This window comes from Ochlerotatus camptorhynchus, unplaced genomic scaffold (assembly GCF_037179485.1).
Source record: "Ochlerotatus camptorhynchus isolate MF236.1 unplaced genomic scaffold, CSIRO-AGI_Acam_v1.1 ptg000064l, whole genome shotgun sequence".
Classification (NCBI taxonomy): Eukaryota; Metazoa; Arthropoda; class Insecta; order Diptera; family Culicidae; genus Ochlerotatus; species Ochlerotatus camptorhynchus.
In genome coordinates, this window is record NW_027040554.1 from 1879865 (window position 1) to 1947095 (window position 67231).

Here is a 67231-nt window from a genome sequence, read left to right on the forward strand (position 1 = left end):
TGGATGATTTTATAAATTTCCGAAACGGTCTTCTTATGAATCGACCAACGGGAGAGGAGGGTGTGTGCGCAAGCGATGAACCTCCGCAGCAGATTTTGATGTCATCATTATGGCCTGATTCAAACTGCCTGCTTAGGCCTAACTGCTGCCGGGGGGAGCTTTTGGTGTGTACATATTTTTTATAGGTTTTACGCCGTATAACGACGATCTCTATGGAACGGGGACGGAGAACGACCACGAAAGTGGTCTAATGCCATCAGTTGTGTCCAACGTTGGTTGGACAAGAGATGCTTTGATCCGAACCGAAACCCGTGAATAACGTTACAGTTTTGTTATGAATGAATTTTTGTTGCCGATCAGTTCCAGGCCAAATATGATAAAAACATAAAAATGTAAGACTGGACCTTCTCCGATTAGCATGAAACTTTGCATAGTTATGTGTTATGGGCAATCATTCACATTTTTGCGAAAATTCGGCCAACTTGGATCTTGTTTTTTTTTTCAAAATGTCGTGTTTGAAATTTCCGGAGTGATTTGAGATTTGGGCGTAATTGCTTTTGTAAACAAAGACATCAATTGCCTATTTCTCTTGAAATAAAGCTCAATTTAATAAACAAACTATACCAAATGATAGAGGAATCATTCCTCTACCTCAAAGCGTTATTAGTTTTCGAGATTGAGCTTTTATTCGCGAGAAATCGGTGATTGGCGTGTTTGTTTACAAATGCAATTACGCCCAAATCTCCAATCCCTCCGGAATTTTTCATTAAATTGTAGCACAAAACGTCACTTCTGATCGAAACAACGTCTGAAAAAACTAATGTAATTCTGGGAAAAATATACTCTGCAATTTTTTTTAACTAATTTTGAGTAACTGAAATGTCTTAAAAAGTATATCCTCGATATTTATAATAAGTTTTTTAAATAAAGCTCATGGAACATGCAAACATCATCTTTTGATAATATGTTTAACTAGCTTCTTATGTAATTTTTGCACCGATAACGATTAAGAATGTTTAAAATATTTTCACCTGTGTGGATATTACATAAAAAACGTACTAGCAAAGAGTTCAAATATTTGACCAAAAGTTCATGTTCAACGATTTTTGTCAATTTTTAAGCGCTCATGGTTTCAAATATTTAAAAAAAATTAATGAGTTTTTTTAACTAAAAAAAATAAGATAGAAAAAATGGCTCTAATGTTGGCCTATGGATCTAATATTGGGCCCATTGCTAAAAATCTGCTACTTATCAATTTTATCTAGATGATCGCGTCATTGGGACCGTACTAATGGATATTTTTTGTCGCTATTGAGAATTTATTCGATTGCTGAATTTGTGTCTGGACCCAAATAAGGGGCATTTAGGCCGACATTACATCCATTTTCCGTATTAGTTTTAAAATATTCGAGATTTTAACACTTTTTTGGAAGTTTTAATAATAATTTATCAAAATTGCAATTTATCAAAATTACTATATAAAAATATCTTGTTTTTTTCCAGCAAAACCTTAATGTGTCTCTACCAGTGTTGGCAAAATCAGAAATCAATTGATATTTTCCGCTCTCATGGGCTCGCAATATCACGCGTGATATTGGAACAAAAAATCATGCTTGATATTGATTTTATAAGCTCCTTTGATATTGCGAGACTATTCACAACGTGCAAACATCAAGCTGAGAGTTGACTTGTGTGTGTGTGTGTGTGTGTGTGTGTGTGTGTGTGTGTGTGTGTGTGTGTGTGTGTGTGTGTGTGTGTGTGTGTGTATGTGTGTGTGTGTGTGTGTGTGTGTGTGTATGTGTGTGTGAGTGTGTGTGTGTGTGTGTGTGTGTGTGTGTGTGTGTGTGTGTGTGTGTGTGTGTGTGTGTGTGTGTGTGTGTGTGTGTGTGTGTGTGTGTGTGTGTGTGTGTGTGTGTGTGTGTGTGTGTGTGTGTGTGTGTGTGTATGTGTGTGTGTGTGTGTGCGTGTGTGCAATCTAACCCCCACTATCCGGCAGTGTTATTATGGAAGAAAACTGCTTTTTATTACCCTTAAATTAAAGCAGGTTTAGTCCGGGAGTTAGACGGTGTTAGCTCTATTGCAGCTCCAGTGACCCATTTCAGAATGCCTGGTAATTCACGACCACTCCGAGATCACTTTTACTTACAATAAGCCCCGCATGTTCACTCTACCTTTATCAAATGGATAATGGTATCATAAACACACTTCCAGATTCAAAAAATATTATTTCCAAATCTGGCACGTATATAGTTTTGAAATTTGTTCAACTGTATTAAATCGATTTGAATGCACATTTCTTACCTATTTTGTTTCGAATACCTCTTGATTCATCTGCTGGCAGCACTTACTGGCCCTTACCGGCGACCAACTCGCTTGATTCACTCCATCTTGATGACCTTCTGTTTGCCTATCAGCCTCTTCCAATTTTCGTCCTTCAGATACAAATCCGGAATAAGATCTTTTTTTTACACAATCAATTTTAGAGTTTTTTTTAATCGTTCAAGTTTAATAAAATCCATAAAAACACAGAGACTTTTTTTTAGCAAAATCAAAACACGTCATTTCAATCGCGCGGCCTACTTTTTTTTTTCTTCTTCTAACTGTCATCTGGCTCAGACCTATCGATCCATAAAGCCAAGTCTTGTGAATGAATAGTCTTGTGTTGCCAAAACCATCGATTGAAACGAACTCGAACTTTTGATGCCCCTTTAGTGTTTTTAGTGGTAAATACTCTTCGTTTATGTTAATATTCCATTAGATATATTTATATGTATTTTTTTTTATCAAAAATCGAAGTTAATCCTTAAGACTCAAACATTCTGTTTTATTGTTTTCAGGTATTCAACTATTGCCGTATATTCTGCTTCATTTTTTTGGCTAGAATTAATTGAATGGGAGTGTTGTTTAATAAAATTGGAAACCCAGTTCTAATCGAATAGTATTTTGGACAATCGTACAGTATGTGCCATAGGTTCTCTGTCACGTCACATTGGTCACAACGATCATTTGGAATCAGTTTCCATGTAGCTAGTCTGTCCTTTGTTGTCATGTGTCCCGACCTGATGCGTGATAACATGATGGTGTCTAAAGTTTCAAAGCTCATTTTTTTAAGCCAGGGTGACAAAGAAGTTTGTTTAGCATGTTCAAAGTGAAATTTGCCTTTTTCAGATGAAATTTGTGAGTATTGATCTTGCCAGATGCTTTCTGTTTCTTTCTTAAGAATATTAATCAAATCTTGTAAGGTAAAATTAAACTGTTCTATAGTGTTTCGAGTTGTTCCAAGCTTGGCCGCATGATCCGCTCTGTCATTACCGACTAAATCTATGTGGCCAGGAATCCACTGAATATAGACTGTTTCTATTGATGATTTCTCAACTATATTTATTAGCTGTTTGATCAAATAATTTTCGTTTTGATTGGGGTTGTTAATTAATGTGCAAGCACACTTCGAATCTGTGAAAATAGCTAATTTCTTTATATTTTTGGTTTCCGCGTATTCTATTGCTTTGATTATTGCTACTATTTCAGTATTCATAATTGTAAAACCTGTTTTTAATCTTTGGCTAAAGGATATTTTTTCTTGAGAATCATATAAACCAATACCTGGAATGGAATTTAATAATGAGCCATCTGTATACAGCTGATAAGTGTTTTTGTATTTTGTCTGGATTAGATCTGTAATTATTTGTCTTTGGGTTGATGTTGAAAAAAATGATTTTTTTAGGTTATCTATTGCATCATTAACCTTGAGTTTATTTCCTAATGTAAGTTCACTTATTATTTCTATATTGTCAGCTAGTTGATAGAAGTGGAAATTATTAATTGAAGCGATCTTTTCTATGAAAGATGTATGTCTAGGTAGATAGTTAAGTTGCATTAATTCTGAAAGATTTTTTACTATTGGACTATTTTTAAAGTATAATGTTTTCGTTAATTCTTTCAGAGCTAAGATTTCTGCTCTTAGCTTTAATGGTAGTTCACCTGATTCATATAAAACTACATGATTTGGAGTTGATTTTAATAGTCTCATGGAAGTCCTTAGTGCTAAGAGATAAACTGTTTCTAGCTTTGCAAAATTGGTTTTAGCAGCTGCGGCTACTAATGTAATTCCGTAATCTAAGTGTGGTCTAACTATTGCTTTAGTTATCCTTAACGCGCGGCCTACTTCCTTCTTCACATCAAGCTGAGAGTTGACTTGACACAAAAATGATTCCATTGCACATCGTTTTCTTAGAAAGAGAAAGCATAGTTAGCTATCTCTTTTTAATCTTAACCGATGGCAGACGCGAAGGGACTGCTGCAAGCCGTTAGGAAGTTTCGGTGGAGACGAGCCAGCCAACGGCTAAAAGTCTCCTTAATAAAGATATAAAAAAAAAAAGTTTCGGTTGCATTCGGGTGTAAAGCAAAAATCATTAAACTCAATCTCACCACAGTTTGGTGAGATTTGCATTTGGTGTGTTTTGTTAGCTTGATATTCCGAGCTGCGATATCACAGCTTGCTAAATCAACCGCAGTTGTTTACTCGTTGATTTTTGTCTACGAAAATCAAGCGGGATCTTGGGCGTTGATGAGATTTGATTTTTTGATATTTTCCCAACACTGGTCTCTACAACTTTGTCTCAGACGTCATTTCGATCAGAAGTGACATTTTCGTGCTACAATTTATTGAAAAAAATTGCAGAATTTTTGTAAAAATGTGAATGATTGCCCATAGCACACAATTATGAAAACCGGAGAAGGTCGAGTTTTCCCGATTCTTTATTTGGCGTGGAACAGCTCTGTCAACGTTTGATGTCCGTTCAAATGGTAGAATCCATGCAGTTAATTTCAAGAATCCTATAGCATCGTCGTAAAATTTCACCACCGATATAGAGGGAGATGCATGACGGCTGTGTATGACAATAGAGTAAAGCGCTACTTCATTACCGTTATATGTATTTCAAAATTTGGCCTTATGCAGCCTAGGGCATAGTTTCCCAAACTGTGGGTTGCGGGTCGACCTCCAGTGGGTCGCGAAGAAAACATCACATTCCGTATTTTTCGCCTCTATTTTTAGAATTGATTATCAAATTTGACAACCCTTCCGTGAATCTTTCTCTACCAAAGAAGAATTCATTTCATGAACGCATAAATGAAAACCTCTTTTAATTAACCTTCTACCTGAGTAGAGCAAACCTTCTATCTATCAAAGTGTGGACGAAACAGTGAATTTGTTACGAAAATTTTGAAACTACATCCAATCGCTTCTAAGACTCACTGCAGCCAGAGTTGCGAACAACCACGATCGTTAAACAGCTGATGGTAGTAACGAACAGTACATTCCTATCAATGTGCTTGTCGAAGCACTCTCCATTACCATCCATCAAGTTGACGAAAGAAGTAAAAAGCAACTGGTGAATGTCGTCTTCGATGGTGATCCTTCACCTATCTGGTCATTCCCGACAATCACGGCACTCATTTGTGCTCGTTTTGAAGCAGTTGCTGCTTTGCTTGCTTATGTGAGTGTGTTGATGAAAGAGCTCAACAGCTTCCGTTAAATTTTGCCAGCTTTGTTTGTAACTATCAGCGTGCCGAGACGAACTTGAAAGGCGTAGGCATTGTTTTTATTTTCTTCTGTCGTTTCCCCTTTTCTCAACATCGTACTGCAGAAGTCTGCACTGTTTTCGCTATGCTTTATATTATCAGCGGCAAGTGTTACATTTTGTCTGTGAGCAGCGACCATTACTGGTGATTGTTGTTTGCCATGGATCTCACTGCTTGACAAAACGTTCTGTCAGCGATAGTCAGTTGATGCGTTGACAAGTGTCGAGTGAGTGTCATGGTATTTTCCATCTCTGGCTGCAGCTTGCACCGGGAGGTATGGTGGCTAAAACTCGTTGCGATGATTTAAAAAAAAGGTGTTGACTACCAGGGTAAAAATTGTGATCTTTGTTAAAACCAAACCCCTCCAATCGCGCTTATTCGAGAAGCTCTGTGAAGACATGGATAGTAACTTCACTTCACTGCTGTTACACACGGAAGTTCGATGGTTGTCGAGAGATAAAGTTCTAACAGGAGTTGTTGAATTACGTGAAGAGTTTGTGACTTTTTTTTTTTTGAAAGGAAATCGAACTTTTCACTCCTTTTTTCTCTGAAGCTCGCATATCTCTCTGATATTTTTCTGAAAATTAAAACATCTCAATACCTTCGAGGATCAACGACGATGGATATAGTTAACGTTCATGACAAAATCAAAGGATTTGTGAGAAAGCTACTTCTACTTCAGCCTAATCCGGCCTATCGAGCACAATACATCACATATATCTATGTTTTCGGCGTGAAAGTGTCAAACAAACTGTTGGTACGATGCTTCTATTCAATAGCTGCAAGACGAAGTGTTGAAGAACGCAAAATAAGAACTCGAAACCAAAAGGCGCACGCGAATTCACTTTTCTTTCCGTTCAATAGACCAAAGAGAATCCCAATGGCTTTCCAATGGCTAATATGCCCAAGGAAACACGTAGGCTAAGTTGAGCCGCCAGAGGCAGTTTTGCATTTTCAACAATAAACGAATATTTCGAACTAACGGTACATATGGAAAGGTAAATAAATTTGGAAGCCATCTGTCATAATAACATTCCGTTTGGTGCTAAACTACGCTAGATTAAGAAAGACTAATTGCGGGTTGTCCTTAATAGGCCGGGAATGGGGTAGTTAACCCTATCGTAATTTGAAAAAAACGGAAATTAAGATTGTTTTGACTCGCTCGAAACTCTTAATGTTGAAAAGCATCTCAAACCATCATCAATGGAATTTTGAAACACCTGAAAAGCTTGAAGTTTTCGGCGAATATTTTGATGCGGAATTGAAAAAAAAAACGGAAAAGTACATCTGGATCGTTGACCCTTTCAACCAGAAGGAAGCAATCTCCCATATATCCACGATGACTAATGAAGAATTAATCGATTTATCAGGGGAAAGTATTCTGAAGCTGAATTTTGATCCAAGGAATGCGCTCATGTTTTGCATAAGCTTACCTATTTAAAAAACAGTAACATTTCTTCTGCCATTTACAACTTCGTACCTATGTGAGGCTAGGTTCTCCGAAATAATGGCCATTAAAACCAACTACAGAAATAAACTACGTTTGACTCCATCATTGCGTTAGAAATTCATTAAAATTAATATTGACGTACGCCAGGTCATCGAGAAAAATCGCAAACAAAGTCATCCATCTGCACAGCAAAGCATACTCTGAATAATGCAATACAAAATATTGTGTTGAAACCATAATTAATAATATGGCCTAGGGTGCTAAGACACGATATTATTAAGCCGAAGGCGACGGGTTCGATTTCCTGTCAGGTCTTGGAAATCATAATTTCTCGACTTCAGTATTATTATGGACGATGGTAGGACAGGAGCCGTCCAAGGTGATGCTCTTAGCAACATAAATCGTACTACGAGTCTGCATACCGTCGTCCGAGAATATCATCTCTCCGTGGGTGCCATTGCTGCTTCAACTCAACACTCTGCAAGTACTACTCAAACTACAGGACGCAACGAGGTTAGCTCTAAGGAAGCCCCTAATCCTTCCACCACAGTCGAGCACACTCCGTCATCGGCCAACAGTCGTCCTGGCCCTGTGTATGGTTATGGAGAAGGGGTCAAATATGTTCCGTTGAGATTTCGGACTAGCAGCGCATACGCGTGCCTTCAGTGTCTACAGTGTTAATGCCTGTGATTTATTGTATTCCTCTTACTTAAATACTACGTTTACATTTTACCTACTGACCCGAGTGGAGAAGGCGTAGAGAAGAAAGTCCAAACATAAACATGGGCGTGCGCTAAGGTGAATCATTGCGCCGCATTCTAACGAAGGACAGGGGTTGTTTACCTGACAATGCTAAATGCATTGTCAGGGTGATAATGGCCAATGATTGTTTACGGCTGGGCTTTCCAGATGTTTTGGAAAGTCTGCAAAACCCAACGGTTACAGTTTATGGCTTAACTGCTGATTGTAAAGGACAGCGTAAGACCTTCTAAAATATAGAGAATAGCTCGGATGCTACAGGGGTCTTCCAACCTGTCATTCAAGGCGAGTACGATGCAATTCTAAGCAGTATTTTGTCTGATCCACCCTCCGATTCCAGCGCGACGACTGGTCGTCATTCCAGTGGTGTTAACCAAACTTTGGAATGTACTGACATCCCTACATTGACCGAGCCGAACCCGCAGAGACGAACGCAGGACCGCTCCATGAATGCACCCGAGATTGCTTCGGTACGAGTTAATGATAGTGAAATGGAGAACCTCTCGGATTCAGTTTTCTCTATCTACTATCAAAATGTTAGGGGTTTACGTACGAAGATCCAAGAACTTCGTTTGAGACTGATGAGCAATGATTACGATGCAGTGGTCTTAACAGAAACCTGGCTTCGACCGGACATATCCGACTGTGAAATTTCGACGGACTATCAAATATTCCGCTGTGATCGCAATGAATCTTCCAGTAAATTATCCAGGGAAGGTGGTACACTCATAGCAGTCAAATCTGTGCACCCTTGCTCCTTGGTGTCGTTGGAAAACTGTGACCAGCTCGAGCAGGTCATTGTCCGGATTAGTTTGGAGAACCGCTCACTGTTCATCTCCGGAATCTACGTTCGCCCTTTGACAGGTCCTGAGCTCTACAAGTTACATGCCGTAGCTATACGGAATATTACAGAGACGTCCTTGAGCGATGATATCATCATCATGGTGCTGGGTGATTATAATCTCCCTCATTTACTCTGGAATTTCGACGAGGACATGAACGGGTATCTGCCTTCAAACTCATCGACGGAGCAGGAAGTGGCTCTTACCGAAGAAATGCTTGCTAATGGTCTAATTCAGGTTAACCCATTTGTAAACACAAATGGAAAGCTGCTTGATTTGGCATTTACTACCAAATCCAGACTTTTTTGATCTCCTTGAACCAGCGGTTCCACTGCTTAATGTTGACATTCATCACAGGCCATTCATTCTGAACCTCGATGTGCACTTCAATCTACCTGATCGTCATGATGCCCCAGTAGTATTTGATCTGAAAAAAACTGTGACCTAACCGCCCTAGATCACATACTTACAGCAGTTAATTGGTCCCTGGTTCTGAACGGTGATTCAGAGTTGACGTAATTACAAAGCACCTCTACGAAAAACTGCACGCAATTTTCCACGAGTGTGTTCCTCATCGTAGACCTTTCTCCGGCTACTCTGCGTGGAAACCCTGGTGGAATACAGAGCTGCGTAACCTCCGCAACAAACTCCGCAAGGCCCGCAAACGGTTTTTCATTTCTAAATCCGAGGACAACCGAAATACTTTTCGTTCAATTGAAACTCAATACAACGAACTACTCGCCGCTAGCTACGAAGAACATGTTCAACGAACACAGTCAATACGTGAAGTCGCAAAGGATGTGCAATCGCCTACCTAACACAGTTGTTCTAGACGGCGTAACCGCAACATCGCTGGAAGAGATCGCAAATTTGTTCGCTACGTTTTTTCAAGGTGTTTATGGTGCAAGGCAAGCTCGCCTCCCCGCTTACAGCGTCATGAATATGACTTAAATTTTCCCTTACTACGCTTCACGCCAGATGATGTCCATACAGTTTTGACCAATCTTAACGCATCAAAAAGCCCCGGATTTGACGGAGTTCCTCCGTATTTCCTGAAATACTGCGCTCACTCGCTGGCTTTACCGATTTACTGTATATTCAACCGTTCGCTGTCCGAGAGGACGTTCCCCAGCTTATGGAAAACTGCTGCTATCGTACCAATACACAAATCCGGTAGCCGTAACCACGTTGACAATTATCGTGGTATTTGCGCTTCTATGCTGCATTAGCAAGGCTTTCGAAACCCTAGTGCACGGATCACTTTACAGTGTTGTTCAGCCTTTAATATTGGAGTATCAACATGGGTTTGTTCAACATCGTTCTACATCCACGAATCTGATATGCTATACCAACACACTGTTCCGCGAGGTCGAACTTCGCAATCAGGTTGACTCGGTCTACATTGATTTTTCAAAAGCGTTTGACACGGTACCACACGCGCGTGCTTGTGACAAACTGAAAGCTATAGGACTCTCCGATTGGATGGTTGACTGGATTCGGTCTTACCTGACGAATCGTAATGCTTTCGTGTCGTTAAACTCTACTCGTTCGGAATCGTTTTCAATCACTTCCGGTGTACCACAGGGCAGTGTGCTGGGACCATTAATTTTCGTATTGTTTGTAAATGTTTTGTGTCCACGTATCTCATCATTCAAGCAGATGTTTGCCGATGACTTGAAAATCTACATAATCATCGTTTCCATCCTCGACTGTATTGTATTTCAGCGTGATATTGACAATTTATTGCTATGGTGCAGTGAAAACGGAATGAAAGTCAATATAAAAAAATGCAAAATAATTTCATTTTCTCGTCGCTGCGCCCCTATCACTCACCAGTACACGCTGGAATCTGTACCATTGGAACGAGTGTCATCAATCCTTGATCTAGGGGTTACGATTGCCTCAAAGTTGAGGTTTAACAATCACGTAGCGATGGTTACTTCGAAGGCATATGCTGTTCTCGGATTCATTCGGCGATACACTTGGCAGTTCATGGATATTTACGCCCAGAAGACGCTGTACTGTACTCTAGTAAGGAGCCTCCTAGAATATGCAGCTCCCATCTGGGCTCCGTTCCATACCTCACTCGTTTTAAAAGTTGAACGAATACAGAGACTGTTCATCAAATTCACACTACGAAATCTGCCATGGCGTGATCCCATGCACCTACCTGACTACACCGCTCGTTGTGCATTGATAAACTTAGAAACGTTAAATGAAAGGCGTAAAATCAGTCCGCATCGTGCTCTCTTGCCGTGCGGATCTATTTGCTTTTTGCTGAAGGAAGTGTTACTACTACCTAAAGCTACAACAAATTTAAACAGCACTTTTCAGTGCTCAACCTGTAAAAATTATTCTACCTTGTTCAACTCTTATTCCTCTTCGATCCTTGTTTGGACCCTACCCGAGGTAATCCTTCTTGGATATCGATTTGGAAAATTCCTCTTCGATCCTTCAGATTCTTATAGTAATCTGCTTGGAAGTCGATTTGGATAAAAATTTACTGCAGCCATGGCACCTAAACGCAAAAGAAAGGGGCAAACTCTTGACCCCCCTTCTGATGAAATTAATTTGAGTAATCAATTTGATTTGCTCACGGATGATGAGAATGATCCATCATCCAAGAAAAATTCTAGTAAACTTTCCCGGCTTAATGCCAAGAAGGAAAAGATTCCCCCTATTGTGATAACCACTTCCGATTTCCATGCTCTTCGCATGGAACTTTTGAATTTCGTGAAAGTTAAGTTTTCACTACAAATTGGACGTCGGGGTGAATGCCGTGTATTGGCTGAAACCTTGGACGGATTTAAATGTCTTCTCAAGTATCTTACTGAGAAGAAGCACAAATTTTTTACTTACGACACCAAAACTGAACGTGTGTTCAAGGTTGTCATGAAAGGACTGCCCAGTGGTGAATCCCTGGATCAGATCAAAGATGAACTGGCAAAATTACTTGGAGTTGTGCCACTCCAAGTAATCAAAATGAAAATGACATCCCGTCCTGGCGATTTGGGCAACGGGATTTCTAATGATTTTTATTTAGTTCACTTCAAGTCTAGTGAACTAAACAACCTTAAGGCCTTAGCGGCGCCGGTGGTGTAGTGGTAAGCGTGATTACCTCTCACCCCAGCAGGCCTGGGTTCAATCCCAGTCGGCGCCGCCGGGATGTTCTGAGGCATAACATCTCTGATCACGCCTTCCTTCGGAAGGGAAGTAAAGCCGTTGGTCCCCGGTTCATGAGTTGATGGGTCGATAGGTAGGGTCCAGGTGTGGGAGCTGCCTTCCTGGCGTCGGTAGCATTGGTGCTCAGCACGGAAAACAAGATCGACGGAAAACAAAACCAAGGAAAAAAAAAAACCTTAAGGCCTTAGAAAAAGCTAGCCTTATGCTCCATGTCCGAGTGAAGTGGGAACACTTCAGGAAGACTGGAAGAAATTTCCAAAACCTCACTCAGTGCCGTAAGTGCCAGGGTTGGGGCCACGGAACTAAAAATTACTACATGCCAGCTAAATGCATGAATTGTGGTGATTCCTCTCACGCAAAGGACGACTGTCCTGTGAAGGAAGATCCTAAGAAATTTAAATGTTCAAATTGTGGTGAAAACCACAAATCCAATTTTTGGGAATTAAGACTCGCAAAGCGATCCTACAATCTCGTTCTAAGCGACAGGTAGGAAACGCTCAACGTTTCCGAACAGGTACAAATTCCTCTGCTGTTAACAACGGTCAGCGAGGAACAAATTCTACATTCGTACCCGTAGGTACAAATATCAACCCGGCTTCAAATTTTTCATCTGTACCTACTCCCCTCGCTGCTAACAATGTTCAGCGAGTTAATGGAGCTACCTATGCTGCTATTGCAGCGGGTAGAAATCAAAATACTAACCAAAGTAATTCTAACGGAAATTTTGACAATTTTGACATAGGAAGCATTACTGCCCCTAAAATGGAATTTTTACAGAAATCATTAATTGACATGATTTCTGATATGCTTAAATCTAACTCCATGTTTGATGCTATTCAAACTGGAGTCAAATTTGCAAATAATATTGTCATGACTTTAAAATTCAGTAATGGATTTTAAAGCATTAAATATTGTAAATTGGAATGCTCGATCTCTTAAAGATAATGAAGACGAGCTATTTAACTTTTTGAGAGTTCATAACGTGGATATTGCCGTTATAACTGAAACGTTCCTTAAACCTGACCATAAGGTTAAGAAGGACGCAAATTACTTGATTTATAGAAATGATCGTCTTGATGGACCCTGTGGTGGCGTTGTCATCATTATTCATAGACGAATCAAACATAAAATTCTTTCTTCATTTGAAACCAAAGTTTTTGAAACTTTGGGAGTTTCTGTTGAAACAAAATTTGGACAACTTACGTTTATAGCTGCCTATTTGCCATTCCAATGCGTAGGCCAGCAAAAGAATTTTCTCAAGGGTGACCTCCAGAAACTTACCCGTCATATGTCTAAATTCTTCATTATTGGTGATTTTAATGCAAAACACCGCTCATGGAATAATGCTCAAAGCAATTCCAATGGTAATATTCTGTTTGATGATTGTTCTGCAGGTTATTACACTATTCAATATCCAAACAGCCCAACATGCTTTTCTTCTGCAAGAAATCCCTCCACTATTGATTTGGTCTTAACTGATTCATGTCAACTTTGTAGCCAATTGGTTACCCATGCTGACTTCGGTTCTGATCACCTTCCAGTAACTTTTGAAATATCCCAAGAAATAATTTGTAATCCCAACAGCTCTACTTTCAATTACCATAGAGCTGATTGGGAGCAGTATCGAACATTTATGGAATATAACTTCGATCCAAACATTCCTTTGCAAACCAAAGATGAAATTAATTATGCTCTTGAATCTCTGACTACTTCTATAGTTGCAGCAAGAGCTGCCTCAGTACCAAAATGCGAGGTTAAATTCGATTCAATTATAATAGACGACGATCTTCAGCTCTTGATCCGTCTTAAAAATGTCCGTAGGAGACAATATCAAAGAACACGCGATTCTGCCATGAAAGTAAACTGGCGGGATTTGCAAAAACAAATTAAAAAGCGATTCTCTGAGGAACAAAACTTTTGAAAATAATATTTCTAAATTAGACCCGAGTTCCAAACCCTTTTGGAAACTCACAAAAATTTTGAAAAAACCTCAAAAGCCTATTCCAGCGCTTAAAGAAGGTGGTAAAATTTTGATCACAAATTTGGAAAAAGCTCAGAAACTTGCTAAGCAATTCGAGAGTTCCCATAATTTCAGTTTGGGTCTTACTAGTCCTATTGAGAATCAGGTTGCTCGGGATTTTCTGAATATTTTCTCTCGGGAAAATATTTTTGATGATTCCTGGGGGACTGATTTGGACGAAGTAAGGTCTATAACTAAAAAGTTTCAAAATATGAAAGCTCCAGGTGATGATGGAATTTTCTATATCCTCATTAAAAAAACTCCCAGAGAGTACCTTGTCTTTCTTGGTAAAATTATTTAACAGATGTTTCCATTTGGCATACTTTCCTGATAAATGGAAAAATGCAAAAGTTGTTCCAATTTTGAAGCCGGATAAAAATCCAGCTGAAGCTGCTAGCTACCGCCCAATAAGTTTGCTTTCTTCAATAAGTAACTTTTTGAAAAGATAATTTTGAATAGAATGATGCTTCACATCAATACGAACTCAATTTTTGCAGATGAGCAGTTTGGATTTCGCCATGGGCATTCAACTACTCATCAACTCTTAAGAGTTACCAATTTAATTCGTTCAAACAAATCTGAAGGCCACTCAACTGGAGTTGCTCTTCTAGACATAGAAAAAGCATTCGACAGTGTTTGGCATGAAGGTTTGATTGCTAAATTGAAAAAGTTTAATTTTCCACTCTAAATTATGAAATTAGTTCAAAATTATTTAACTGACAGAACTTTGCAGGTAAATTATCAAAATTCCAAATCTAATCGACTACCTGTTATAGCAGGAGTTTCTCAGGGTAGCATTCTTGGGCCTATATTGTATAACATTTTCACTTCGGACCTCCCTGATTTGCCTCAGGGTTTCCACAAATCTTTGTTCGCTGATGACACAGGCATTTCCGCTAAAGGAAAAAGTCTTCGTGTTATTTGCAGCAGACTGCAGAAAAGTTTAGATATTTTCTCTTCTTATTTACAAAAATGGAAGATTTCTCCCAACGCTTCCAAAACTCAACTTATAATATTTCCACATAAGCCTAGAGCTTTGTCTTTGAAACCTAGTAGTAGTCACATAGTCACTATGAACGGAGTTCCAATTTCCTGGTCAAACCAAGTGAAATATCTTGGATTAATACTTGACCAAAAATTAACTTTTAAAGATCACATTGAGGGCATTCAAGCTAAATGTAACAAATATATTAAATGTTTGTATCCTCTTATAAACAGGAAATCCAAACTTTACCTGACGAATAAACTTCTAATATTTAAACAAGTTTTTAGACCGGCCATGCTTTACGCTGTGCCAATATGGTCTTGTTGTTGCACTACCAGGAAAAAAGCACTTCAAAGGATTCAGAACAAAGTTCTGAAAATGATTTTGAAGTTGCCTCCCTGGTACAGTACTTCCGAGGTACATAGAATTTCGAATGTTGAGACTTTAGAACAAATGTCCAACAAAATAATTAATAATTTCAGACAAAAATCGTTGCAATCCTCAATTGGAACGATTAATTGCCTTTATACTTAGATAAGATTTAGTTGTAGTTTTTAGTTTTAAGATATCAATTGTTATACTGACATGCAGGTTAAAAAACCTGTTTAAAATACTGAATTGCCAAGACATGAACAATGTAAAAACACTTAGATATATATCATAACAATTAAGGCTGGTACGTTACTGCAGTAACTGGAGCACCTAGGTTAAAATGAAATGTCATTTATTTTGAATTTGGAACAAATAAAGAGTTAAAAAATAAAAAATAAATAAAATAAAAAAAGGGCGTAAAATTATTCAGCAACAATTCATTTTCGACCTACTTGGCGGAAACATCGATTGTCCTCAATTGCTCCAGGAAATTCCTCTCTATGCACCACCGCGGCAACTAAGGAGATCTCCTCTCATTGCTGTACCGGCACATAGAACCGTCTATGGTCAGAACAATCCACAAAGCCGTCAACGACGTTGGTGTTAATTACGATTATACTGTTTCTAAGAATGTTTTTAAAAATAGAATTAAGAATATGTAGAGTAGTCTGTATGATTCAATCGAAGACGAAACAACAAGAAATAAATAAATTATTGGGCTTGCCCCACAACAATCCATTGGTTCAAAGAACTCTAAGTTAAGATCAGTCACAAACTCATTTCAGAGCGTCAAAGCCATGAAGCAGAAGAAGAAGACTACAGTAAAGTATCGATTTTATCACGGTCAAATAAAAAAAGGTAATGTGATTTATTTGAAACGTGATGTTGAAACCCATCAAATTTAACATTGAAATAATTGCCATTCTATACTGAGTGATTGCCAAACAAAAATTGGAAAGTCCCTTTCAGGCGGATACAAAATCCCATTTTTTCCCCATATAATTCTCATGACATTTACCACTGCTGTGATGTGCGGGACTCGGCCGCCTTTTTTGCTGACGAAGCAGAAAGACGTGAGATAGATACCAGACCCTATCAGGAGTTTTAGAGTCACATTGCTTGCTCATCGTGTGTTTTGCAAAACTTGTCGTCGTCGTCATCGGTGCCGGGTTTGAATGGTAACAACAACAACCCGATCATAAGGGGCGTGGTAGGATGAGGGGCTTGGTGGCCTTAGAGCAACCGTTTTTGCTTATCAAGCAGAACATCATGGGTTTAATCTCAAGCCCCTTAACATTCAAGATTCGTTAGTCGCTTTTTTTTTCTTAAGGTGAAAAAAACGAACACTGCTGAAAATCCAACTGTTCTATCCAAGATCCCAGTAATTTCTCGTGGCAGTGCAGAAGATTTCACGACTTCCATCAAAGCGACAGATTCATACCCATTCATAAATTGACCTGCATTCCGACGCGTCCGGCGCTGGTATTACATATTATAAAGTTTGAGATCACCAGTTGTTTGCACATTGAGGATGATAGCTAATGCCATGCATTATCTGTTCGTTTTCCGATTAATTTCAGATGATCTAGCAATAGCAGAGTAGCAACCGCCGGCGGTGAATCATGCTCATGATCGTGCTCATTCTCAGACGTTATAAGTATTATTTTCTGAATTCTAAAAGTAAGTACATACTAAGTACGAACGGCCAATGACTCCGAGAGAATCAACAACTGATCCTTCCCAATCTCCTTTTAAGTATTGATCAACGTAATTTTTCCCTAATATGGATTAAACCATTAACACGCCCGTTCACTGTACACAATTGGCAATCCTAGTGATCCAAAAAAAGCTTATTTCTGTATCAGTTTCGATTTATATCCTAAATATACACTTTATTCAGGTATAAGTACCCCAGAAAACCTCAATACAGCAGGCAACCTTTCGCACTACAAAGCCCGTCAGCATTTACTGCACAACACTTCGAGAGAAAAAAAAGAAAAAAGATGACGACTGATGATGCAAATCCTGCCTGCATGTCAAAAATCTTAATCCTTTTGAATGCGTTTTTTGTGCATTGGCCAAAAAAGAAATCGTTATCTCCTTTCAGTCAGCGAACCTTCAATTTCAATCTGGACCAATCTCCCATACCATCGCCCCCACTCCACTGACTGACTTGCGCGTTTTACGCAAAATAATATTCCCTCGCACGTTTTCGTTGTGGTGAGAATCAAAGACGACCAAGAACGAGAAAAAAAAGCTGAGACATCTCAAAGCGAAATGAAAAGGTTTTGACCATTGAAAATCCTACGCAAAGTCGAACCGCTCGCTGCTCAAAGCCATTGGCCGCGGGTCGCCCGGATATGTGAACGCATTTACTCCGGCATCATTTGTGTGTGCATTTTGGCTGATCAGCTTCCAAAGTCCTTCCACAATCCACAATGACGACAACGACGACGACGACGACGATGCATAAGCAGCTAAAGGTGTCTGCAGTCACATTTCCTCTCCGGTTAATATGTATATTTTAATAAAGATTATGTATCGTTTTTTAGTCGCTTCTATGGATGCCGCTTATTTTCTTACTGTTGTTGTTACTGCGACTATAAGCACTGCGATCGCATTTAGTGACGATCTTCCCTTGTTTCGTGCGTCGTCTCGAATCTTATGGATTGTGATTTGCATGGATCTCTCGATTGTGATAACTCTGCGCAGCGCCTGATTCCGCGCATTTCGCCAACATTTTGCAGTATATTACAATTTTAGGCTTTTCCCATACACAAGTGGTTAATACTTACCTTCATGTACAATTGGGTTGTTTAGGGGTATTGAGCGAGGTTGCTTCCACTCACTTGCTATAAAAAACTGTTTTCCGGAATTATGAATTCAGTAGATGTTATAATGATAATTAGTACTTGTAAGTTACAAGAAGAGGTTATGAAGTATGTGTTTGACACATAAAACCTGTCAATTTAGCTTTCAGAGTGTCAAAATAAACGATTTTACGATTCGTGAGCGCTCACTCTGAGTGAACGCTCACGAATCATAAAATCGCTTAGTGTGACGCTCTGAAAGTGAAATGGACAGGTTTTATGTGTCAAACACATACTTGACAACCTCTTCTTCTAATATACAAGTACTAATTATAAGTATAACGTCTAATGATTTCATAATTCCGAAAAATAATTTTTTATAGCAAGTGAGTGGAAGCAACCCTGGTATTGAGGTAAATACATATTCGTTATCTGCATTAAAAATGGAACCTTAATCCTAAATTTCATCAATGTTGGTACACTGGAACTATTTTAAATAAGTACGCTTACATTTGCAAAAATCACCATCTTAGCGCCCCTTGGTGGGACTTTGTATGGGAGCGAGCTGTCAACGAATAGATTTACTGTCAACGATCAAAAATTTAATGAATGTCTACAGGATGGATAAAAATATCGTTATGCTCAGAAAACGAAGTTCTATCAGATGATGTATAAAAATCGGTAATTTTTCGAAGTTAAAATACCCAATGCAATTAAAAATATATACAATTTAGAATTATTTTAGAAATTTTCAAAACTGCGCTGAATTAGGCCTTAGGTGCGCAGAATTATGGCACTTTACGGTAACTACATAGAAGTATAATACAGTTCCCCGATTTCGCGGGTGTCCTCCCTGTGTTGATTTTTTAGTATTAGTGATTAGTATCAAATCTCACATCTTACAAAACTACTGAGCTCTTCGAAGAATTCCTGTAGCTACAAACAGAGATCCTCTGATACCGAATTGGGCTTCATCGTTGCAAGATATACCGATATATTGGCAGTTATACCGATTTCCAAGCATAGCATGATTCTTGAGATTTTATAAAATTCATGTCGATAGAAGATTAAAACACATATTTTGCAATATATCGATTCAAATAAAGCCATGAAAATGTATTTCAAATTTGATTTAGGCCGTAGGGTACACTTGCCATATTCCGATTTACTAATTAAAAACTATTATTAAAAAATAACCCTACGTAAAACCAAGATAAGAGGTGTGTTCGAAGATTCAGCAAAATTTAGCAACTAGCTCTCCTTGAACGGTCACTTACTTTAAATGATGTTAATTTCATGTATTTGTGTGGTTAACATATTCGGATGCTCAACCCTCCCCATGGACATGGAGTTTGACGGTACTGAAGCAAAGGGTTATGTTTAATTTCTTTATATTTGCAACGATGATGATTTCCTATAGTAACACATATCACCTTCTTAATAAGTATGCCTCAAACGATTAATTCTTGGTTGTTAATAGAACTTCCTTGATGAAATCGGCTGCTTCATGCAGACTGAGCAATTCTGATTATAGTATCAGATTTGTTTTGTATACAGAGGAACTGGGAGGGCTTGTTAGCAACATCTCACCAATTGAATGGGCGAATGAGAACAACCCAAATTTGAGTTTAGTTCACTCAAAATCCCCAAAAGTGCAGGAACTCAGCGATGAGTAAATTTGCCTCATGTTTTCCCAGGATTTTCCAGGGAAATATTCCCGAATTTGAGAAAAGTAAAGATTGAATTCACTCAGTCTATTGGTACTACTCGAAGACTGAATAAAATTTTCCGGCAGACTTCTCATTTTCCGGCAGATTTTTTAGGTTTTCCATAGGAAACCATGAGACAAATTTTACTCATCGCTAAGTTCCTGCACTTTTGGCGATTATGAGTGAACTAAACTCAAATTTGTCGTTCTCATTCGCCGTGCGCCTGCTTTCGGATGCGTTTGAAGTCCTTGCGTCTGTCAGAATCCTGATGAGCACCACTACAGTTGGCGCATTGTGAAGTGGCTTGTTCCTGAGCGCAGTTGCTGCAGCATGGCTTGATGTTACAGTTGCGAGTACCGTGTCCAAAGTTGAGGCACCGCTGGCAATGTGTTACGTCACTATGGCCTACGTGGTATGGCTCCCACGTGGTATGGCTGAGTAAAATTTTCCTAGCTTTTCCAGGAATAACTTCTCGAATATGAGGACAATTTAGAGAGGTTTCACTCAGTATATTAGTGTACTCCTAGACTGAGCAAAATTTTCGTCGAAGTTCCTCCTGGTAAAGCTCGGAAAATTTTACTCATTCATGGCGGTAAGCTCCAACCGGTATTATCCTCGCATTAAATCTCGATCAAGAATGTCCGGCTGCTTTGATGTCGACATCAGATTTAATCACACACGACTCGAATCAAACACTTTTGCATATTATCCAAACAGGGCAGGGATTAAAATGTAATGTTAATCCGAGTTGGAGCTTACCATGGCTACACGGCCAATGAGATCAATCCAAATTTGGTTCAGTTTACTCATAATCGCAAAAAGTACAGGAACTCTGCGATGACTAAATTTGCCTCATGTTTTCCGGTGGAAAACCTCAAAAATCTGCTGGAAAATTAGTAAAATTGACGAAAATTTTACTCAGTCAACATGGCCAATGTTAGCGGCGCCGGTTGTGTAATGGTAAGCGTGATTACCTCTCACCCCAGCAGGCCTGGGTTCAATCCCTGTAGGGATTAGGAAGTAAAGCCGTTGGTCGACGGAAAACAAACCAAAAAAAACATGACCAATGAGAACAACACAAATTTGAGCTTTGACTATATGTTTTTAGTATTACTTCTACGTGAAGTCAACGATTTACATAGTTGAAGATGCTAATTTCAAATAACAGACTGTAGTGGTAATTTTTATACGATAGATGGAGTAGATGAAAGCATAGAGTTGATAGTTCCGTTAGAGTACGGCAGTGTGAAGATTGCATATAGATATTAGAATAGCGAGCTATGACAACTTTTAAGGTGCAAATCAGATTGGATTTGGCCTTTGTATGTATAAGTATGCATTAATGATTTGAACGTTTGTATTGGTTTTGGTACTGGAATACCAATACATATAGTATATTAGTGTTTATCTTTGTAAAGAGGGGAAGTATTGTAGTTTTGCAGTTTTTAGTTTAACTTAAGATTTTCTAAAAAATTCATGCAAGTGTAAAATTCAGATTCAAATAAATTCATACATGTAAGGGGTCATGTACTTATTACGTAAGGGTTTATCGGGGGAATTGAGTTCAGCATTTTCTTATTTTTTGAAATGGTGTTATTTACTTATTTTTTTCCGTCGATCTTGTTTTCCGTACTGAGTACCAATGCTACCAACCGCTTCCACAGCTGGACACTACCCATCAGCTCATGGCCCGGGAACCAACGGCTTTACTTTCCTTCCGGCTATAGAAGGCTGTGGGGGGTCTGGAAATCTAACCTATGACCATCCATTTGAGAAGAAAACGTGTAGCCAACTACGCCACGGGACCCTCCTCTGTGTACTTATATCTCGGATTTGTTAGAGAGTTTGCATTAATGCTAGTATAGACACACCGAACACCATAGCACAACTTCAAGTTTTCGGTTATGGTCTAATCTAGAATTTGTGGATCCGAAGTCCGAAAGAAGCTCCAATTTCAATAATGGTCCTTCGACGATATTGATATGTTTCATTAAAGAACAGAGAATAATGGCGTTTTTTTGTGTATAAGCTTGTTCAATATGTGATTTTCAGATAATATTTACTCTTTATTTCAAAATCACTGAGATTGCATCTTATCGGTACATAAAGTTTATTCGAAAGTTTTTTATCCTTCCTTGACATTTGCATCTTTAAACTTGAAAAAACACTCAAATTCACTGCCCTCACTATTGACCGAATATGCTGAATCTGATTCAGAAAGAAAGTTCAGGATTTCTTCAAACTCCTCATCACTTTCCGGTTCCGGTTCTGTATTATACATCGCCACGCTTTCACATACTGGATTCCTGGATTCCACGCTTTCACATACTGGATTCCTTCGCATTTTTATCTCTGATTAAAAAACTGCGCCCAGAACACGAAGAAGTTACGCACGAATTGAGCATAATTTTTACATACATTAGTCAGCTGGCAGTGCTGCCAAAAGCAAGTTTAGTATTGAGTCATAATTTCTGTTAGTACTCGACATTATCATTTACGAAGTAGAAATGCATTATTACGCGTAATAAGCTATCGCAATCAATATTTCTTTCAATTTTAACGCAATCCTCACGCAACATTCATTTGAGAATTGATGTTTTATTTTGGATTCGGTGAAATGATTCTAGCACCCTTGTTAATTAGCCCAACTGAAAATAAACACACACACCCTCTGAGACTGTGTCAACAAAACAGGACTGGTCATGTGTTTTTGTTTTGTCCCTTTCTCACTGTTGTTTGGCAATGATGATGACGTAAAACATTTTGCATTTTAAAAGTGCGAGAGTAAAAGAAACATTAAGCCTGACTGCCAGACCAATGCGTAGAGAATTAAACAACAGGAAAGTGCTAGTACGGCGCCGGGGGGAAGCGATCGACGTTTTTAAATTTTCGCAAAGTTCGTTTGGTGAAGTTTTCGCGATTTTGTGCCAGTCGCCGCGGATTTTTTAACGTTTTATTAATAGTTAAGTCATAGAACAACAACGTGAAGCCGTGGAAAAGAACGGAAAGTGTTGTGAAACATATAAAAATGAGCAATGAACCAAAACATTGCTTTTTTGAAGTGTGTTAGTGTAGTGTAGTGAGAGGGTGTGCGTTAGCGGCCCAAAATAAAACGATGGCGCGCCTCAATTGAAATGGGCAGCTTTTTTATCGAAAAGGGTTAAAACTCAGATTCATGTGAGCGGTATACTAAGGTAGGTGTTTTAAGTTTTTGTTAATGGTATTCCCAATTTTCATTGTGCGCCGTAATCCACTTAAAATTGGGTAATTACAGTAGTGTCTCTCAAACACACATACACTCGCAAGTATGAGTTTGTATGTAGTTGAATTTTTCGAACTGATTTCCACCTTAAGGAAGGTACAAATCGGTTTTTTCGTCTCTCTTTACCAAACTCCCCCTTTGGAGAGGGATGGTGAGGGGTGCCCCCCCCCCCGCCACCACTGGCAAAAAGAGATGAAAACCGACCCGTTCAAGTACCAACTGTGTGTTTGAAACAGTTCTACCGATTTTTACCGCACTTCAATTGTTATTTGAAGGAAGGCATCCAGTCGTAGGTTTGGAAATTGCAACTATTGTTTACCCCAACAATTGCAACTATTGTTGATCTCATTGACCCTGTACTTTTTTGCGGATTGAGTAAATACACGGAACCGAAAAAATACCCAAAATTAAGTTCTTTTCACTCATCTCCCATGTTTCGTTCAATAACTTATTTTTAGTAAAGCCTAGTATACAGATCGAAGCAAAACAAAAATTGAACCACGCGAAAAATCATAAAATTTCGCCTGCGAAAAAGGTTGTGAAAAAATGTTTGTGGAACATTTTGCAGTTTCCTTTTTTCGCAGTTTACAGTTCATGTGAAACGAAATCGATCAGTTTACACCTCCGGTGAAGTGAAAATCTGACAGATACGCTGTTTCTCGAAACGTCAACTTTTCGCTTAGCTGCTACTCCTTTCGCTAGCGCTGCATGCGCGAAAAAAATAAACGAAGGCGAAAAAGATACGATCCACAAAATTAGATTTCGCTGGATCGTATCTGTTTACAGTTCAAAGCGAAGCGAAATATTTGCCAATTGCGTTTTTCACGCTGGTGAAAAATGTAGTATTTTGTATGAGATTCTCGCTTCGCTTCGATCTCTATACAGGCCTTTAACCGCTTATAGTAGTTTACATTTGACTACAACAACAATATTTTACTTACTTATTGTTATTGTTATTGTTATTGTTATTGTGTCATGCTGGAGGGGGCATTGAGCCTGGTCGCCAGTGTAATTTTGGTGACCAATTATACACCTTCCATGCAGCAATCAGATAGATAAAGATGAGATGGCTCTTAGATAATGACTTATGCGAGTCGATTGAAATCAGCCGAATATTGAATGAGGGTTTAGGTGATCCTTAACATAGAAGCGTAGATGCATAGATGAAGGATAAGAGAAAGGAGAGAAAAAGGTATTGAAAAACAGAATTGGTAGAGAATGAGTGCTGATGAATATGCATTTATGTTTCATTTAGTTATAATGATTATCAATAATACTTACAGTCTGATGATGATGTTGCCTGTTGTGACTGTCTGCTGATCTAATAAAAATGGTACATGTTTTATGCATCTAAATTACCTTTGTTGTGATACATCCTTCAACGAAAACAAATTTTATTGTATTCCCCTGCTTTTCTGGGAGGACATTCGCGTCCCATGTCACTGGTCATCTTTAGGTCACCCAGCACTTGGAATGTGCACTCCGTCGGTGTTATATGCAAATTGCAAAAGAAAGAAAGAAAGAAATACATACAACCGGGATTAGTTTCAAGAAGTGATTATTTTCATCGGATTCCCCAACTAACCATATTATCGCAAAGTGAGTATATACAAAGCTTTATTGCGACTATATGGTTACTTGGGTACCCATAGGCCATCAGAATGGTTCATCGGTTGCAAATTCAGGCATTTTTTTTTAAATTATGCGTTATGTTTCTCAATGTTTTGACTGTATCCTATTTTAGTTCAAAATTATATCTTCACTACCCAAACAGCATTGTACACCTTATGAAAGTTTCAAAACCTTCTTTAAGTTTAAATACTGGTGTAAACAACTCTTACAAAGTCAAAGTTGCTGCTTGGGTATTGCAACGACGGGTAATCATTGAAAGTACTTGCATTTTGCTCAGGCACTTTTGAGCAAACTGAAACCACCTTCTCATACTCGAAATGTGCCTCGACCAATCTGGCACAACGATGCCCTATATGCTCTCTGACCAAAGCGCAGGGAACAACAATATTTTACTTACTCGTAAGTATTTTCTACCCAAAATTAAGTTCAATTTTCTCAAACTCGAGAATATCTCATATACTCACTAGTAGTTTATTGAATGGTAGTCATGAGAAAGTCGAATCTTTCGTTCCGTTTTTGACAACAACAAAAAGTGAGAGTGGGGTGTAAAACTCAAAATTAACCAAAGTTAAGTAAAAAGAACTTAAATTTAGGGTATTTTTTTTTTCCTCTATGCATATCTGATTCTATTGTCGTGTACTCAAATATCAGTTATTTTCATTTGCCGTGCGCTCAACGACAGTGACATCTTCCGATATTGAACAGAAACGAAATATATAACTTCAGGGAAGATGGGGAAGATTCGATTAAACTATGACATTCACACGTTTTTTTTTTTTTCGTTTTTTTTAACCCTCTTCTTCCCCCCTCCTGTGTCACGCTTTTTCCTATATTTTCACGTATTGTCACAAGTTCTAGGAGCCCCTCCCTCCACCCACAAGAGTGGACGTCTTATTTAATTTACTCCACCATCCAATATTCTAACCCACATCTGTAGTTCACAGGTTTTACACTAGAGGGTGGCAACACGTCCGTTGAAAACTCCCGAAAATTGTTGAAATTTATCACTAAGTAGTACTGAATTTAAATTTTAATCAGTTTTTTATGCGGCTTCTCAATAATATTAGAATATTTTTCATTTATTTTTGAATGAAATTTAGACTTACCAATGAGCACCAATACGTTTTCCGAAAATGATTGCTTTTTAATCCTTTTTGGTTATTCGGTTCAACCGTTTCACGTTCGTCAGTTATCATCGGTTATTTGCGTTACACCTATTGGTATGCTGTGAGTGGAGTATTTTGCTGTAAATGATGACAGCCCATTATTTGTTTACGTTTTGTATAAACTTGTTTCCTTGTACGCTTTCATTAAATTTCGATTGCGGTGAAAATATTTCACATTATTCGCTTCACTATTCCACAATCTAGGGTAATAAAACCAGTAAGTCATGGATCTCTCTCGGGTGCCCAATGAGCGCAAGCTGTATCTCTGCAAGTGGTATTTCAAAGGTAAGTTTTAGCCATAAATTATAAAAAAATAGGCTAGATTAGTCATCAATTTCGTTTGCAGTCGGATTCGCCCTCCTACCCTTCGTGTGGGCCATCAACACCGTGTGGTTCTTTAGTGAGGCCTTCCGTAAACCCACCTACGACGAGCAGAAGGAGATTCGGAAATGTGAGTAATGATCCTCCATACTGTATGCTTGACTATGCGAGATATCGGCTTTCCGGAAATATGTACTGTAAAATTCTAGAGCAACATGTGTCAAATGTAAACAATGCCAAAACGCCGATTTCTCGTGAATTAAGGCTCATTCAGGTAAACTGTTGCACATGTTACTCTAGAAATATTAGGCTAAAATCGAAGACAACATATCAAATTGATATGTTGTCTTTGCTAAAATGCATGTTAAACGCTGTCCAGACTGGAGAGTTATAACATGTTATAACAGTTACAAATAATTGCAACACAGAAACCACCTATTATAGTACGTTCAGACTACAGAGTTATAACATGTTATAGCCAAGGTTGCAAAGACTCATTTCAGCTAAAACAATGTTTTTCTAAATTATGAAATAATTAGATGCCATGATCAAATTTTGAATTGGTAGGATACAAGAAAAGGTTGCAAAGAATGTGTTTGACATATTAAACCTGTTTATTTCACTTCATGAGAGTCACAATCAGCGATTTTTCACAAACTCACTCACTCACTCACTCACTCACTCAGCGATCAGCAAATCGCTGATTGTGACTCATAGAAAGCAAAATTTACAGGTTTTATTTTTCCAACGCATACTTTGTAACCTCTTCTTGTAAGTTACAAGTAAGACATGCCATCATACCATCTTTTGGTTTTATTATTCCGAAAAACATTATTTTAGCTGAAATGAGTCTTTGCAACCTTGGTTATAGCGCTATCTTGATGGTGGTCTCTGTGTTGCAATTATTTGACAACCGTTATAACATGTTATAACTCTCCAGTCTGGACAGCGTTTTAGATTAACAAAAAGTAACTACTAATATGGGAACTTGGAGTTCCAATTTTTATATTAGAAACCCGACATTAGATTATTTATGGTGATATTCTTTTTTACAAACCTAAACGATGATGATTGCAGAATATAATTTCCGGGGAAATTTGTATATGCGATAATTGTGATTATGAATTAATATAAGAGGATGTTCATAAACTACGTAGACACTTAAGGAGGAAGGAGGAAGGCGAGTGTATACGGTCCTTACACATTTTCGATTGTCTCGCGGGGGTCTAAAACCTCTCAAAATCGGTCTATGTAGTATATGAACAACTCATAATTGATAATTCATCAATTAATAAACAGGTTTTAATTAAATAACCACGTTTAACGATTACGTGCGATACGATACCCGGAAATCGGCCCTAATACCTATGACAGACAGACATAATTGTATTAACGTTTTACTCCTACAACAATCCAGTACCAGAATAGACGTAGGTACCAGCGTAAAGGACTACAACGTTAGTACAAATAGGTCTGTCAGGTATAACATACGTTGGGACTTCTAACAACGATCTAGCATATCAATATTTCTTTTAGATATACTGCCCATAATCGCATAACTGTCTTGTATCGATAGGAAATGAGGTTTATATCACTGCTATGCGTTTATGAGCAGGACATACACTCACTGCCCATAATCGCATATCAGTCGCATCTTTGCTTGATTTCCTATCAATATGGGACAGTTGAGCGATTACGGCAGTACACCTAACAGCGTTTCAATATAAATATCTATTTTCCCTTCAATTTTCAGATGTGATATTTTCCGGCATCGGATCCCTCATATGGTTTATAATTATCCTATCCTGGGTCATGACATTCCAGCTGAAACGAACAGAGTGGGGCGACTTTGCGGACAGTATAAGTTTCATCATTCCGCTAGGACGCGCCTGAAGCAGTTTATGATATCTACTCATGCATAGATTTTCTAAATATGGACTATAAGTTAAGATTTAATACCCACTTACTCATTGAAATAAACATTTTCATTAACACCCTCAGCCAAAACAACCGAAAAGTAGGCTATAGCAATATCGATCGCTGATTTGCTTTCAAGTTCACTGCCCTGTTTCTATCAATCATCATTCTCACCTCAAAGAATCATTGGGCGGCGCATTCCCGACGCTCAATGACCTGTTGCTTCTAAATAACTAGCAAACTGTTCCCCCCTCGAGCCACGTTGCACGTAGGTAGAGTGCATTCCTGCCAACGGAACAACTATCGGAATCCGGTTACCAAGGTACCACCGGGTCAAACTCCTGAATGCACCCGTTGTTTATTTTCCTGGCCTGGTTTCAGTCTTCCAGAGGGACGTCAATCGATAAGTAGTGAAAAATTGCCGCTCCGTGGTGGAATTTGCTGATTTTCTTCATTCAAAGATTTTAATTGAACGGAATAATGGAGAAAGAGACCCGTTCGAAGCAGATTTCGATCGTTCCGAAGAACGTTTTCGGTCTGCGGACGGACATCCTTGGAAATGTGCACTTTACCACGAAGCAGGAGATAATCTACCCGGTGGCGGGGGTTTTGGCCATCCATGACTTTGCCACCAATAAGCAGAAGTTTTTGAGGTCTGGAATGATATTCATTCCTTGGTTTCCTAATTTGATTGCAACTTCATTTTAGATTTCCCGAAAACTACCACCCGGAAAGGATTGTTGTTTCCCCGGACCGAAAGTACATAGCCATATCCGAAAAAAGCGCCGATAAGTAAGTATGGCTATATTTAGATCGATAATTCGTCGCTAGCCTGTATTACAGTGGTGATTGGGGTTTCACTCACGCGGTAATTCGTTGAACACCTAGCGGGAGTCAAACACGTGGTTGCTTAAGTATCTCATTGGGATCGGAAAGATTTATAGTGATGAGGACTGCTAATCGATAACCGTTGATAACGTCTGCGTTAAAGTCTGCAATGCAAATTTACACATTTGATGCAAATTCAATCAGAATTATTCTACGATATGGATGCCCGCTAACATGGAATTTGATTAACCATTTGTCTGTAAGTATGTACCTTGGAGTCAATTGGACCCCATTGCACTTTGACAGACTAGAACTTTTTTATTTGGCAATGAATTTGTCTAATTATTTTATAATTATCTTCTTAGAATCTGAAATACTAGACGAAATCTGCTACTAAATACTTGAAATATTATCCCTTGCATCTATTTTCATGGAAAACTTACGTTGTCTCCTGGGGTCAATTTGACCTTAAATTAAAATTGGGTTCTTTATGGGTATTGAGGTATTTGGGATCTTTATTTTCAAATATATCGGTTGCTATCTGAAGGGGCTTCGTTTTCTGAGCACTATGATATTTTTTCGATTCCATTTACTGCCACTAATTTTAAATCTAGATTTCACTAACAAATTAACTGCTCGCTCCCATACAAAGTACCACCGAGGCGCGCTTAGATGGTGATTTTTGCAAATGTAATCACACCTATTTAAAATAGTTCCAGTGCGCCAAAATTGTGATTTTTATGGGTATTGAGGTAATTGTATAATCGTTATCTGCATGTCAAATGGAACCAAAATCCAAAATTTCATCAATTTGGCAGCACTGGAATTACAACACTGGCGCGGTAACCATAGTACGGTGATAGAGGAAATGCTTCACCAAACCCGAGCGTCTGTTCACCATGGAGGTGCGGCTCAAAACGGCGTCTGTTCTCCATCACCGTCCTAGTGCCAGCGTGGGACTCTAAACAGAGCTGTGCACGATGGTCCCCCGGAGAGACAGGGGGTTGGGGCAGGCCCAACAGGCCGCCCTGGAAAAAACATAAAGTTGCAAATACTGAAGAAAGAAATACGGATCGGAACAATCGGCACAGACCTACGCGACGAAATAAGGACTACGATTGGAAACTCGGAACATGGAACTGCAAATTGCTCGGCTTCCCGGGCTGCGATAGGTTAATCTATGACGAACTTCAACCACGCAACTTCGAAGTCGTAGCACTGCAGGAACTTTGATGGACGGGACAAAAGGTATGGAAAAGCGGGCATCGAGCGGCTACTTTCTACCAGAGCTGTGGCACAACCAACGAGCTGGGAACCGGCTTTTTAGTGCTGGGTAAGATGCGCCAACGCGTGATTGGTTGGCAGCCGATCAACGCCAGGAACGGCATTTTCTCCGACATTATCAACGTCCGCACGTACCGCAGTGCGAACATAGATTCGGACCACTACCTAGTTGCAGTATGCATGCGCTCAAAACTCTCGACGGTGCATAACACCCGTCGAAGTCGAACGCCGCGACCCAACATTGAGCAACTACGGGACGCCGGATTTGCCCAGGACTACGCGCAACAGCTGGAAGTTGCACTATCCACGGAAGAGCAGTTTGGCGCAGGTTCTCTTGAAGATGGCTGGAGGGATATCCGTTCCGCCATAGGTAGTACTGCTGCAGCGGCACTAGAGACTGCAATCCCGGACCGAAGAAATAACTGGTTTGACGGCGAATGCAAACTATTAGTAGAGGAGAAGAATGCAGCACGGGCGAGAATGCTGCAACACCGCACGAGATTGAATGTGGAGCGATACAGACAAGCGCGGAACAGACAAAACTCGGTTTTCCGAAGGAAGAAGCGTCAGCAGGAAGACCGAGATCGCGAGGCAATGGAAAATCTGTACCGCGTAAACGACACACGGAAGTTCTACGAGAAGCTAAATAGTTCACGTAAAGGCTACGGACTTGGACGGTAACCTTCTCACGAACGAGTGTGAGGTGATTGAGAGGTGGAAGCAATACTATGACGAGCACCTCAACGGTGAAGCAGCAGAAAATGAAGGTGGCACGGCAACAGATCTTGGAGCACGCGCAGAAGACGACAGGCTACCGGCCCCTGATCTTCAAGAAGTTGAGGAGGAGATCGGTCGGCTGAAGAACAACAAAGCAACTGGTGTAGATCAACTACCAAGTGAGCTATTAAAATACGGTGGTGAAGCACTGGCTAGAGCGCTGCACTGGGTAATTGCCAAGATTTGGGAGGAGGAGATATTACCGGAGGAGTGGATGGAAGGTGTCATATGCCCAATCTACAAGAAGGGCGACAAGTTGGATTGCTGCAACTACCGCGCGATCACACTACTGAGCGCCGCCTACAAGGTACTCTACCAAATTCTATGCCGCCGCCTGTCACCATTTGCAAGAGAGTTCGTGGGGCAATGTTGGGCCAACCAGGCAGGATTCATGGGTGCCCGCGCTACCACGGACCAAATTTTCGCGATTCGGCAGGTTCTGCAGAAATGCCGTGAATACAAAGTGCCCACACGTCATTTGTTCATCGATTTCAAATCCGCATACGACACAATCGATCGAGATCAGCTATGGCAGATTATGCACGAGTACGGATTTCCGGATAAACTGACGCGATTGGTCAAGGCGACGATAGATCGAGTGATGTGCGTTGTTCGAGTATCGAGGACACTCTCAAGTCCCTTTGAATCTCGAAGGGGTTTACGGCAAGGTGATGGACTTTCGTGTCTGCTATTCAACATCGTGTTAGAAGGTGTGATCAGAAGAGCAGGGATAGACACGAGTGGCACGATCTTCAGGAAGTTCATCCAGCTTCTTGGCTTCACCGATGACATTGACATCATGGCACGGAATTTTGAGACGATGGCGGAAACGTACATCAGACTGAAGGCTGAAGCTAGGCGGATTGGACTTGCCATCAACGCATCAAAGACAAAATACATGAAAGGAAGAGGTTCTAGGGAAGACAATGTTAGCCTCCCACCCCAAGTTCAGATTGACGGTGACGAAATCGAGGTGGTCGATGAGTTCGTGTATTTGGGCTCACTGGTGACCACCGAAAATGATACCAGCAGAGAAATTCAAAGACGCATTATGGCAGGGAATCGTGCCTACTTTGGACTCCGGAGGACGCTCCGGTCGAATAAAATTCGCCGCCGCACGAAGTTGACTGTCTACAAGACGCTGATTAGACCGGTGGTCCTCTACGGCCACGAGACCTGGACTATGCTCGTGGAGGACCAACGCGCCCTTGGTGTTTTCGAACGGAAGATGTTGGTAACATCTACGGTGGAGTGCAGATGGATGACGGAACGTGGAGGAGGCGAATGAACCACGAATTGCACCAGCTGCTGGGAGAACCATCTATCGTCCACATTGCAAATATTGGGCGACTACGGTGGGCTGGGCACGTCGTAAGAATGCCGGACGACGACGCAGTGAAAATGGTTCTAGAAAGCGACCGAACAGGAACAAGAAGAAGAGGCGCGCAGCGGGCAAGGTGGATCGACCAAGTAGAAGGCGACCTGCGAACCCTATGCAGGCTACGAGGCTGGCGAAGTGTGGCCATGGATCGAGAAAAGTGGAGACGACTTCTTCGGACAGCAGAGAACAACAAAGCCTTAGCCTGATTGGTACGGTAAGTAAGGAATTATTTTAAATAACATACACATCTGAGGTGTAGCTTACGGAGATACGCATTTCATATTAAGCCGATGGATGTCATTCAGACGCTGTTTGAGCCGCATGGTGAACAGAATCTCGGATTGGCGAAGCATTCCCTCTATCGCTGTGCTATAGTTACTGTGCCAGTTTCACGTCGCACCTCCTCACTTTGCTATTGTCGGATTGATAACATTGGCTACGCCACCCTGCTGTGTCCATGTTTTAGCTGGTAGTCTTTTGTGCTTTCCGAATTTCCGACTCCCCATTTCTCAATCAAAGCAAATATGAGAAAAGCGAAAAGTTGTATCAGAAAACTTTTCAGTGTGGGTCTCTAAAAATCTAATAAAAACCCAGAACCACCTAGATATTACGACACTACATACCTTTTGCATCAACTCACCAGCAAATCCCTGATCAACATCTACGATATTGCCACGCTGAAGAAGCGCAAAACCCTGCAGCTGCCCCCGGACTGTCCCAACACCCAGATCGGTAACATCTGCTTTACGTACGACTCACGTGGAATTGCGGTCCTGTCCGTTGAACCGGATGCCTTCCTGTCGATCTTTTCGTTCGACAAGAACGAATCACTCATCATCGGACGTGCCTCCAACTCCAGCCAACAGGGCCAGGCCAACTATCTGTCCTGCAATCCGGGCGATGCCACGATCGTTGCCGTCGGCGGCTACTACATGTTGAAGATCATGAACAAAACGGACAAGGGTTTCGGCCAAATCGGTACCATCAAGGGAGACAACTTGCTGGTAACGTCGATTGCTTGGTTGACCGCTGAAGCACTCGCCGCAGGAACGGCGGAAACCGAACTGATCGTCGTCGAATCTGGAGAACTCAAACTGAAGCTTAGAGCTGATGAAGTCGAGAAGATAGATCTCTCGGCAGACACGGACGGTGAGCTATCACCCACTCCGGAAGGTAGCGACTCAGGCATCAAGAAAGACAACCACGACGTTCTTTGTTTGACGCAGTTTAATCAAGGATTCCTCTATTCGATCCACAATTCTGTGCACGTATTCGAGAAAACCACTAACTACATCTTCACGAAGAAGTCGGTCATACGAATCCCCATTACCCTGTACGATCAGCAATCATACAAGATCATGAATGTCGCCGTGAACGCCGAACAGGACACGATCGTGGTAGCGACGAAGCATTCCCAAATCTACATAGGAATGCTCTTTGTGCCGGAAACTCTGAAGGTTAGCGAGCTCGTTTTCAGACATCTCGGTGAACCGTTGCATGTCCGTGGGATCGTTGGATTGTCCGTGTGCTCCTGGAAGCCGATTATCATGACAGCATGTAAGTTACTCACTCAACTCGGGAAAGTCATGATCCACCTTGACTTTTTTTCAATTTCAGCCAAGGATCTCACGATACGTCTGTGGAACTATCAGAGCATGAAGGTCGAATTGGTCAAAAAGTTCCAGATCGAGATTGGGGTCATTGCGCTGCATCCATCAGGGTTCTTCGCCGCCGTCGGGTTCATCGATTTGCTTCGGTTGATGCAAGTTCAGCTAGACGACCTTAAGGTCACCAAAGTGTTCAACTATCCGAATTGTACTCAGCTGAAATTTTCCAACCATGGTCATCTGCTGGCGGCAGCCCACGGCAACATCATCAGTTTGATCTGCATCTTTACATTCAGTGTCATTCAAACGCTAAAAGGACATAACGGAACCATACTAAGTTTGTCCTGGTCGACTGATGATCTATTCCTGGCTTCCGGCGGCAACGATGGGGCGATCTACAAATGGAATGTCGTCACCGGCGAACGGATGGAGGAGATCGTTCAGAAAGGCATTCACTACCGATCACTATCGTTGACGAGCGATGCCAACTCGGTGTTTGCCATCACCAATACCGGGCTAATACGGGAGATGTGCAAGTCCGATATTGTAAGTAACCTCTCGGATAGGCTTTAGAATATTACCACCTCCGATTTAATGTTTCAGAACCGCGAATTCAAAATTCCGGAGCTGACGCCTTTGACAGATATTTCCCTCTCCCGATCGGATCTGATCATGTTCGTGGGAACGGAAAAGGGTCACCTGTACTACGTGGACAGTAGCAATGGGAACTGCAGCAATTTTAGATTTTTCAACACAAAGATCACGAAGGTCTGCATGACCTACAACGATTGTACGCTGGTGACAGCAGCTGACGATGGAACGCTGATAATCTGGACGATCTTGAACAACGAGGGTAAAACGGCATCGCATGCTAGAGAACTTGGCCAGTGCTCTGACATACTGATTGCGCGGCAAGATTTGGTCGATAAAATCGATTTGATTTCTACACTGGAGATGCGGATCCAGCAACAAATTATGGAGTTTCAGTACAAGATGAAGCAAGGGGATCGGTTCCATTCGGAGCAGATGAGAGACATTCACCGGGATTACTGTGCAGCCATCGAGGAGTTGAAGGTTAGTTAATGTTGATGTGTCCTTTTTTGAAATAGTTGTTGAATGTTGTATGTATGCAGAAAAAGAATGAGGAAATGGAGCTGGCTCACCTGGAGGAGTTCAATCTAATGACGGCTAGCATCGCCCAGGCGAAGGAAGACCATCAGAAAGAAATGATGGATTTCGAAGGGCAGTTTCACGAGAAGATCATTATGGAATATGATAAGCTCACTGAACTGAAGCAACGAATGGACCAGATGCGAGAGGATTATGAAGTCAAGCTCCGGCGATCAGCAGGCTGTTTGCAGGATACGATCGGTGAGTATTGCTGTTTTCTCAACTGAAGCGATGTTCCCAACCGAATACCTTTTTTTTTCATTAGAATCCCTGGAATCTGAACAAAGGAAGCAACTGAACGACAAACAGGAAATCATCAACGGCCTGCTGAAGGATATGGAACGAAAACGCATGGAGTTTGACGAGTACTGTAAACAAGTTGACGTGGATAACGATCGCAACAAGGTGGAGCTTCAGTTGAACTATGAGAAGAAGCTCCAAGAGGAGCAGGAAAACTGCATGAAGTGGCGGGGAGAGGCCGGTGTGTTGAAGAAAAAGTTTTCCACCCTCAGCCGAGAGACGGAAAATTATCGGAAGGACATTGAAACCCTCCAGTACCAGCATGGAAAGTTTCAACAAGCTATCAAACAGCATCAGCGAGATATTGAAGATCTAAAGCAGGAGCTAGCGGATCGAGAACTGACTATAAAGGAGAAAGAAAGGAAGCTGCATGAGATGAGTAAGAGAACTAACGACTTAGAGAAATATAAACAGGTTCAAACGCACAAAATCACCGAGCTGAGGAGCCAAATAGAACCGAAGCAGAGGGAAATCAGAGAGAAGAAAGAAGTAATTGGCGAAATGGAGAAGAAACTGGAGGAATTACAACAGAATAACAAGCAGCTGGCACTGCAGTTGCAGGAGCTTCGCGACAAATACTACGGAGCCGATTTGGAGCTTCGAAAGGAACGGAATCGTTTCCGTGGTGCAAAGCACCAGTATCAACAGGTTTGTCGTGAGATCTACAACGTAGCAGGACTGATTCAGAAGCCCGAGGAGCTGAAACGAGGAATTACGGATTTGTGCCATCGGTACTCGGACGACAAGGAGCTGCAGAAGTCGTTGGCTTTGGACGAGGACGTCCAGAATGAGTTCCTTCGACAGAGAGAACACCTGGAGAAGTTGACCAAGAGTTCTAAAATGAAGAGTGGCCAGAAGAAGGACACCGGTGAAACGATGAAGCTGATGAAGGAAAACATGGAACTGCTGGCAGAGTTGAACAAGCTGAGAGAGCTACTGAATGAGAAACAACGCGCTTGCACCCGAATGGAGGCACTGCTGGGGTTATCCAGTAAAGCCATATCACCCCGGGAAGCGAAATTGAAGCTGGAAAAGGCTGTCTCTGTGAGTATCTAAAGTTTAACTTGGATTAACTATGACTGTTAACCATAATGGTTCTTTTCAGGACAAGGACGAATTGGAGAACAGACACCGTGAGCAGGTTACTAAACTGCAAGAAGTAATCAAATCGCTATCGAACGAAAATCAAAACTTGCGATCGGAAATCGTGGCTTTAAACAAGAAGAATAACGGTCGAAGTTAAGCACTTTACCTTCGTACTCATGTAAATATACTTTTAAGAGTTTACTATCAATGGACATCTTTCTCTTTTTTTCCTATTAGTCTCCAAGTACTTCCTTCAATTAGAAAACGTTGTATTCAAGTGTTTAAATATGGTACTTGTTCCAAAAAGCCGTGAATAAAAAGATACAATATTAATAAGCACAAAAACTGTGAAAATAATAGTTATAGATAGTTATAAAAATAGCAAAAAAATAATCTGTAAAAATATTAGGATTCTCAAATGCAAGGAAAACATATCGACATCTTCACGTTTAGCTAATACTGCTCTGCCGATTACATCTGGCTCCTTTCAGTGAAGGGCAGTCGCAGATGTCATCCTGGCCGCGGATAAAAATTTCTGATTCGTGGGAGATTCGGTGCAAACATTTACCTTAGTCCAGCATCGATCCTCACTGGATTTCCGAACCGCATCCAGCACCGCCTGAACGTAGAGGCCATCCTCGAAGGTGGCAGCCGCCTGAACGGGTTCCTTAATCCACCCGGCGGACTCTTTGTTCGGATGGAAAGCGTCTCTCAAAGCACCAACCATCTTGCAGAGACCTTTCACATAAGGCCTCGGCAGCGTCGTTTCCGATGTTGAAAATTGCAAATCCTGCACGTCTATGTACAGCATTTCCTCCTTGATGGATCCAGCTTCACCGGTCGTTCGATGACCAACCAAATCACCTCCCCTCACAGTCAGGTGACCTTCTCCTCCATAAACGGCCACCTCCTGATGGAAGGTATTGTTCGAAACGTGACAATTTATATTAACCGTCACCAAGGTTCCACTTTCCAGCTCCATCTGGAAGGTACAAAAGTCCGGAGCGGTGATCTGACGAATACCATTTATTTGGCCCATGTGCTTAACATAGGTCCGAACGGTCCCATGAACTTTTATAGCCTTCCGTTCGGTTAGATACTTCACCAAATCTATCACGTGGCTGCCGACTAAATTGAGAACTCCCCCTCCCATTGTCTCGTCACACAACCAATCGAACTTGTTATGAAACAACGAACTCATTCGGACCTAAAACGGAACAAATCACTAATAATCATTAATTGAATCTGAAGCCAAACCCCAATACCTTAACATCAATCAACGACAGCTGCTCCGGCGGTCCTAGATAGCCCTCCTGGATAGCTTTCTTCATGTGCCCAATGGCTGGCAAGAAACGCAAAGAGTGATTCACGATGGAAATCAACGACGGATAATACTGGCAAGCACGGACCATTTTGAGGGCGTCCGTTTGAAAGAGACTCATCGGTTTATCACAGACCACATGCTTCCCGATTCCGAGTGCCTTCACCGATATCTGAGAGTGTAGGTACGGCGGACAGGTGATAAACACCATATCGACGTCCTTCCGCAGCAGCACGTCATCGATCTTGCTGGTAAAGAAGGGAATCTGTAGCTCCAAGGCAGCTTCCTCGGCCTCTCGCAGGGTGCGACCCCAGATAGCTGCAATGTTGAAACCCTTATCTCGAAGGATCGGTACCAGCACGCGGGTGATCTCACCGGTACCAAACATCCCGATTCCCGGTAGCATTGCGAACGGGACACTATACCAGCTAAGAGCGGCACACGCGGGTTATACGATCTAAAATACTGGAAGTTTTCACGATTTTCACGCAACAGATAACGGGAATAAGTAGAAAATTGATCACGATTTCGTGGTACGAATGAGCAGAGCAAAACAAAAATGCGTCAACAAACACGACCGAGGCGAGGTTAGCGGGCTAGCGGGTTTGATTCGAAAGGTCAACACGTCAACAGACACGGAAAGGCGAAACAACTCAAAATTCAGAGGAAACATGTCAGAAGGGTCTAACTTGAAACTTAGGCTCTGAACCATTTGGTGGATTATTTTAACTTTTGGTTAAAATTTGACAGATGGAAAGTTATCGATTAACCCTGCTATCCGAGCGTGGTTATTTCTGACAGACAAGAAGTTAAATTTTGACGACCGTGGCTCGAAAACCGGTCGATCGACAGCACGGGGATTTTCGAACATAAGAAATAACTTTCGAAATGTCACTTTTAACTACGAGTTAAATTTAACTCGGCAAATGGTTCACAGCCTTAAACAATGACTTGAATCGTCGGTTTCTTAGGTTTCTTACGAATGACTACATACTCACTCAAACTAACTAAATCATCTGACAGAAAAATGTTTGTTCTATGAGCTAGTGTAGTCAGATTCTGTACGCTTCTAGTTATACCAGGGGGTGGAAACTAACGATTTTAAATTGGCTCACCACTTTAGTAGCCTATTGGTCCCAAGCAAACGATTAACGTACCCTATTCTAGTTGAAATTCTATTACTACACTATGTTTGTTTTGATTCGCAATGAAAGTTTGACAGATAACATCAGGGGTGTGTGGATTCATGCAGAACATGCAGGGGTGAGTGAAATAGCTTGGGACTGCTTGGGACCGTTGTTCTGGTACTGAGTGAGCCAAAAATAATAATGATTTTCTTCGGGACCCAGTGGTCTTAGAGTTACCTCTATGGTTATACCCTTCTGACATGTTTCCTCTGAATTAAATCATTTCTAGACTTAACTTTGAAAGGGGCGGAAGACCCAAAATTAAACACACCAAATTTTGCCACATATACACTCAAAAATATAAGTTAACAAAGAAAGTTTAAAATTTAATCATATGTATTAACAATGTTTATACATTGATTTGATTAAAATTTATTTTAAAATTATGCTAAGTCCGAATAACAGCGAGAAATTTGATAAGGGGTGTATACCGCTGATTTAGTCTTTTACAAGAGTTCAAATATTTAACAACAGAATATCAACATCTTATTTACTGATGTAAGTTCAGAAAAACCATAAGTGAAAAGCGGGATATGAGCTGAAAAAGTACTCCGGTTTTGTTGTGAATTCTTTTAATCGCATCGATAACATCGAAAATTTATAGCTATGACTTGTTCCAGATATGCTTGACTATTGGTTCGAATCCAGTTCGATGTCCTTCTTCCTGAACCTCAATCCAATTACTGCAGATTTCATGCGCAACCATTTTGATTCGACGAACCTGTTCAATATGCATTTGTTCAAGCATTTGAACTGAACCGAGCTGGTACTGTCTGGTGATAAGCAGAAGGAACAATTGCAAAGATTACTCTTCCCAGATGCAATAGAGGTTGTCCAGAAGTATGGTGCAAATGTGCTGCGGCACAACTCACTGGTGGTTCGCGTAAATGATTGCAGCGAGGATTGCAGGTAAGTTAATATAACTGTTAAATTTAACATATGCATAACTTCATTCATGGCACGTCCTGTGGTATTCCTTAACGAGAATACCTATGGGTGAATAACTGCTTGCAGTTTTGAAGTTGTAGCGAATTAAATGCTTCCATCATGCTCATCCCACGAATGAAATTATTCTCCCCTCTCCAACTTCCCATTTTCAGGGTAGAAGATGTTAAAGACATCATCAAGGACGTCTACTTACTGTAGTAGAACGCATTCTGATTCTTGATACAGAACATCGGTCACTTTTAGAAGGACGATACATCGTGTGCCTAGCCGAACACATCTCCAACAACGTGATTGACGTTTGGATGATTTGCTTCAAGAAATTCTCACGCCCGGTGATCGCTTTGGATGATGATTTACATTATTTTTATTTTAAACATTATTATCACATGACTTCAAACATGGAATACGTTTGAAATAAACCTTGTTTATTTTTGTGGCCAGAACAAACTGAGTATACGTTTAAATTTACCTCAAATATGTTTGTTTCAACGATAAATTTTTCTGCGTGTATGAAAGTTTGACAGATAAAATGAGGGGTTATTGGTTTTTCCTATGTTTCGAGGGGTGAATCGATTAGCTTGGGACCGAAGAGAGTACCAGAGCTGAGCCAAAAAGTTGAGCACGTTATTTCGGGACCTTCTGGTCTTGGAGTTACCTCTATGGTGCAACCACTTAAAATTGAGTTCTTAGCAAGTTATCCAATTTTGATATTTTTCAAAGACTTAGTTTTGAGTCAAATGTAACTGTTTCGTAAATAGTGAATGTTGGGCGAAAAGTTCTTAAAACAGAGTTTTCAATTTTAGTGAATATTGTCAAACATGAAATTTCCTTATTTTATAACAGGTTATCGTCATCAGATTGTGAGTCGTTACTATAGTCGCTATATTCCAGGGGTTTGACATATAGCTGGATACACGTTCTCAACATCAAAACAACAAAACATATCATGGTACCGCTGACAACGTTGCAGCAAACTTAAGCGATATGACAGCCATATCCAACCCCTGCTATATTCATAGGCTGGCGGATAGAATCTCGGGAACCAATTGAGCTGTCACATAGCAGAACCAATCGAGCAAATCACGACCAACAAGAGAAAAGAGCACATCAGTTATTGCGAACAAAACTTTGGAACCCCTTTTCTCGTGACTCAAGACTCGCCTACGCAAATTAATACCATCTTTGGGATGGGGAAACTTTCCCCTATGCGTTCGATTTTTAGAGCAAAGAATAATCAACGTTTTGTTTATAAAAGTTGATAGTACCTTTTCAATTAATGGTCTACAATATTTTGAATTGGTTCCTCTTTTTGATAAATCGAAATTCTATCCACCAGACTATGAATATAGCGACTATAGTCGTTACCCGTGACATCAGTTAACGGGATATCATATCAAGCATAACTTTTCAAAAGGACGTATGTAACATTGGATAGCAATGTCCATATGAGATTATTAAATCCTTTTTAAAAGTTAATGCTATTTTTTAAAGCTGTTTCTGCTATTAGTTGGATAAAGGGATTGCGTTTAAGGAAATTGTGAAAAATGTTGAGTTTTCGCAAACACGGACACAATTTTTATAAAACAAAATGATACACCTTTTACTTGTGTACTACTCACATACACCTTGCATGATTTATCTATTTGACAGAACGGTTTTCAGATACCGTGGACCCCCGCTAATCTGAACGACACCTCATTCATATTAACGGGGTCCATTTTTAATTTGAACTTCTAGTAACCCTATCACACATCTATGACACAAATGTCATTCCCATATACTGTGCATGAAGCCGAAAAATCTTGGTTCTCTGGTTCGATTTTACGTCAACATTTGACAGCTGCTGCAAATATTCGCAAATAAGCTCTGTTCATGCGTGATACGTTGTTATGGAAGTTTTCCGCGATTGGCGGGAAGGATTTTGTTTAATATTTGTTGTGCCATAGGCGCTGTTTACTGTGTTTAACAGGAATTGTCGTTGCCTAAAAATGAAGTGCATTGTAATTGGATTTGATAACAGCATTACTACACCATTAAAAACTTTTAACGCGATATAATCATGCGGTACACATGAATTTAGCTTAAGAACGTGTTTTCAACACTAACACCACCATCATCGGTGACGGCTTCAGCAAGTACCAGTCTTGCCAGGGATGTGCCCTATCAGCGTGTTTCTGGTTGCCTTATTTGCTGTTTTGTTTTGATTCTGCGTTCCGTTTTGCAATGTTCCATTTCGCTTTACTCCGTTCCATGTGCAAAATGACGTTTAAGCAATTTTTAGTTTGCACGCCGTGCAGATAAGCGGGGTTCTAATAAAAAAGTGTTCAGATCGACCTGAAAACTGCACGGCTTGCTTGATGATTTGTGTGCATGCAGAAGGGATAAGTTGGGAATAGAAATAATAGATAGGATGGATTGAAATTTTGTGGACGTTGAAAATTTTAGGAGTGATTTGGGTAAAAATGGGATAATCCTGAAGTGTCGTCCCCCCTGGTTCAGATTACTACCGGTCATATTACCGGGGGGGTCCACGGTATACGTCAAATCAGATACACCGGTTTTTGTTTGGCATTGAATAATACTGGAAATAATAACGGTCAATCAAAACTTATTTATTGTAGGCCAATTATGGCAATGTGGTCCATTTAACGATCATCTTTCGGGAGTGACAAGTTGACAAATGAACAACATTGACATGAATCCGATCGACGTTGTTCGTTTGTCAACTTGTCACTCCCAACACAGTTAACCCGTTTTTGGGTAGGTTCAGTTTTGACCGATCTGGGTGGATTCTACCCAAATTTGGGAAGTTTTGGAATAGCGTGAAAACAATGCGTTTTGTTTTAGACGGCGGGATTTATCTTCGGCAAAGTTGTGTTGTTATTTTCTCGTTTCTCTTTATCTTCTTTCTCGTTTCCCGTGACACGTTGGAGTATCAGTTGTCAAAATTATAGAAAACATTCTCTTCGTGTGGTGGCATTGTAATTAGTGAAACATATTTTCGTCGGTAATTCGTAAGTTTTGTGTTAATTATTAGAGAACCCCCTTCATTATGGTTGACGAAAGCACCCGGAAAACACTGAGCAGCATTCCACTATTACAAACAAAAGCGGGTCCCCGGGATAAAGATCTTTGGGTTCAGCGGCTGAAGGAAGAGTACCAAGCACTGATCAAGGTGGGTTAGTATGGATACATTTTTGACAATAAAATAAAATCGGCATTTGAATTGCAGTACGTACAAAACAACAAAACTTCCGATTCGGATTGGTTCCGGCTAGAGTCCAACAAGGAGGGCACCAAGTGGTTCGGCAAATGTTGGTACGTTCACAATCTGCTCAAGTACGAATTCGATGTGGAGTTTGATGTAAGTGCTTTCCTGGGTTTATCTTTTTACCTTGTGCTAGGTGAAGGTAATCTTTTTCGATCAGATTCCAGTAACATATCCAGCGACGGCACCGGAAATCGCCTTACCAGAACTGGATGGCAAAACTGCTAAGATGTACCGAGGGGGAAAGATCTGTCTGACGGATCACTTCAAACCACTCTGGGCACGGAATGTGTGCCCAAATTCGGTATAGCACAAGCAATGGCACTTGGGGTGAGTACTGATGTTAATCTTTTCTGTTCATAGATGTTAACTATTATCAAAATCGATCTATTCCAGCTTGCACCCTGGTTAGCCGTGGAAATACCGGACTTGATAGAGAAAGGCGTTATCTCATACAAAGAGAAAGGGGAAACCTCGAACTAGATATGACATTTATCCACTTTACGATATTGCTTATTTTGTTTAACTATCATTATGGTGATGCAAATAGATAATTTACTCATTTTGGTTGCTTATAAATGGGTTCATAATTCGCTGTTACACATATCACTGACAAATGAAAGTCTTAATTCGAAGAAATTCCACCAAAAGTAAAGTTGGTTGTTGCTTGTTTTCAATTTTGTTTGTTTTTATTATTCTTGCTCGAGTATCCAATCATCATCATCAGCGTAAGATCCATTAGCGTGTGGTTGTCATCATTGTTAAAGACGTGTCTGTGTGTGTGTTCGAGTTTCTTATTTCACTTGCAATCGCGTACAATATTGGAACCATGTTCGAAACCAAGTCCGATCGTCCTTCTCCTCTTCTTCTTGATACAATTTACTTTCATGTTTAATTGTTAATTTTAGCATCTTTCTCTCATTTGTGTGTTAAGGATATTATAAGTATTGAATATTTTTTTATGTAAGACTTCCAATTTAAACTTGTTTGTTTATTTCGAAGTGTTCGAATTCAATTATTTTGCAAATTCTGCTTCGACGTTCGACCTATTCCACCACATTGCTGCTCTCTAGGCTATCTAAAGGAGAAGCCTTCAAAAAACTAAAGGGAAGTAATGAACTCAAGTGCATTGTTAGTATTTTGGAAAACTAAAACAATATGATTAGAAACTGAACGTAGAAAGATTAGTGACAAAAAAATGATAGCTTTGTGGTTTAATCACAGCGCGTTCAAAACTGACAAAAAATAAGTCCTAATTCAAAACCTTCTTCTTCTGAGTATCTACGGTTGCGGTAAAAACTAATTCATAGAATAAAATAAAATAGAAAAGTAAAAAAACAGCAGTGATACTATTTCCTTTGTTCATGAAAAAACAGAGTGCATGAATCTGTTTAGTTGTTGTCGGTTGTCTCTTCTTCACTTCTTCTCATTCCAAACATCGCCACCGGAGTTGGCCGGTGCCCAGATTGAGCTTAGACGGAAAGGGTCGTACGTCGGAACGGAGGAGGCGTTAGCATTGACCCCATTCGAATCCTGCTGTTGCTGCTGCTGCTGTTGTTGCTGTTGTTGGAGTTGTTGTTGTTGCTGCTGATGTTGATGGTGCATAACGTTCAGTTGATGTGCCTGTGCCAATAGAGATGCATTGGGGTTGGGCTTTACAGGAGAAAAACCTGGCGGAGCCCGAAGAGGCATCTGCGGTGGACGCGACGTCGCATCCGGATTGAGCCAGTTGTTAGTCAAACGCGAATTCATGTGCATAGCCGACACAGCCTGGTTGGATTGATGCTGCAGGTGATTAGCCTGAGGGAATACTGAAGGGGAAGTCCAAAGTGAATTCCAGTCCATCAGCGAAGCAGAATTCATTTCTTCGTTCTTTTGCATCATTTGCCAAAGTCTGTTAGCATCCCAAACGCGTTGGTCCAGTGCCATTTGGTTCAAGTCGCCGACGGGATCCATTCCCCCAGAAGCACTCAAGCCATGGTTGTTGTTCAATCCTCCGAAAGCCGACTGCGCTTGAAGATCCGGTCTATTCGCCTGGAGTGAAGTAGCCCCACGGAACTGATCTCCACCATGGTTGTAGTCTCCAAAAGCTTGCGAAAAATAGCTATCCGAGTTGGTTAGATTATTACCGATGGAAACAGGTGTGGGCCGTTGAATGACATTGCCGAACGGTTCCCAACATTTTGGCGTTGTCGATGGGGATTTCTTGGAAGTTCCAATAGGGCCCAGCTCTGAGCCAACGTCAGTGTTCAGATCCTTTTCCACCGCAACGAGACCGTCATCCTTTGGCTTACCGAACAGAGAAGCAGCCACTTTCGAAGCATCACCCTGAAGCTGATCGGATCCGATGGATAAGGCCATCGGATTTGAAGAAGTACCAACGCCAAAACTATTTCCACCCATCAAATCAAAATTCAACATCTTGGCTGCACCACCCAAAGCATTGCCGCTGGCGTTGGCGGTCGGTTTTTCCAAGGTGGCTTGGGCTACAACGTCACTGAAGCGAGCGCGATTTTCACCCCAAACGTTGGGTGGCGTTGGGACCTGGCTGCTGCTGGTAGGGATGTTGTTACTGGTGAAGAAGCATCCGGCACCCGTGCCATTGTTGTTACCTCCTTTGGCACCGAAGTTTGACGAAGAGTACTGCAGGGCCTGGGCCTTGTGCATGGACTTGGAGTTGGAACCCTTTTTGTTGTTGTTGTTGGATTTGCGCTCGCGGCCAGGAGTTTTTCCGAATTTCTTTGGCTGGGACGAGTCGTTCTGAAACGGGATTAGTGGTGTTGTGTGAATTTTTCAGAAGTAAGTATATGATTATGTCAATACTTAGAAAAGCGAGCGTTTGGTAATCATAAATTTTGCTTGAAACATGGACAAAAATCAAGCTGAACAAAGCACAGACAGATTCTCTTCGTCGATTTTTACTTTGCATCCCCTCGGCCATGTATAGACATTTTCAGCTATTTTCAACAAATAGTTCAATAAAAGACGTTATTATCTAGCGTCTAATATGCCAAACGCGATAAGAAACGGTTTTGTAGCCAAGTCATTAACGAAATAGAAAGTCGACGAAGAGAATCGATCAATGGTACTTAAGACCTAATGTATTGTTCGACTTGAAATATGCAAATATTCATAGCATTTCATTAGTATAGTCGCTATATTCATAGTCTGGTGGGTAGAATCTAGGGAACCAATTGAGCTGTCAAATAGCGGAACCAATCAAGCAAATCACGACCAACAACAGAAAAGAGCACATCAGCTATTGCGAACAAAACTTCGGAAACCATTTTCTCCAGGGTGGCCAGCAAACCGGGAAAACCGGGAAATATCCGGGAATTTGAAAAGTAACCGGGAATACCGGGAAAAACCCGGGAATTCAGCGAGAGAACCGGGTAAATAAATTAACCATACCCTAAGAAAAAATTTTACATCAGAATTTCAGAATAAACCATTAAAACAGCGTGATATTTTACCAAATAAATGTCTTGTTCTATTTGCTGCATAATTTTCTTCAGTTTACTTTCTTATTGTTTTTAGAATTTAATCACTCAGCAATATTCCAAATTGATTTTTTTCGTCTCAATTTCAGATGTAAAGTGCATGGTCCTTAAAATAAAATATTGAAGATGCTGGACTTTGGAAACAAATATTTGTAAAAACTGAAACTGAATTATTCTTTTTCGGGGTTTTAATGTTTCGTTCTTCTTAGAATTCCATTGAGCCTATACGGAGACTTTTTATTTCTTTGAAAATCTTTTCAAAAATGTCTTTTAACTCTATTTAAAACAGCAGAAATCTTTCGAAAATTTATTTAGAAACCCCTTGGAGTATTTTAAAGAATTTTTTTCTAATCAGCAAATTTTTTGCAATCAATTTTGTTGGAGCTATGTGATGAATCTTTCGCACTAGGGTTGAAATTATTGCCAGAACACCCTTAAAACTCTGTTTCTTGTTGAATTATGATCATAATTCTCTTGGAATTCTTCTTATAATTCATCTGCCATACAAATCTCCTCAGAATCACGTAGTGATTTTCCGCAAAGTTTTGTTTTTCAAAACTCCTTTTTAAATCTTCTAAAATTACCTAACAATTTAATTTAGAACTTGCATTCTTCTCCATAGAAATTCTTCCAAATTTATCTAACAATTTCTAATGATTTTATTTCAGAATAATTCTGGAAATCTGCTCAGAATTTCTCCTTCGAAAACTGTGTGGGAATCCTTCTCAATATTTGTTTGAAAGCAACACTTTGAATTATTTTAAATTTTTCTAAAAAATCCAGGGTTTGTCCGCTATATTCTATAGATTGCTATGTAATTTGTTATAACCATTAAAATGCTTCCAAGTCTCAGAGCATGACAATTATGACTCCACGACGCATAAGTATAATATTTATTTTTTTCAAATCTGTTATCTTGAAAAAATTTCAAAATCTCACATTTGAATTATTTTTACTCCAAATCTTGCATCAAGAAGATTGTTATTAATCACAAATTTTTAAAAAAAAGGTCTAGTTTCAGACTATACACACATTTTAAAGCTCCAGAATCATGGGAATCATCTTAAACCACTTTTTATGCTTTCTGTAAATTCCGTTTAGCACGTTCTTAAAAATGCGTTCAATTTCGTTTTTTTTTTGTTGAATACGAACAACCGGGAATTTTTTAAGATTTGAACCGGGAAAACCGGGAAAAAACCGGGAATTTCAAAATGAAAATTCACTGGCCACCCTGTTTCTCGTGATTCAAGACTCGCCTACGCAAACTAACACTATCTTTGGGTTGGGGAAAGATTCCCCTATCCGATGATGCCGGTAATTTGTGTTCGATTGTCGAGGAAAGATTAATCATCGTTTTGTTTATAAAAGTTGATAGGACTTTTTCATTTGTTGGTATACAATATATTGAAATGGTTCCGCTTTTTGATAGATCGAAATTATATTCGCCAGACTATGAATATAGCGACTATACTCATCAGCTGTTATTATGACAAGATACAGATGGATTTTGTGTGCAGTTCAGTTTACTCATAAATCGCAAAAAGTGCACAAACTCAGCGATGAGTAAATTTGCCTCATGTTTTCCTGTGGAAACCTAAAAAATCTGCCGGAAAATGTGGAAAATTTTCAAAAACTTTACTCAGTCTAGGAGTAGTACCAATCGACTGAGAGAATCCAATCTTTACTTTTCTCATATTCGGGTTTTTTTTTTCATGGAAAAACGAAGCTAATTTACTCATAGAATTGAATTCCTGCACTATTTACGATTTATGAGTAAACTGAACTCAAATTTGGGTTGATCTCATTGGGCGTGAACTAACACTTGGTGAATAATAAGTAAATATGAATTCCACAGGACGTGGTACCCTGAACTCCGACAGGCTTTTGGAAATCTATTCTCTTGCTGTGTTTCAGAAGCTCAGGAAGTTCCGGAACATACTGTAGGTTTAATCCAATCTCTGCAGTAACTTACAAATTCTGTAAGTATTTGTAAGTTACTTCAACTGCAGGAACACTGCAGCAGCTTCAAGGCCGTTGAAAGTTGGAACCAACTCAAAATTGAGCGAGGTTCCCCATTGGCATAAGAAAAACTCCTTTCCATACTCACCTTTCCACCGTGTTCACCGAAGGCGCTGCCATTTTCCTTCCCGGAATGCTCCCTAAACTTGTCCGCCCCATTCTTTCCGCCCGGTCCCTTTCCGGACGATGATTTTTCACTCCCATGGTGATTATTCTTGCCGCCGTTGTTGCGCAGTCCTGCGTTGCTGTTTGCCGTGGTTCCGTTGATTTCTTTTGCCATTGACGCAGCTGCCGGTTTTGGCGGCGTCATGACAATCGATGTACCCAGTGCAAGTGAAATACCAGCCGACTCGTAACCAATCGGTAGGCTCTTGGTCTTTTTCACGTTCAGTTTGACTGCTGGTGGTTGTTGTGGAGATGATACCGTTGCTTTCGTCTGTTGTTGCTGTTGCTGCTGCTGCTGATGATGATGATGACCGTAGTTGATGATGTGGTTTTGGCTGGTACTCACGCTGACTGTAGAACTAGATTCTGGTTTTAAGTCACTGGTAGGAGTTCTGCTTGGAGCGTGATGCTGATGATGATTGGCCGTGGTAGATAATTTGGTTGGTTTGGAATCGGATAAGGTCGATTTGTACGAAGGCGAAGTTAGTGATGAGACCGACAACGAGGACATTGTTGAGGATGATGTTTCCGAGCTTTCCGTCGTAGTGGAACTGGAATCGTCTTCGATTGCAACTTTGTTACGTTCTTTGGTGCTGCTGGTGGTGGTGGTGGTGGGAGTGGATACGAGGTGATTTGAACTCAACCCGAGAGGCGGGATTTCCTCCTTGGGAGGAGTAATAGATCGACGGCTCTTCTGAGACCGCTTGTCCGTTTCCGGTGAGGATTTGCTCGTCGTGGGCTCCGTTGACTTGGAATTGAAACCTCTTCCCAGTTTCGAGGTGAAATCGTTCCAAGTTTTGTTGAATGCATTACCATTGGGAACTTTCGAGTTGAGCTGTTTGGTAGAAGGTTTCTTTTTTGCACTATGAACTTGGTTGTTTCGAGAGTTGTTCTGATTGGCTGGAACTTTATCCGCACTGACGTCGTCCGTAGCGGTCGGACTCTGCAGGGCAATCTGTCGAAGATCCAATGGTGGTTGAATGGGGCCTCTATCTCTGGACAGGTTGATAATGTGATCCTTTATGACATTGTTCGCATCCAGGAATGCGGCCATTAGAGTGCCCACGAAAGCCAACGAAAGCACACAGATCAGGATGATTTTCAGTACCGGCTCGAACCACGGCCTCTTTAGACTTAAGCTACAAGATTCCAATCTATGAGCTGGAACAGTTCCCAGCAGGGTAAAATTCACGGGAAAGTTTATGTTAGTATCGAAGTTTAGCGTCCTCGTGACCCTCGCCAGGGTAAAGTCAGGAGAGAATGCTATTTCAATCTTCTTGCTCGCATTCGGCTGCAGTTCAAAGGGAGAACAATCGAACACTTTGAAACCGTATCCTTCGCAAAGGATATCCTCCACCCGAATACCAGATATCGCAATGGGAACCTCGCCATAGTTGCGCGCCGTAAACGAACGCTTCGTTTGAATTGCGAGCGCGATCTCATCAACACCCGGTTCCTGGAACTTTGCACACGTTTTCAGATGCTTATCCGTTATTTCAAACTGCAACGCCGTAGGAGACCCAGGCTTCCTGTTGCCAAACTTGAACTGCGGTACCACAGCTTTGGCTTGTATCCAAACCGCATCTATCAGGGTAAGATTGTTGCGCATGTAGAAAACGGTCGAGTAAGTCCCTGGCACTTTGGACGTGAACTTTACTGCTATCTTCAGGAACGAGTTCGGCTTCACGTAGTTCACATAGATATCGTCGTAGTCGAACAGGAAGAATGAAAACACGTTCTCCTCACTCAAGCTACAATTCTCACAGTTGGACAATATCTCTGGCGGCAACGCACTGATATCGTTCCCATGGACATTTACATCGTGCAGCACCAAATGCACGAACAGAATTTGATCCGACGGATTGTTAATGGTAATAAGTTTCACCGCCTCTTGCTCTATCTGCAGCGTAGGAAAGTGGATATTTTCCGTCAGCAGCTTTGGCCACACCAGATCCACCGTCGCATTGAACTCAAACTTCCGGATCGGATCCGTAGTCAGCTGAAACCGGATACTCTTCCAGGACTGCTTCATTTCCGAGTACAGCTGCAGCTGTTGTAGCAGTTTCTCGCTGTCCAACTTCCGATACTGTTCGTAGTTGTCCAATGTGGCCATCCACTTGACCCCGAACGGTTTCGAAAGCAAATCGAAGCTACTGTAGCAGTCCATCTTGCAAATCACCTTCGGATCGAACACCAACCGGCCGATGTTGGTCACCGTGTTCGGGTGAATCACCGGCTGCCGGCTTTCCACCGTGAACTCGATTCCGTCCACATCGGTCTTGATACCCTCCACGTGGATCTTCGATAGGAACGTTGAATGGGCCGTCAGATTAAGTGAACATAGCTTGCCCTAAAACGATAGTAAAAAAAAAAATACAATAATTAGTCACGTGACAATAGTAACGGTTTGCATGCAATAGTTATAGATCGATAAATGGGAAGCACTGACGTAGTTCGCGGCTGGTGGCCTATATCATTGCACCCACGGCAGGTAGGAAGGGGGTGATATCGATTCAGAACAGCTGCAGACTTTCATGCAATATTTTTTTTCTACTGTTCTATGTGATGATTAGGAACATGTGTTGAATGTGGAGCGAATATGGAAGAGCAGCTCTTAATAGCAGTGTGCCATTGCAGGTCAAGGTGCACGATGTACCTACGTGTACAATTTTAGTGACGAGCCGTAGCGGGATACGTGGCCACAAGTTGCAATGCGATCAATGCTGAATATTCGTTTTGCTGCGAGATATCGGATTATTTATATCAACGTGGGAAAAATGATATTGGAAATGTTTACTTTTTTATAAATCCCATATGAGAACAACTTTCAGAGTATTTTGCTGAATTTACACCCGCAGTTAATGTCCGGTGGGCAAATTGTTTCACCCCGCTAAATACAGTGAAAATAGCACTGTTCTAATGGCTATTCATTATATTATGTGAGGCTATTAGGCCGAATGGGTCATTAGGCTCATCACTAGATGCATTTCAACGATTTAATTCGAGGTTTGTCATGAAATTAGCATGAAGACCTTCAGGAAATGCTTCGAAAGCTCCTCAGAGTTCCCCTTAAATTGCTTGTTTGTTGTAGTAATAATAACTACATTGAAATTTAGTATTCAGAATTCCTAAAGGAACTGGCAAGTCACAATGAAATTGTTGTCTAAATGCCTTTTTGTATAATTGATAGTTTTTGAGACTACCCTAGGCAATTAAAGCCCGATTCAAAGTAAATTTGGACGCATTCAAGTGATCATAACTCAAGAACTAAACAACATACACGGTTGATCAAAACGTCGAACAAAAGGGTATTTATTCAGCTTTCAAACGAGTTATTACATTTCACCGTTTCGAACGAACTGTCGCACTTTACTTGTGATCGATGCCATCATGATCTGCACAGTCGCCGGTGACACTGTACCGGTGAACTTATTCCACTTACAACGCATTTGTTGTGCATTTGTCACTTCTTTACCGCATCCTCGAAGTTTTCGCTTGACAATTGCCCAATATTTTTCGATCGGTCTGAACTCAGAGCAATTCGGAGGATTAATCTCTTTGGCGACGAAATTAACATTGTTTGCAGCATACCATTCTAGTACATCCTTAGAGTAGTGACAGCTGGCTAGATCCGGCCAAAACATAACGTTGGTCTTGTGTTGCCGAATGAAGGGTAAAATCCGCTTTTTCAGACACTCTTTAATGTAAACCTTCTACAGGGTGTCTACTCAATCCAAGGAATCAAATTCCCTGAGTTTTCCAGGTTTTTCCAGGTCGGATGAATAAAATTCCAGGTGCATACAAATTATACACATTATTTTTTTTTCTATTAATCCATCTGGAATTCCTTTTATGTACTTATTGATTTATGTTATTTTTGATTGTTCAAACTTGGGCGCTGGTACTTGTAAGTCGGCTCAGCAAAAAAGTTATTGAATATTACAGCAGAACAGATGCACATAGGTTGTTTAATATTAATTTGTACAATTTATGTTTAGTAAATGCACCAATAGTGGAGGTACGTTAGTACAATGTACTTCTACAGCGGCTTAGGGAGACTCTATAAGCCACCATAGGAACACATTGCACTAAAGTACCTCCACTATAGGTGCATTTATCCTAGTATTTTTTTAATTCAAGAATATAAATACAAGTAAGATTCGATAAAACGATATATCAAAATTTGATAACAATATGCTTTCAAAAACAAAATATAATTTGAATAATATGTTTGAATCCAACTCTGTTTGAAAGATCAAGACAGAATAAATCATGGTTTCACATGTCTACAATCTCTTAAGGTCCGTTTAGACTATCTGATTACTTGGTCTGATTTTGACCGCCGCCATAATGAAAAATCTGCTCAAATTTACTTTCGACACACTTTGTCGAACGGGGGGTGTTTGCTGGTGTTCACACTGCCTGCATATGTCAAAAGAACTGTCAATTTAGATTTCAAAACAAAACTGTATCAGGAATCAAAAGAAAATACTTCCATCATGAATTACCGGAAAATTGCTCTTGTTTCGGCAGACGTATTTGCTTTTATTATTTTAAATAAAATGAGAAGGAGAAGGTGAACTTTGTGGAGTAGGAAATGGTTGCTCAGGAGGAACACCGGCAGGGATCTGGCTCATCTTGTCCTTCAAGAGCTGCGATATGAAGATGAAAATGGATTTCAAAACTTCGCCAGGATGTCGATACCAACTTTAGACAAGCTAGTGGGAAAAGTTCTCACTAGATCTACATGATTCCTTGAGTTCTGAAAATTTCTGTTAACAACGCAATTCTGCATGGTCTTCAAACCTTTTGACGTCCCTGAAGTTTTGTTTCTGTTCTCCGGTAAAATTTCTTTAAAGATCACAATCTTTCCTGATGATCTGCAAATTTCTCGGTAGTTCTACAGATTTCTTTGAAGTTCTGTGTGTTCTTCAGAAGTTCTGCAAATTTTCCTAAGAATCTACAAAGTTTCTGAATCCCTGAAGATTTAAGATCCTTGAAGATCGACAATTATCTCTGATGTTCACAAAATATCTAATAATCTACAAACTTCTCGAAAGTTCCGTAATTTTTTCTGCAGATTTTCATGATTCAATGAATATCTGCAAATATCTCTGAACATATCTATACAGTTTTCTAAAGAATTAAAAGATTATCTAGAAATTTTTGAGCTTTCCGGAAGTTTTAGGAAGTATTCTGAAGTTTTTCTAATTTTTCTCAAGCTGTGCAAATATCTCTATATATCTCTGAAAATTTATTTAAACATCTGCTAATTTTTGAGTAGATTCACGATCTACCCTCTGAACTTTTCTGAAGTTTCTAAAATTTATTTCAAATTCTGTAATGTTTTCTAAAGTACTGTATTTCTGCTCTAAAGATCTACGAACTGCCCTGAAGTTCAATAAATTTCACAGTAGTTCTCCGAACTTTTCTAAAGTTCTTTAAATTTCTTTGTGGATTCTTGATCTAAAGACCGGCGAACTTTCCCGAAGATCTGTTAGTTTTGCTGAAGTTTTGCAAATTTTTCTAAAAACGTACGAACTTTCTGACGTTCTACAGACTTCTTTTAAGGTCTACGGACTTCTCTGAAGTTCTTTAGATCTATCTACTTCCGACTTCCATGGAGTTCTGCAAAATATTGTACTTTTGTACTTCGCTGCGATTTGTTTTTGGAATTGAGGTGCTTTTCTGACATTTAACGAATTTTTCTGAAGATCTCACAATTTGTGTGAAACTTTCTGTCAAATTCCTGCAAATATCTTGAAAGTTCTGTAAAGTTGTCTTAAGCTCCGTAGCTCTATTCCCAAAATCTACAAAAAAAAAAACTTGAAGCTCAATAAATTTCTCAGTAGATCTGCAAACTTCTCTGATGTTTTGTTAATTCCTCTCGGGTTACCCTGAAGATTTGAAAATTTCCTTGAAGATTACCTAAAGTTGTCAAAATTTATCTGAAAATATTTGAGCTTCCTTGAAGTTTTAAATGTCTCTCTCAAGATCTACAAATTTTCCTGCAGTCGTGTAAATATTTTTTTTTAAATTGCTGAACTTCCCTGAAGTTCTGCAATTTTTACTGAAGATCCAATAACATTTCTGAGATTCTTGTGATTTTTTCAGAAGTCCTGTAATTTTTTTCAAAGTTCTGTAGCTTTGCTCTGAAGATCTACGAACTTTTCTGATGTTGAATAATGTTTCGAGGATCTCCAAACTTATGTGAAATACTTTATATTTCACTGTAGATTCTTGCACTTGTCTAAAGTTAAGCGAATTTCCCTGAAGATTTGCAAAATTTCGCTTATAGTTTTACCAATTGATTTGAAATTATTTTTGCTTGCTTGAAGTTTTGAAAATTTCTTTGAACATTGATCTGAAGATCTACGACCTCTCTTGTGATTTTGTTTTTATAAATTTCTATTAATTACTTTTAATTTGTTTGTAGTTCTGTTCTCAAGATCTACGAACTACCCTGAAACTCAACACATTTCTCAGTAGATCTCCGACCCTCTCTGAAGCTCAAAAAAAAAAAAATTATATGTAGGCTCTCAGACCTGCTGTCTGGCATGCTTATTCTTATACAATACATGCTTCGTATGCTTCCTTTTGACGGTTGCCAGTCTCTCTTCTTCGACTGTTTCCTGTTTACGACTATTTTGATCCTCCACATACAAATCAGCGAAGAGCGAGCGTGACAAGACTCTCTGAATGAACTTGTCTCGTTCGCACACGTTGTCTTAGCTGTCAGATGCTTGTCAAGTTCAGTGCCCTTAAGAAACGTTTCGACAAACTGAACGAAAAACTTCTTTTGAATTACGAATGAAGTGATAATTGGAAAATTCCAATGGAACCAAAATTCCCTGAATATTCCAGGTTTTTCCAAAAAAAGTAAAATTCCCGGTTTTTCCAGGTAGTAGACACCCTGTTCTACGTCATTGTGTGAGATGTGATGAAAACCATGATTTTAAGGCCACAACTGCAGATTCCTTGCCAAATCATTAGTTTCCGAGCAAACTTATCAGCAAAAACAAATTTATACCTGGAAGGGACATCCCCACGACCACTAAATTTTCGTCCGGGAATTTGTTTATAATCCATTTTGACATAACAAGTCCAGTCACGAACGTGTCGATCGCCAAGCCTAATGTCTAACAGTACACGTTGAACTTATTCAAGCCTCGCCCGTACGTGGTCATCATGAGAAAATTGTTTTTCTCAAAAAGGAAGTTATGAGCTAGGATACGCAAGCACCATCAACAGTGAGGACCCTAAATACTGCAAACTGTTTTCCAAGAAACAACTCCAGGTAATCGAACAGGATACGTTCTCTACAGAAGCTAACGTACTCTGGCAAAGGTATCCTCGTAGAATTGAAAGGCCTCTCTGTTGGCAGTTGTCGTACCTGTTATTGGAGAAAACGAAACATCATTTTTAGTTGGTCTTCCGACCAAGCAACATGCATTGGAATGGTAGTTATTTAAGGTTAACCATTGTATGCATTTATATTATATTTTTAAATAAATCTCATCATTTTACTCCATATTTTTTCAATACCAAATTATCATATGTGTCACGAAAAGATAGAAATATGATAAAGTGTTGCAGGTTGATTAGTACATTTTATAATTTATTTGTTTGTAAATAGCAACAGAACTGAGAATGATAGCTCAATTTTTTCTAAAAAAAAGTGTTAATGTGCTTACGACGCTATCGAGGTATCATCTAAATAATTCAAAGATTAAATTTAATTTTTGAATTTGGCTTGTGATATGTTAACGATGTATTACTTGGATAACAGACTATAATTTTTGAAGAATTTCTTATACATATTAAAAATTAGAGCAGTGGGACAGATATGCGTCCATTTTTGCAATGGAACAAAACGACTTCACATTTTTTCACCTTTCTTGGAATATTCAGCATGTTTTAATTTAATATTTAAAAAAATATGTATTGATTTATAACGTTAAGCATCATAACCTCAAAAAAGTCTAAATGTCACATGGGACAGTTATGCTTCCACCAGCAGCGTAGACATTTGTTAACCCCCCCCCCCTCCATAAAAAGTCTACGTAGTTTATGAACAGCCCCATATCAATTTCGGAGTGAGGCGTCCACCACTTGGTCATCTTTCCTTTCATTCCTCTTGAGTCTTGATAACTACATACAAAATTCTTCTTCCTTTGACATCGATTGCCATCCATTGACGGCAATCGAATGTGCAGGAAGGCAGCTTCCACACCTGCGCAGGATATCGCACCCATTCAACACACATGCGCCGGGACAAACGGCTTTTCTTCCCTTCCGAAGAATGACGTGACCAGAGATTTTTATGCCTCAGAAAAATCCTATCGACCTCCGCTGGGATTGAACCCAGACCCATTAGAGTGAGAAAGCAGTCACGCTTACCACTACACCACCGGCGTACCAATTAGCGGTAGAGATCTTTCTCATTGGCTCGTCATGAGTAAATTCTTCGTTACCAGATCCTTCAACTGGAGATAGAACCATGTCGATGATTATTCATCAAACATAAAACCGATATCGAATTTCGATTATCGTTGATATCGGATTTTTAAATATCGGTTATCGTATCCTACTGATCGGGAAACAAATGACCTCCCAGTAAGATAAAAATCAATAATTATTGATACCACGCGAGATTACCCTTCCCGTAGTGGGCTCCCGCCGACGAGGGAAAGAATAATATATATCCCATCAATGAGGCTATCGCGCATTTGTCCCGCAACATTGTCGACGTTAGTAAACATCAACATAAACTGAGTGGATGAGGGGAGCGCGCATACCCAGCAATAATAAACAAAAGAGTTACACACCCCACATTCAAACCGGGTGTTTCATTGCTGATAAGTAGAGTTTCCCACAGAAACCGCTAAAGCAATAATACTGATAATAATAATAATAACATACAGAATTCTACTCACCGGGAAGCAGTTTTCAAAGTGTAACAGCTCCCTGTTGAGTTCCAGCTTTCCGACAGCTGTGGTGAAGCTAATCGGTGTCACAATCTCCTCGTAGTCGGTGGTTATGCTGAACTTGCCATGATAGCTGTCCGTCGTACTGGACTGCACGCTGACCTGAAACACCATCCAATGCTGCGGCAGAATGGTGTGACAGAATATGAGATTTTCGCCCTCGTGTGGTCCGCAGCCTCGCAAGATTACGGTTATGGTAGGCGCACCGAAACCCTCCGAAGTGATGGCTCCTTTCCAGTGGCGGATCGCAATCTCCTCAGGGTTGGCGTTGAAAAAGGCAATCAGCGTTTCGCCGATCGTCGAGATCGGAAGGATGCCGAAGTTCAGTTCCTTCTCGTCCAGGTCCAGCTTTTCGTAGTCTGCGGGAGGGCGGATGGTTGTGGTGGAGAAGGGTAGGATCCGTTTGAGCTTCCCGGTATAGCTGTAGACGGGAAGTTCGTAGTCGGTGATGTTCGTCATCAGACGGATGTAGGACGCGATGGACCGGTTCAAACTGTCGGTGAGGATTCGGGATATCCGGAGAAGGGTTTCCTCCTGATCCGGCTGCAGAACCTTGGGTCGGAATCCTTCGATTCGGAAATTCCGCGAGCAATTCTCAGGTACGCTGATGTTTGAGATTGATAATGGCACGTTGAAGTTGTTCCGGATCACAACACGGCGAGGGATTTGAAGTTGCGAGTTTTGATTCGACTGTTGGTCGTCGTCTTCGGATGTGAGGAATTTCAGAACTTCGGGATCGTATTTAAGACTTCCTTTGAGAACCTGCACTGAGATTGGAATATGGTAGTATAATCCTAAATCTTCTCTAGATCCTTCGAATGTATAGCCCACATGAACTAGCCCCGTGACCAGTATCCTATCTGGAGATATTTTCGACCAGTCTATCTCCAAGTGGACCTTGTTGTGCGGCTGCCGGGTGATGTGTACTTTTGAGCTGTGAACAATCTCGCCATCAACACCCCAGCTAAGAATAAAGACTGGACGTTCGCCGGAATTTGTCAGATTCCAACTTATTTTAGTGATATTTTCCTTTGTATCACCGATGGTTAGGTCCAAGAATGGCATCCTGGTGTAGAGGCCCGTTTCTGTCTGTATTTCGATTTCGATCGGAACCACCAACATTTTGTCGATGAGAGTTGGCTCGTCGCTACCGCCAGATATTTTAATCCTTACGTAAGCCGTATGATTTCCAGGTGTCTTTCCGTGGAATCGAACGCGGATCACACTCCTGGTGCTATGCGGAGGGATCTCCCATAGAGCTTGTGGCCCTTCCTGAGCTCCACTGGGCAGCTCCAGCTGGAAGTTACCGCCACTACTGTAGATTTCCACGATCTGAAGCGGTGTGTCGTGAGGATTATATAGGGTAATCTCAGGTGTAAGCGTAGCATTCAGTGGGGCCCTAAGGCCTACCAATGGTTTCAGCCGATACGGGCATTCGATTCCTTTTCCCTTGACATGATACTGCAATAGCCCGAACGAGGTGTGAATCTCGATGGACCCCGCCGTTGCCCCAAGCTGTCGAGGCAGAAACACTACGTTGAACGTGGTATTCCCTTCAGGAGGGATGACCGTTTCCTTGAAGTAAGAGCTGTAAAAATCCGGAGTACTGCCGGATATCGAACCAAGAAACAGACTTCGACTCTTATGCTTATTGATCAGGATTACCACCTGGTTGTGCGGATCGCCGATCGAGCGTTCGAGGAAATCTAGCAAGCTCGGCTGGAAAACTAAATTCCCCACTAACTCCGGGCTCGTTTTCTCTGTCCCTAATCCTCCTACACCTCTACTCACTGCCTCACCTCTTTGAAACATTTCGTCCATCAAATCCTGCGACGATGACGAGAACATTTCCTGTGCGCCAAAACTCAGCTGATCGCTTTGCTGTTGCTGCTGCTGGGGCTGTTCCGACTTAGCCTGAGCCTCCAGCTGCAGGAATATCACCAACAGACTGAATACACGAACCGTGCGCTTCCTGCTGGCCATGTTTGTTTTCCTTCTTCCTATTTCTCTACCTTCCAAAAATCCTTGCTCCTTCCTTTTTCTGTTCGCCGATAGTCACGATACTGTTGTTTCCTTTCTATTTCCGTCGACAAACCAACGCTCGATGCATTTTCCTTCGTGGGGATCGACTCACTGTGCTCCCCAGAACTTCCACTTTGCTACTGCAAAGGATATGTGCTATCCTGCTACAGTTCCAAATGATCACGAATGTCTCCTGCTGCTGCAGCTGCTGCCAAACATTATTTTGTTGGTTGAAGCGAGAGCCCCGTGTGCGTGAAAAGAAGAGAGCAAAGGCAGAAAGGAAAAAAAAACGTCATGAAAAAAGTCCTCGAAACACACACGCGACGGTCTGGAGGAATCCAGCGCTATTTGGCCTACCTTATTACCGCTTTCGGACCGATCCTCTGTTCCGGCAAACACTTCCCGGTGAAAACCAACCGTCCGCACGACGATATGACGCAAGTTTTGTCCGCTTTTGTTGTGTCCCCGAAACGGGTTCTCTATTTTTTCACTGCAACTTTGCACCAAGAGTAAAAATCCGTCCGTCTTATCGCTCTGCTGCTGCTTTTCTTCTTCTCGCCTTCAGCCGAACCTTTTCGGGTGCATACACACGGAGAGAGAGACTAGCTAGGGTGACTTGCTATCCCGTTCACTCTACTGCGTCTCGGTTGCTTCGCGTGATCTCTCCACGCTCGCGGTTGTACACTGTACACAAACATCATCCTCTGATCGAATGAAACCTCAGACCATTCAAAACAAAACACCGTAATCGCTTTTTTGAATGATAGCTGCTACCGGATGACGGTTGATTGGAAATCAGATGATTTTCCTCTCGACTACAGGATGAAAATTGTTATGAGAAGGAATCGGGCCTTCAGTTGAAATGCGTAATGCTCTCTGCAGAATGACTGTCATACTAAATGGAAATGCATATGGTATTGGTTCAGCCCCATAACGCAAATCATTCAAAACGATTATGTAAATAATTCTATCGAACGTCATTTGCTGATCTGAGCTGACAAACGAGGTGGAAGCATATGCATCGCTATCAGAGCTGTTACGAACATAGGTAAAGGATGTAAACCAATAGTTGGCTAATTCGTGGTGGAGGAGGTTTTCTCCACCACGAAATTTTTTTGTGTCCATAAAGGAATGGCTTGTTATGGCTTTTCAGTATGGAATGGTAGATAATCAAATTATAAATCTAATTTAAAGCACTTGCATGTCACACTAGTCTTAAATGTTTGTCCTCTGAGTGCCGTATGTTTTATAGCTAATTTTCAAACGAAAATCATCCTGTATTTGGATGACAGTCATATGGATGTTCATCATCTGACGACGAATTTAACCATAAGAAAATCATCCGAAATTCGAATGCATATTGTTAAAGGGCTCGAGCAATGCAATAATCATTCGAAGTATTGCGGATGTTTTGGTTCAGTGTACTGTTTGCTGCCAAAAGCGCGATGCACCGCACCGAACTCACACACACACAGGTTTTTTTTATTTGGATTGTGTTTCTATTTTAAGACGAGGGGCTGCTCGTTTATTAGTAACCTGTTGTATCCTAAGTACGACTTAATTGAAAATTTAATCCTTAATGTCGCATAGATAAGCTTCGATAACCGTAAGGACACATAAATTGGGATTGCTCTTAGATATAGCGTTTTCTTTAAGTTATTCGTAGTAAAAAGGCGAAAAAATGCCGGTAATTTGAACAATATCTCAAAAGTAGTACAAAACTCTTCGGTTGAAGACCCCTAGTTTGTTTATTTTGGTTAATTTCTTCACACACACACCACTAGCAATCTGGCTAACTTGCGCGCAAGTTGCATGATTCGCGATTAGACGTTCGCATCCGTCGCGCTCGAAGGGAGTTTGTTACAGAAGGGATTTAAGATTGGGCGATTTTTGGAGGATCGATCTTTTTCATCTCGATTTTAAATTGTTTCTCAATTGACCACTTTGTCAAGCAGTTTTGACGTGACTTTCTACCAGCTATTCCACAAAACTGGACCAACTAATTTCTATTTTGTTATGAAACGCACAAATGTTGGCTACTTTTCTCGTGGTTCTAGAAGAAAAAATCTCAAAATAATATTTTATTTCCAAGTTCAAGTGGTAGTAAACGTCATTTCAACTGCTCGATTGAAGTGGTTAATTAACCACTTCATTCGAGCACTTAAAATGACGTTTACTACCACTCGAACTTTTAAATAAAACATTATTTTGAGATTTTTTCTTCTAGAACCTCGAGAAAAGTAGCCAACATTTGTGCGTTTCATAACAAAATAGAAATTAGTTGGTCCAGTTTTGTGAAATCCCTGGTAGAAAGTCATGCCAAAACTGCTTGACAAAGTGGTCAATTATAAAAACTACACTAATAGAATTCCACACATTTTAATTGACGAATTTCCAAGTAAAATTCCATGTGAATTTCATGTGACCACACTTAAACAGAATCCACCCAGAAGCACACATGAAATTTATGCGTCAAATGAATAGTATGTGTGGTTACAAATGGCTTTTATGTGTACACATATTAAGTATGTGTCCGACACATAGATATCATTTGTTGATCACTTTGCAAAAATTCATGTGTGGGACACATAAAAACAATCTTTGAAATTTTATCAGTGTAGAAGGGTCTGGGCACGAACGGAAGCTTGACGTAATTCTCGCGTAACATTTGAAACGGGCCTATCAACTTTTGGACACAAAACTTGTTAATCCCTTTTCGCGCCAACCGAATACGCCCACGCAAACTAACAACACCATCGAAGGGGGGGGGGGGAGAAATTCTCCCCTTCCCGATAGAGCTCTTGGTTTACGTAAGCATACTTCGGTTCTCGTGAAAAGGACCTAGCGAATTGTTTAGAAAAATTGATAATCCATTTTCAAATGTTATGCGAGCATTATTCATGTGTTCATTTTTAGGCTGTGTTCTATTCTAGCAGACTTATTTCTGACAGACAAGGAATCAAGTTTGACAGACGCTTTCTCGAAAATCGGCCGATCAACAACAGAAGGATTTTCGAACATCTTAATTTATTTTCGAAGTGTCAAATTTAAGTGAAAATTTTGCAAATGGAACACAGCCTTAGTAAACAGGACCCCGCTGTCGTGTCACTTTTTGTCGAGTGAGTGAACTCAAATCCATCCGTGTACTCGTCTATAGTGGACGGAACAAATGTGAAGAGCATTTAGTTCTTTTAATTGATCAATCATCAATTATCTTAACTCTTTCCGTTTTTTTTTTTATTTGTAAGCGTATCAAATTTGTAGTATTTTTTTCAAAGAGAAAGTTGATGAAGAGAATCAATCAAAATCACTTGCACCCCTGCTTCCAAGTTTGATTACAAGATTACAACTCTGGAGAGCATTTTCTGTGGTCTTTGGGGGCCTGTGGTTCTGAATATGGACAAGCAGGCACAGATAAATTCTATTCCTACTCTTTACTGTTATAAGCTTCTTGGCCCTGAAAAGGGCCGTTTTATTGTAGACGACATCCATGGCCACTTACGCTTGGCGTGTTCAGAGTAGGTGACAGCATCACGGATCACATTTTCCAGGAACACCTTCAGCACACCTAGTGTTTTCTCGAAGATCAAACCGGAGATACGTTTGACACCACCCCGGCGAGCCATACGACGGATGGTGGAGGCAAGGTTGCAAAGACTCATTTCAGCTAAAATATTGTTTTTCGGAATAATAAAACCAAAAGATGGTATGATGGCATGTTTAACTTGTAACTTACAAGAAGAGGTTACAAAGTATGCGTTGGAAACATAAAACCTGTAAATTTTGCTTTCTATGAGTCACAATCAGCGATTTGCTGATCGCTGAGTGAGTGAGTGAGTGAGTGAGTGAGTTTGTGGAAAATCGCTGATTGTGACTCTCATGAAGTGAAATAAACAGGTTTAATATGTCAAACACATTCTTTGCAACCTCTTCTTGTATCCTACCAATTCAAAATTTGATCATGGCATCTAATTATTTCATAATTTAGAAAAAAACATTGTTTTAGCTGAAATGAGTCTTTGCAACCTTGGGTGGAGGTGGTATCGAAGAACTTTGCGATGACGCTTGGTGCCTCTACCAAGACCTTTTCCTCCTTTACCACGACCAGTCAATTGTCGCTTGTTGGATGTAGAAGAATGAACTGCTGCTATTGATGCTTCTTCTGCCTGCTGACCCGTCTGAAGCGAAAATGAGCTGATGCCATAGAGCAGCGCATTTTATATCTTTTCAGTTAAAGCAGAATGTTGTGCAACCAAGTGGTACTGAATTATGACGACTGGGTTTGGGAAGAACGTTTAACAGTGATAAAATTATCACTTTTTATTTGTACATTGGACAATGCTTGACAATAGCACTTTTTCAATAGCTTCTCGTTTCAGTTGGAAACATTGCTATAGATGCGTAGAAATATTTCTGATCGATTGGTGATAAATTATTGAAATTGTTTCAAGAGCAGCTGAGTTATTAATGTTCAAAATCTTTCATAATTTTGTTTCATGTTCCATTTTTGGTTTTCACAAAATGTACCTCCAGTGTAGAAATGAAAGACATAGTCCTACGTCAAAATCCATGTTTTAAAATCGTAAAATTCGATCTTTCCGATAGATCTTCAAAGTTTGGTTGACATCGAAGACGAGATGTTTCATATTATAAGGGAAGTTCCAGGATATGGGGTTATGACGACTGCCGTCACATTTCCACAACTTTGTCGGCAATAGCCGAGTGCACGGTTGTTCATTTACTGAAAAAAAAAATGGACACAACAGTGGGGCTCTGTTTACTAAAAATGAACACATGAATAATGCTCGCGTAAAATTTGATAAGGGCCTATCAACTTTTGTAAACAATTTGCTAGGTTTTTTCACGAGAACCGAAGAACGCCCACGTAAACCAAGAGTACTGTCGGGATGGGGAGAATTTACCCTACCCGATGAAGTTGTTCGTTTGCGTGGACGTATTTAGTTCACGCGAAAAGGGCTTAACAAGTTTTGTGTACAAAAGTTCATAGGCCCGTTTCAAATGTTACGTGAGTATTATTCATGTGTTCATTTTTAGAAAACAGGGCTCCGCTGTTGTGTTACTTTTTTTTCGAGTAAGTGAACTCAAATCCATCCGTGTATTCGACAAAAAGTGACACAACAGCGGGGCCCTGTTTACTAAAAATGAACACATGAATAATGCTTCCGTAACATTTGAAACGGGTCTATCAACTTATGTACACAAAACTTGTTAAGCCTTTTTCGCGATCAGATCTGGCTCGAAAACTTAGGTGACGAACCTCTATTGCAATTCAGTGTACCACATGCCAACACTACTACCAACAATCAATACGAAACTAACGATTTTAAATTGTTTCCTTCTGCCGCACCAATCACATTGATGAGCATGGCACATGCGATTCTCCGTCGGTGCGTCTCGCTGCGCACGTGTTTTCTGCGTTCAATAAAATCCACAGTGAGCATGCATAAGGGCGTTAACGCGATGATCGATTCTCTTCGTCGATTTTCTCTTTTGTTAACAACTCGCTAGATTTAACGTTTCTCGGTGCGTTGCGTTTACCTCTATGGTAATATCATAGAGGTAACTGTGACTGTAAGTCCAGCTTGGGACCAATAGGGTAGTCAAGTAGTGAGCCAATTTAAATTCGGTTGTTGGTAATATTACACTATAAGCGGAACGACCAATGTGCAGCTTTTCGAATCTAATATTCAATGCTTTCCTGACGTTGCTGAAAATTACGATAGCATCAGATTGCGGGGTTGCTAATAGTGTATTATAATGCTTTGTTGATTATTCATGAACTGTTGATCGCTGGGAATGCTGGTGAATATTTGAGGTGGACAAAAGAGTGTGTGCTGAAGCTTTTTTTTTATTTATATATATTAACATCACACACATGTGAAGCAACTGAAAAGTGTTGAGGGAATTTATATCTGTATTTTACCGAGCTAGATTAAGTGTGTAACTGTAACCAGTTCGTTTTTGTTTGCTTATCTTGTTAAATGTTATACTTAAGGTGATACTCTAAGGAAGCCTTAGCGTGAAACTTCAAAGGCACAAATGTCAGCTTCTACAAAACATGCAAATTTGAAATTGCTACTCTCTGTTTGTAGTAGCACAGCAAACAAGGAGTAGCAATTTTAAATTTGTATGTTTTGTGGAAGCTGACAATTTTGCCTTTAAAGTTTCACGCTAAGGCTTCCTTAGAGTATCACTTCCAACTCAATTTTTTTAGGGGTAAGCGGTGGGACCATCATCATCACTTTCAATAACTTTTTTTTTTCTGTATTAGTCAGATTAGTATGTGGGATGCTTTCCCAAGAAACAATGAAAGGTGATTTGTTGCGTTGCCTCCTTATTTCAAGAGCTGACATCTACTAAATTAACATGAAAACGAACTGGCACCACTGAAAAGTTTGAAATGTGCTCACTTGCTTTACGCTTCAGTGGCGCCACCATGACAAATGCGAGCACATTCCGAACTGAAATCTTGTTTGCGAAGAATGTGATTGTGAGAGTTATGTCTGTTTGTCTGTGCTTTAGGTAAATCTGCCGTTAACACAACCACCAATCAAACACAACGCGAACCATAGCTTGACATTACCGAAAATGGTTAAAAATTGTTTATAATCTCTGCTAAACTCTAGGCTAAACTTTAACTGAAATGGTTATGGAACTTTACATGAACGTTTGTGTGATAAAGTTTTAACCTTACACACTTAAATTTTTTCGCCGAGATTCCAACAGCCGAGCAGTTCTGCAATTTATTTTGCTGAGATTCAGTAACACAATTGCCGAGACTCAGCTAACAAATAACATTTTGCTGAGATATCAGCTAACAAACAGATATTTTGCAGAGATATCAGCAAAAGTAAATGCCGAGGTAATCGGCTGTTGGAGATTTTACCGAGCTAGATTAAGTGTGTATGTATGCTGCTTCTTTGGAAGTGAACCTTACAAATAATGGGTTGTTAAGAACCGTTGCCATTCAAAATAGTTGTTTCCTCCATACATTTTCGGAGAGAGGACAATATAAGAACCTTTTTACTTATGGTTTGAGAACTTTAATGGTAATCCCAACAAACAATCGTCTATTGAAGAAACGACTTGTTGGCCATTTTATTCAACTGCATGCTTAATAGTACTTGTACTATTTTTAATAATAACTTCTGTTCAGACTTTGTTCACACAAATCTGGAGAATTTATTCAACCACAAACATTGAACTACTGGTGTTGTATAAGGTATGTCGAAAGACTTTTATTCGACTTATATGAGTTGTAACAGAGTTTATGCGATAAAATTTTTGATTATTCAGCGTTTATTAGAAATCACTGCTTCCTTAAAACAGTGATACCAACAATCAATACG

General features: G+C 40.3%; 5 protein-coding genes across 6 annotated transcripts; 3 read left to right on the forward strand and 2 right to left on the reverse strand.

Annotated features, from left to right (window-relative positions):
• The first annotated feature begins 25907 nt into the window (after positions 1-25907).
• pen-2 (presenilin enhancer) lies at positions 25908-28114 on the forward strand. Its single transcript, XM_065216519.1, has 3 exons — positions 25908-26058; positions 26120-26224; positions 27848-28114. The coding sequence occupies exons 1-3, from the start codon at positions 25998-26000 to the stop codon at positions 27985-27987; spliced, it is 306 nt and encodes a 101-aa protein (XP_065072591.1). The 5' UTR covers positions 25908-25997; the 3' UTR covers positions 27988-28114.
• A 163-nt stretch (positions 28115-28277) lies between these two features.
• On the forward strand, positions 28278-36657 carry tous (testes of unusual size). Its single transcript, XM_065216520.1, has 8 exons — positions 28278-28664; positions 28720-28803; positions 32925-33838; positions 33899-34434; positions 34492-34962; positions 35022-35259; positions 35324-36402; positions 36464-36657. Exons 1-8 carry the CDS (start codon positions 28492-28494, stop codon positions 36599-36601), a joined length of 3633 nt encoding a protein of 1210 aa, XP_065072592.1. The 5' UTR covers positions 28278-28491; the 3' UTR covers positions 36602-36657.
• A 59-nt stretch (positions 36658-36716) lies between these two features.
• LOC135696978 (glucose-fructose oxidoreductase domain-containing protein 1) lies at positions 36717-38229 on the reverse strand. The gene is made up of 2 exons (XM_065216521.1): positions 37710-38229; positions 36717-37651 (listed from the first exon to the last, which is right to left on the reverse strand). The coding sequence occupies exons 1-2, from the start codon at positions 38169-38171 to the stop codon at positions 36932-36934; spliced, it is 1182 nt and encodes a 393-aa protein (XP_065072593.1). The 5' UTR covers positions 38172-38229; the 3' UTR covers positions 36717-36931.
• Positions 38230-42859: 4630 nt separating this feature from the next.
• Positions 42860-43747, forward strand: Ufc1 (Ubiquitin-fold modifier conjugating enzyme 1). Its single transcript, XM_065216556.1, is given in 5 exon segments — positions 42860-43075; positions 43133-43264; positions 43329-43457; positions 43460-43498; positions 43565-43747. Coding segments are annotated over 5 exon segments (510 nt in total). The 5' UTR covers positions 42860-42952; the 3' UTR covers positions 43652-43747.
• An 89-nt stretch (positions 43748-43836) lies between these two features.
• Positions 43837-60434, reverse strand: Tmem131 (Transmembrane protein 131). Of its 2 annotated transcripts, none has more exons than XM_065216554.1 (4): positions 60219-60434; positions 57789-60066; positions 48776-51202; positions 43837-45928 (listed from the first exon to the last, which is right to left on the reverse strand). In XM_065216554.1, the coding sequence occupies exons 2-4, from the start codon at positions 59820-59822 to the stop codon at positions 44585-44587; spliced, it is 5805 nt and encodes a 1934-aa protein (XP_065072626.1). In that variant the 5' UTR covers positions 59823-60066; positions 60219-60434; the 3' UTR covers positions 43837-44584. The 2 variants fall into 2 exon arrangements, with proteins under 2 accessions (XP_065072626.1, XP_065072627.1); XM_065216555.1 differs by having other exon boundaries at positions 57789-60069.
• Between the last annotated feature and the right edge of the window lie 6797 nt (positions 60435-67231).

Bases quoted from the DNA above. Each gene is read 5' to 3' on its own strand.
- Tmem131 (XM_065216554.1), bottom strand. From the start codon at position 59,822: ATGGCCAGCAGGAAGCGCACGGTTCGTGTATTCAGTCTGTTGGTGATA. The intron at 51,203-57,788 runs GTGAGTAGAATT...CTATCGTTTTAG, and splicing joins ACTTTGAAAACTGCTTCCCG to GGCAAGCTATGTTCACTTAA. The intron at 45,929-48,775 runs GTGAGTATGGAA...ATCCCGTTTCAG, and splicing joins TCGGTGAACACGGTGGAAAG to AACGACTCGTCCCAGCCAAA.
- pen-2 (XM_065216519.1), top strand. From the start codon at position 25,998: ATGGATCTCTCTCGGGTGCCCAATGAGCGCAAGCTGTATCTCTGCAAG. The intron at 26,059-26,119 runs GTAAGTTTTAGC...TTTCGTTTGCAG, and splicing joins CTGCAAGTGGTATTTCAAAG to TCGGATTCGCCCTCCTACCC. The intron at 26,225-27,847 runs GTGAGTAATGAT...TTCAATTTTCAG, and splicing joins GCAGAAGGAGATTCGGAAAT to ATGTGATATTTTCCGGCATC.
- tous (XM_065216520.1), top strand. From the start codon at position 28,492: ATGGAGAAAGAGACCCGTTCGAAGCAGATTTCGATCGTTCCGAAGAAC. The intron at 28,804-32,924 runs GTAAGTATGGCT...TCAACTCACCAG, and splicing joins TCCGAAAAAAGCGCCGATAA to CAAATCCCTGATCAACATCT. The intron at 35,260-35,323 runs GTGAGTATTGCT...TTTTTTCATTAG, and splicing joins CTGTTTGCAGGATACGATCG to AATCCCTGGAATCTGAACAA.
- LOC135696978 (XM_065216521.1), bottom strand. From the start codon at position 38,171: ATGCTACCGGGAATCGGGATGTTTGGTACCGGTGAGATCACCCGCGTG. The intron at 37,652-37,709 runs GTATTGGGGTTT...GTTCCGTTTTAG, and splicing joins TGTCGTTGATTGATGTTAAG to GTCCGAATGAGTTCGTTGTT.